At 53.1% G+C, this 69,408-nt stretch overlaps 3 protein-coding genes and 1 long non-coding RNA gene across 8 annotated transcripts in view; 1 reads left to right on the top strand and 3 right to left on the bottom strand.

Moving 5' to 3' along the window:
- Nucleotides 1–5,837: 5,837 nt before the first annotated feature.
- Nucleotides 5,838–20,109, bottom strand: LOC113954028. Its single transcript, XR_003530089.1, has 4 exons — nt 19,998–20,109; nt 9,544–10,231; nt 8,726–9,177; nt 5,838–7,935 (listed from the first exon to the last, which is right to left on the bottom strand). It is a non-coding gene; the product is annotated as an uncharacterized LOC113954028 (long non-coding RNA).
- A 12,701-nt stretch (nt 20,110–32,810) lies between these two features.
- INSYN1 (inhibitory synaptic factor 1) lies at nt 32,811–45,428 on the top strand. Of its 4 annotated transcripts, none has more exons than XM_027657860.1 (4): nt 32,811–32,830; nt 34,063–34,225; nt 34,537–35,260; nt 44,709–45,392. In XM_027657860.1, exons 3-4 carry the CDS (start codon nt 35,078–35,080, stop codon nt 45,390–45,392), a joined length of 867 nt encoding a protein of 288 aa, XP_027513661.1. In that variant the 5' UTR covers nt 32,811–32,830; nt 34,063–34,225; nt 34,537–35,077. The 4 variants fall into 4 exon arrangements, with proteins under 4 accessions (XP_027513661.1, XP_027513659.1, XP_027513660.1 ...); XM_027657858.1 differs by lacking the exon at nt 32,811–32,830 and adding an exon at nt 33,507–33,542; XM_027657859.1 differs by lacking the exon at nt 32,811–32,830 and adding an exon at nt 33,713–33,862.
- Nucleotides 45,429–55,786: 10,358 nt separating this feature from the next.
- LOC113953986 (zona pellucida sperm-binding protein 3-like) lies at nt 55,787–59,012 on the bottom strand. Its single transcript, XM_027657805.1, has 9 exons — nt 58,611–59,012; nt 57,923–58,041; nt 57,737–57,840; nt 57,371–57,548; nt 57,178–57,298; nt 56,975–57,066; nt 56,760–56,905; nt 56,147–56,266; nt 55,787–55,917 (listed from the first exon to the last, which is right to left on the bottom strand). The coding sequence occupies exons 1-9, from the start codon at nt 59,010–59,012 to the stop codon at nt 55,787–55,789; spliced, it is 1,413 nt and encodes a 470-aa protein (XP_027513606.1).
- A 5,744-nt stretch (nt 59,013–64,756) lies between these two features.
- Nucleotides 64,757–69,408, bottom strand: part of CD276 (CD276 molecule) — an 8,525-nt gene continuing 3,873 nt past the window's right edge. The window contains exons 5-8 of one of the 2 annotated variants that reach the window (XM_027657531.1): nt 69,001–69,320; nt 67,414–67,455; nt 66,978–67,013; nt 64,757–65,805 (exon numbers count right to left, since the gene is read on the bottom strand). In XM_027657531.1, coding sequence (XP_027513332.1) covers nt 66,999–67,013; nt 67,414–67,455; nt 69,001–69,320 — 377 coding nt within the window. In that variant the 3' untranslated portion in view covers nt 64,757–65,805; nt 66,978–66,998. The remainder of the gene's footprint in view (nt 65,806–66,977; nt 67,014–67,413; nt 67,456–69,000; nt 69,321–69,408) is intronic. The other variant, XM_027657532.1, reaches the window with a different exon arrangement.

Raw genomic sequence — 69,408 nt, 5'->3', positions numbered from 1 at the left:
GATTCTGAAAGGTTCAATCCCTTCTCCCTCCTGTTTTTAACCCAAAACAAGTAGATATCCATGGCTAGAGCCTCCAGGACAGGCTCTGCTCCAGTTCCAGGGATGGTTTCATTTCCTGGATCTCACAGACGGATGGCAAGAACAGTGTTGGTCTCCCACATCCCAAAAATTTATTAAGGATGCCCCCACAGAGCCCGATGAAAGATATATTTAATAAACTAGGAGTTTTCAGGCTAATGGGAAGAAAATCAAGCCTGGGGTGAAGATGAAGGAGATGGTTTGGCTTCTTCCCTCTCCTCAAAAGCATCCAAGAGACAGTTCAGCAAAGACCAGCACAAACTCATCCCAGAGTTTTGAGATCCCACTCCTCCTCCTCCTCCTGAACACCAACACGTTTTTCCCACCTTCCCATCTTTAAGCCGCTTATTACAGGGCGACGTGGGCAAATCCAGACAGAAAATTAAAGTGTTGTAAAAAAAGAGGAGAACTAATTACAGCCACAATCATCCCGCGCCGCAAAATCATTTCAGGTTTTCCTCGCTGATAAATCAGAGGGGGCTGGAGCCTGGGATGTTCGTCCACCTGCTCGAGCTCTTACAGCCTTGCACGGCAAATAGATTGTGCGATTAAGGGAGTAATTATGAAGCTGGACCATAAACTTTGATAATTAATGGGCTCTTCCCTCCCCCCATGTCTGCTCCTGCCTCGTAGGCATCACCCGGCACTGCTGTTGATCCAGTCGTCTCAAGCCCGGGATATTTTTGGGAAGCTTTGTGGGATTGCAAGGTCTGTAGGGAATTAAAGCCTCCAAAACTCAGCCAGCAGAGAGGGGTTTCTGCCTCAAGGAGGGGGTGATCAGTGGTACCCAGTTCATTGCAGCAGGAGGTTGGAGGAGACCCACACAGACTCGATGATCCGTGCGGGTCCTTTCCAATTCCATTCTGTGACGTTCATGGGGAACCTGCCAGGTTCTGCCCCAACACTTGCTCCTTCTGGTCCCTCACCCCAGTGGCAGTCCTGCCACTGCCCACCCCAAAATCCCTCCTGTCACAGCACCAGGAGCATCCCTGTGGAACTGGCATGGGACAGCATCAGTGCAGAGCCCTCCTCGACCTCCTCAGCCCACCAGGCACGTGCTTAAACAAAGACCCCCTTCCTGCAGATCCACACTTTGGATCCAGTGCCCACATCCCCACGAGGGGAGTTGTGTCCCAGAAGCCCTGAGCAGCCCCCCAGCGGCCACATTTTCAGCAGCTCTAGAGGGCTTTGAGGGGCCTTCAGAGCCCCCCAGACAGCGAGAAAAGCAGATAACAGGGTTAAACCACTCCTGGGGGACCAGGGGGAGAACAGGGGCTCCCCCAGAGGAAGGGACTCCCATCAGAAGTGCCCAGCACCCCACAGCCCCCCCAACACAACTTGCCCCCTCATCTACACCTCACTCACCACGTGATATCCCAGTCTTAGGGGGTTGATGACAGCACACGGGATGGATCCCTGCAAGGACACACACTCCAGCATCCCTATAGCACAGTTTCCCTAAAAAAACAGCTGCCCCCAATTCCCCCATCCTCTGATAAAGCCACAGCAACAACCCCCAGATGCCTGCCCCAAACCCACCCCAGCTGCCAAAGGAGCAGCAGCAATTAGGAAACCTCAATTAGAAAGCTCAATTTCGGGACATTAAATGTGCTGACAGCGGGACAAGCCTGGGGCTGCATCCAGAGAGGAAAATCGAGGGATGCTGAAAGCCCTGACATGAACCAGGGGCTGGGCCAGCGTCCCCAGTTTCCCCTGAGAAACCAACCTCTCTGCTAAATTGGATTAGAATTGGCAGTGGAATAACCTTGTGGAAGGGAGGATGGGACAGAGATGTATCAGAGCACTCTGCTTCCTCCAGAGCTCCCAGAAGAGCCACCAAGCAGCCCCTGCTCCCATCACTTCCCAGGGAGGGACCAGCACATGTCTCCAGGGTTAATAATAGTCTCATTTTGGGGTGCTGGCTGCCAGAATTGTGAAATTTGAGCCCAGGGGGACCCTCCAAGCCCTCACCCTGGGCAGGCCCTGGGGAAGATGCTCATCTCCAAGATGCCTGTCAACCTCAGCACGGAATTTACGGAATGAAACCAGCCCAGGGTGTGAAGAATTTAATAATACAAGCTGTTGCATGACAAAGCCTGGAGAGTAATATCCATATTATGGTTATTATTAAATCAGAGCAGCCTCCTATGTTTTGTCCTGCCTGTAATTTAAACAGATCCTTGGCTATACTTGGGTGCTTTCACAGGGAAAAAGCCTTGAGTTATATCTGAAAAACCATGAGAAGGGTCTGATGAGCAACACTTCACTATCAAAATCGAAATACAAAAAATATTTATTGTACAGATTCCAGAGGGGGTTTTTGCACCCTCTTAGCACTGGCAAAGACTCTGCTGCGTGTCCTTGGCCAGGGAAAATGGGGCATCTCACATGGTGATAGGACAGTTTCACCTGGGAGTGCCCTGAGACACTTCAACCCTCAGCTGAGGGGATTTCTTCCCTTTTTTTTATTTTTTTTTTGTGGTTTTTCTGTCTCCCTGCTCATTTGCTCAGCCCTTGCTCCTCAATCCCACTGGCCTTTAGCACTGATTAAAAACAGCACAGGGCTCCTTCCTCGTTAAAAAAACTGAAGTCCTAAAGTTTGGTACCCCAGGAAAAACAAAAGAAAATAAGAAAGAAATTAAAAACTTCCCCGGTTTTCCCAACTTCAAAGTGGGTTTGAAGATCACAGGTGGAGTTATGGCCGCTCCTACCAACCTTCAGAGATGAAGGGGGATGAGGGGGGCTCTGCAAGCCCCACAGGGTGAAGCTTGGCCTGGACAACATCAACAGACAGAGCCTGGGGACTGCAGGGTTGGAATTTTTACAGGATTCGTGGCTGAGTGTGTTTAAATGCACCAATTCCAACTTTTTCAGCACCAAGGATGCTGCTCCGAGGAGCTGGTCCAGCCCTTTGCTTTCCCTGTGTGGAAAAGCACTCTAAAATTCAGTATTTCCTGCCAACACTGCGCAGGAAGAGTGGAGGGAAAAATGGAGTTTTCCCTCTGGATCCCTGGAAGTGCCAGGCCTGGGGAGGAGGCGGTGGGCACCAGCAGGTTCTCGTTCTGCTCCGTGCATGCTCCCAACGGAGGGAGCTGCTGGCACAGGAGCTCAGCCGAGCAGGGACCGTGCCAGGGGAATGATTGCCTCCCCTACACCCCCCAAATAAAACCTAAAACCCAAGAGAGGACCAAAACAAAATTAAATGGAGATGCCACACAATGAAACCAGGGAAAAACGCTCACAAGGATCCATGGGCAGCCTGAGAGCTGGACCCCTTGCATGGGATCCAAGGGTCTCCGAAGGGACTGGAGAGGAGCAAGGGAGGCCTCTGAACCTCTAAACAGCACTTTGCAGGATCAGACTTCCCTCTGCAGCTGGGCTTGCCTGTCCACAGAACACGGGCTCTCTCAGCCCATCAAATTTAAAAAAATAAGGAAATCTGTTTACCAGTAGGGGAAAATCAGTTTGCTTCTGGGAGGAAGGAATCACCCATTCCTGGTAATTAGGAAGAGAGAGCATCGCTTACTAAATGTTTGCAAGGTGGTTAATTAGCAAAGAAGCGAGCGTTGAGCAATTAAGAGGCATTTTTCCAACAATTCAGGGCAGCAAGGTCAGGAAACAAGAGAAGTGGAAGATCAGAGGGAGGGCTTGGCTTTGGTTGTTCAGGGACACTGAAAGGTTCAGCCTCAGATCCACATTCCCTAAAAAATAAAAAGCAGAGGTATTCCATGATTTTGGGGGAGAAACCATCTCCCATGTGGTCCCTATGTGCCTCAGTTTCCCCACCAACACCACTGATGGATGCGGATGCTGTGAACACAATGCTGTTCCCAACCATCTGCTTCCACATATCCCTTTCTCCCCCTGGGAGCACCTCCAGCCTGGGGCCAACAAGGCAACCTCCAGCCATTGAGGCTCTTCTTGGGACACAGACATTACATTCCTTCCTGTTTTTCCTTAGCATCTGCCCTGCCATGCCCACAGCAGATGGATCTGGGCACAGCACCGCCGGAGCCATCCCTATTTACCAGGTTATTTGCGTCCCCTTTCTGCTCCGGCACATTTTGGCATCTGCAGGTGAGTCCAGCACTTATCTGATATCATTTTTCAGCTCAGTGAGAAACACAGCAAAGAGCAGCAGAGCAGCACCGAGGATCTCCCCACAAACCACTTCTGATCCATTCACCACGGGCTGCCCCACGCTGGCCCGGCGCTGGATTTTGTCAGGCTGGGATGCACAATTAAGTCAAACACGACACAGAAGTCGAAGGACATCAAGTCAAGTTGTCTTTATTAGCTAACCCCATGAACTAGTAAGAAAAATAGCCTGGAGGTTGCTTGGCAAGAGCAGGATCTGACACATCTGCAGGTTCGAGATGGCAATAATCCCCCTGTCCTGCCCGATACAGGATGGAGAATCACGTGCCATACCCTTGTCTTCATCCCGTGATGTCCTCCTGTCATCCATCAGCATCACTTCAGCATATGGAGAGGATTTAAATACCACTGTGTGGAGAAAGGAGTCTTGGAAAAGGTTCTCCTCCAGCCCAATGGATTGATGAGCCAGGGAGAATGGGATCCTGGGAGAAGGCAGCATCCGTGAGGGAGCCCAGGAGGGGTCCAGACCCCCCATCCTCATGTTGGGGACAAAGGCAGGTGGCAGGTGAGGACACCTTGGCACAAGGAGAGGGTGGCAGGAGCAAACACCAGGGACTGGGGTGTTGTGCTGCCCATTTGGGGTCTCCAGGGATGGGGAAGGGGGTGCTGGTGAGCACAGGCTGAGGGCTGTGCCTGCCACAAGAGGTGTTTAAAGGGGCTCTACCTTCCCTCCAGCCTTCCCATCCTTCCTGGAGCAAACCGAGGCCATTTCCTACAGAGCATCCCACAGCAGCTGCCCCTGAGTCACCAGCTGCTGGTCACAGTGAGTCACTGCACACCCAGAGCTGGAAGACATTGAGGCATCCCAAAAAATGACCATGCCATCCTCACATTCCCAGCTGTGGCTCCCCGAAGGACCTCATCAGCCATAAACCATCCTGGCTGCCAGGAGTCTCCTCCAGGCTTCCCGGGCAGTGAGAATGGCAGAGGAGGGATGAGAGAGGAGAAAGGCTATGGAGGAGAAAGCAGACTTGTTCTCTTGGATAAAGCTGGGAATGATGAGTATTCAGACAGGGAAGAGGGATATCTTCCCATCCCAGAAGGATCAGGTTTCTGCTCTGCCCTAAGAAAACACGACCAAAACATTTTGTTCTGGGTGGTTTGAAAGCATTAAAATGATGAGTAAATTCAGGGAAAGAGGAACAGTAAAGCCCATCCTCCCTCCATCCTGTTTCTCAGCTTCATCCCACCCCTAAAGCCTCACGGGTATCCTGATGCCCTCAAACCCCTGAGGAGACCAAGGACCAAATTCCTTCTTTGCCCTTACACTCCCTCCCCTGCCTTGGCTGAGCACCTCCAGCTTCCCACAAGGACTTTTTTTTGGCTGGTTTTGACTTTTTTGTTTCATTTTGCATAAACTGAGTGCAGAGTTTAAGCTCAGACTGTCAAGAGCAGGAATTAGGGGGGAAGGCATTCAAGCATTGCTACCCTGGGTGGCATTCCCTACAGGATCATCATAATTTACAGCAGAAAAATATGGTGTTTGGAGTGTGATGTCAGCCCTCTGAATGATTATTCTTCCCCCTGTCCCTTAAACATTCCAATCCAAGGAAACAAGTGTGTGGAATGAAATCCAAACAGCTCAGATTGCCTGTTGATGCTGGGATGGAGCCATTCAGCTCCAGTGGGATCTGCATCTCCAGGGCTGGGAAGTGCAGCAGCAGGTTGGGACATCTCTGGGTTGGGTGGTCTACCTCTACATGGAGTAGGCAACAGCACGGAGAGTTTATCCAGGGAACAAACCAAAAACTTGAGGAAACAAATATATTTGGGTTGAAAAAAAGCTTCAGCAAAATCAAAGTGGAAAAAAAAAATGGGTTGAAGACAAGCAGAGGGATTTTCTTTGCCTCGGGACAATGTGTGTGTCTTTGCCCCAGTGCTGTTTCAGGAGTTTGTATCCTCTACTTACATGAATTTTTAAATTAAGAAAAAATAAGAATAATTAAAAGGGCAAAAGTCAAACTGTTGTTTTTTTTAAATGAGCAACCTGTCAAGATGCCTGAAATAAAATATTTCATTAAAAGAAAGCCAAAAAGGTGACAGAAAAGAGCTCAGAAGTTCCTCCAAGGATGAAAGTTTGACCCAACTCTTCCCACACCCCTAAGACATCAACCCCCACCAACTGTACTCCCAGAAAAAGCTGCATGGAGACCACAGTTTTTCCAAACATCCATCCCTGGGATGGGACCTGGCTGGTGGGGCCACCACTAGGATGGACACCCAGTGGCCCCCAGATCCTGCTCCTTAGAGCATATTGTTCTTCCAAGTGGTGCCACCTCCACCCAAGCTGAGGTTTGCAGTGTCCTTGTGGTGAGTGATGACCAAGGCATTTTAGGAAAGGCCCAGGACATCACCTCTGCTTGGTTTTGGGATAAACCTGGAGGAAGTACCCTGTCCCAGAGCAGGGAGTGACTCCTTCACACTCCAGATCTGGCAGCTGGGAGGGACCCCACTCTGTGCAGGGATAACATCTGCATCTTGTCTCCCTTGTTTATCAGGGAGTTTACTCCAGAAAATCTAATCATCATTTTGGAGTTAATCCCTCTATCAAACCCTTACAAATCCCTTCATCCAGAAGTTTATTAATATTAGCTCCTCTCAAGCAGAAGCAAATAAGCGCCTTTACCTCCTATTTGGCTTTTTGTTCCCCTTCTCTCACCGCTGTTAACGGGAGCAATTCAATTAAGGAACAAACGACTTCCCAATAAAAATCCTTCCTCTCTGCCTCCCTCCTCCTTTCATTCAAGGACTAATAACGTTTAACTGGGGAAATGAGCTTGGCTGGAGGTGCTGAGGGGGGAAACACAAGCCCTGGCAAGCGCAACCCCAGCGGGGTCGGGGCAGAACGGCTCAGCTCATCCCAGGGAAGGGGGATGCTTGGTTAGAAATTCCCAAAATTCCCTGATTTGCCAGGGGAAGATCTCCCAGCCTCAAAGTGGCTGTCTCAATGCCCATCCCGTTTGAGCACAATGGTCCATGGAGTGGAGAACCCTTAAAGGCTGCACCAAATCGGGACAGTGGATGGCCGGGAATGCTCTCCAGCTGCCCCTTGTCTTGCTGATGCTCCAAAAATCCCTGAGATTTCCTTCATCTTGATGCAAGCCGTATGCATTCCAGCAAGAACCGCTGCAGATCCACAAGGATGTGGGGGTGAACCCAGCACCAGCAGCACTGGCTGCAGTGGAAGGCTCAGGACCCACATCCAGCACCAGGGAGAGGGGATAAAAACAGCAACAAAGTTTGAAAACAGGGCAATAACTATGGATGCAGCTTGCACTCTGCACACAAAAAGCCTCCTCTAAGGGGACTCCGGGGGGTCCGAGCCCATCTCCAAGGGGTCCAGTCAGCCTCTACTGACTCCACCGCCCAGCACCGTTCCACAGGCGCGGTCACTGCGGAGCAGCGCTGGAAGGGGAGGCTCAGCTCGCACAGGGAGCGGTGCCGCCCGTCAGCTCCGCTCCATCGCAAAGGCCACGGCATTTCCCGGCTGTCACAAAGCATTTGTTCGGTGCTTTGCCCCCCCCTCCACCTCCTGCGGTGACAGAGCTCTTCGGTAAAACCTGAGGTGAGCCTGGGAAAGGAGGTCGGATCGCTCCATCCATCCCGGGCTCCCTCTGCGCCCTCGGCTTGGACCCGTCTGCGTCAGCGGCAGGAGGACACGATGGACCAGGGATACTCAGCCATGAGCTGAGGTGCCACCTGCAAGGAGAAGACACGTGAGCAGGGACAGGGTACAGGAAAGGCATCAGCCTGGGAGAGCTCCCTGCTTGTACCCTTTAATTCCCCGAACTTCCTGCTGGAGTTGAGGGGCAGCCAGAGGAGTGACCCCCCTCCCTTTTCAAGCTCTGCCTCTGCCATTCCCATTCCAGCTGAGACCTGAGGGGCTTTACCACACCTTTCCCAGCACTGGAACTCTAATGCTGGCAAGAAAATTTCATGGCATGGTCTGAGGTGACCTCCTGACATGCTCCACTCACATTTCACCCCAGGGTCTGCCTGGTAGCTCAGCATGGAGAGCATCCCTGTACTTTCACACATTTTCCCATGGTCTTTCTTCCAAAACATCTCCTTTCCCAGCTCTCTGAGCCATTCTCGGTGCTCTCCTGCCTTGCCCCAGGATGTGTTGAGCAGCATCCCCTGCCCCAAGTGCCAGCACGGGAGGATGAGGGACGGGCACCCGCCTCACTGGTGGCCACGTTCCAGCAGCAGGAGAATTGCTATGGGAATCCCTTTGGGAAGAAATGTCCTGGTGAAATGTCAGTGGGAGTTATCATAATGGGAGAGACGGGTTTGTCGAGCAGAGGACGGTTCAGATCAGGACAGATGCCTGTGGGTGTTTAACAAGAGCTTTCAACTCAAGGAAAGCTCTGGCCCCAGCCTCAGGACCCTTCCTGGGTGGACTTTGGGCTGGCAGAGGGATGGGGGTGGTACTGCCAGCAAGGAAAGGGCTGTGGGATGCTCTGGCAAGGGTCATGTCACCCAGACTGACCCATTTTCGGGCAGCAAGGAAAGCAGAGTCACACAGCTCCAACTCAGTCTTGTTAACCTTGGACCAGGCTTCTTCTTGAAGCGGCTGGAAAGCCTCCAAGACAGGGCTGCAGCAAGGGCAGAGCTGCTTGGAAAAGAAGATTTCCAGGAAGCAAAGCAGATGAGCAGAAGAAAGGTTTCGTTTCCTCTCTCTGCCTCCTGCCCCAGGATATACATTCCCAGCAGTCACATCGTCACCAGGACCTGCTCCTGGGTCTCCTGAAGATCCATGTTCCTTCCAGACTGTGAAGTTTACGGGGTTACCCACACGCAGAGGGGTCCCACCTTTATCCCATCAGGGTTGTCACATCCAGCCCATGTTCCCTGCAAGCTGGGCCTCGCCTTAGGACAGTCAAAGAGGTGGAGCCCCAAGTGTGGTCGTCGTCCAGGCATCATCTGCAGGGGGGTCATCACCTGAGGAACGACAAAAGTGACAGTGGTATCCATGGGGGATTGGGAAAGGGGTTACTTCACCTCCAGAGGCTGAAAATAGGAAACAATTTTCCATCTGCATCAACATTTTCTTCTCACATGCAAGGAGAAGATACCAAGCTGCCCCACAGGGCTTCTAATACATCCTTTGCCCCTCCTTTGTCTTCGCTGAAGGGGAGGCTGCTCATTAGTGAGCGCCACTAATTAAGAGAAATGAACCTAATCTGCAAAAGCAGAGTTAAGAGGCTCCACTTGCTCCCCTCTGCAGCTGGGAACAGCTCTGAGGGGGATTATTCAGCTACTAGACCACGGTGAGGGCAGTAAATGTTGGACACGAGTAAGTCCCACCTGGGAGGAAGCAGCTCCTCTGGGTCTCACAGGCACTTTCAGACCCAGATCACAGAATTCCAGCAGAAATCCGGCTTTCTTTTTCCATGACACAGCCAGAGAAAAGAACAGTTGAAAGTCTTTCCAAACCTTGACGTGCCTGCCTTTGATTTCTTCAAAACAAAATGAGGTTTCCACAAATAAATTAATTTCTTTTCAACAAGATGTTTCCTGGCAGGTCCTCTGACACCTGCTGACCCAAAATGGAAACTTGAGACATTTTTTTTTTTTCCCCCTAATAAAGATACAGTTCACATTGACCCAAATTTTGAGCTTTGCTGTTGTTAGTTTTGCCTCCGGACAGCGAATGGAAGAAGCAGCTGCTCTCCCATCACTAGGGGACACCCAACTGATGCATGATGAGGAATATTATGAGACATCCAGGTGGGATCAGCAATTCCCACACCTCTGAAGGAGGTCAAGAGGAGATGTGGAAGCTTGCAAGCCCAAAATAAGAGTGAGGAGATGTTCTTCCTGGCTTTAAGAACTCATTGCTGGCTTTCAGCATGTCCTGGCACAGGGATGCTGGAGGCTGAATCCAGACCACGAGGCTTAAAATCCCCTGGAAACCTCTTCTCCACGAGCTGGTGAAGCCAAATTTGTCCTCCAGAGCATCCTGCAGCAAGAAGTCCCATGAGTAAACATCCCACTGCAACGAAAAAAAAAAAAGAAAAAAAAATCAGGCGATTTGGAGTGTTTTGATTAAATTAAAAGACATGAACCAAATTACACAGGACAAGCTTTGCCTGGGATCTGCCAGGGAGCTTGGCAAGACCTGGCTTGCCCGTGAAAATGCAGAAGGAGGAGAAAGCTGAGCCACCAGCGGTTCCTTGGAGCTCTTGGTTTCACCTTTAATGTATTTCAGTGCATGATTCAAGCACATTATCTGCATGAAATGCTGCATTAGCATCAAAATGAGGGGAGTTCTGTTCGATATATTAAAGTGGCTCTGATGGGTTTGAAGGGAGCTTAGCGCAGGAGAGGCATTAAGGAAGTAAATGCCACATTTGTATTCAAAAGAGCTTTCTTTTTTTTTCATTTAAAGCCATTGATCTAAGAAGTGGTGCTTAAGACGGGCTTATAAAAGCGGGAGTGCATCTTCCCTGGGAGACAAAACGCTGTGTTTATGGGGAGTGGGAAAGGGAAGCAGAGAGCCCATTTGGAAAATATACGGCATTGGGGGTTTGGCACATCACCCTGAGGAGCCAAGGGCAGGGAGGGACAGGGCCTTCAGGTGCCACCACCACTCTCTTCCTAATGTGTCCTACATGATGCCCTTTTTTGGCCCAAGTCTGGAATTAAAAATGGCTTTTCCAGGCTGGCGACGCCCACCATGCTTTTTCCCGGTAAACACCCAGCTTGCCCTTTTCTGCTAAATTTCAAGGGAAAAAATTATCTTATTTAAGCATTTTAATTTTTTTTTTTAATTAGGGTGATTTTCTTAATTAGGATTTTTTTAAAAAAAAATTAGGAATTATTTTTTTAAAAAATTAAATTTCTGCCTGACAAAACAGCTTCAAACTTTTCATTGGAACATCAAAATCGAAATCGCGTCAAAGCAAACATCACTGACATCACCACCAGGACAATTTCCACGGTCTTGTTCACCAAGAATTTTAAAAAATGGTAATTCTGCTTCAGAATATTCTTTATATCTTTACGCCACTGAACTAGAAAAAGTCTCTTTTGTAGCTGGTCCTGAGAAAAGAATATTTTCCCTAAAATCAGGCTCCGCGCCGCGGTCCTGTTTAAACCACGATGAATTTTTCTTACTCCGTTAATGCCAGGCAAGGAGCATTTTAGCTAAAAACACCAGGATTTCTGCTGAATTTGGGAGATCAAACTGGTTTAGTTTCATTATCTGAAGCAAACAGAAACTGCCCTGAAAGCTTGGGGCGAGAGTTAACTGCCTTCATCCATCTTTGCCACCTCCAATGGCAATTAATAGTCCCTTGTCTTTCCAAACAGAGAAAGCAAGGGGTTAAATTAATTGCTTCTGACCACTTAATGAATCAGGGAGAGACCCTGGGAAGCTCCTCTTGCCTCTGCCCGCAAATCAGCCAGAGGAAAAATACACTTTTCTTGGCTGAGATGCATCGCTTATGGAAATATTTATGCCTTGGAGCAGCCACGGGTGTGACACCCTCCAGACTTGGAGCTGCTGGAGGCTGGTCACCCTGGGAAATTCCAGCACGTGTGGCCCTCAGGGTGAGTTAAATAAATCAGAATATTCCTCCCATGGGAGCTGTGAGCAGCACTGGGAGATTTTTGGGGGTGTCCAGCCCAGAGCACAGTGGGACGTGCACCGCGACCTCCATTGACATGGTACCAACCTGTCACCGACATCATCCCTCCCTGGAGGGCTGTGCCAAGAGGAAAGTACACCAAGGAAAAGCTGGACCTCCTACAAGCCTTAAAAAATTAACAGCCCCTTCCAGCCAACGGCACTGATGCCCAGCCTGAAGGATGTGGATTTTGTCACTCAGCCTTCCTCCCTGCTCCGTGCTCTTCCTCCGTCACCCTACAGAGCAAACCTGGGTGGCTTGGGGACATTCCAGCACTCCCTGCCTTTCCACCCAGCTGTCCCAGGGGACACTCAGCCCCTGGAGCATCCCCCAAGCCCACCCATGAGGATGGGACTGTTGGCTGGTAGAGCATTCCTGAATTTGGGGAGGGAGAGAGGGAGGGTGGCAGACGCTGCTCCCACCCAGATATCTCCCACTCCCAATTTTCTTTCCCATCACAGCTTGTTTTCTCCCTCCTCCCCCGAGCAGGTTGTCATGTCACAGAAGAAGGGAAGGAAACAATGCGGAGGAAATTGATAAGCATGGCTTGAAAGCCAGAGAAAGGGAACATTTGCCTGGGAGAAGCTGTGATTAGATCCGTGTGTGTGTCCTCTGCCAGCACTCCTAAAAATAGAGCTTGGCTGCACAGACTGTCACACGCATGCAGACATGCTCTCGCTGGAGCTATATTTACCAGCCTTGGAGACAGCCAGATTCCCAGGAACGAGCCATACGTCCCCCCGGGATCGCCATGGAGGGGTCACACGGCCAGGAAGGGACCACGGGGGTGAGGAGGGACCTCCCCGAGCATCCCTGGGAGCTGGGGGGCTCGGAGAGACGTGGGTGGGGAGCACCAAAACGGGGAGCTTCGTTTCTGGAAGGTCCTGGAGAACATCTAGAAAAGCAAATCTCTTGATTTGGAGAGACACACGTGGGACAAACAGAGGCCACCCAGATGGCCACACGCTCATGGTCCCACCCCTCAGCATAGAAGCAGCCCTCAAAAGGGATACTTATCCCCCAACCCCTCTTCCCATATTGACCCAAAACTCCAGAGTTCGTGGCCAAGTCTTCCAAGCCCAACATCTGGCAGCACAAATATCTACATCCACGGGCTGAAGAAGGTTCTCAGTGAGCTCCAGCCCTTCTCCACTGGTGAGACCACGGCTTAGTGCCATCAGCCATGGCGCTGCACTCCTGGATCTGGGCATGAAGAGGTTTGGGAGGAGGAAGGTCCCACAGCTGCTTGTTGGAGAAAGAAAAACTGGAGCATGACCTACATCGCCCGCTGGAAAGAGGCTCCTCCGCCCCCTGCTGCGCTCGTTGGCCTCATGATAGAGCGGGGAGTGTTTAAAGGGACAAAATTGAGGCATTTGAGTCATATTCATGAGGTTTCTGAAGAGGATGTTTGAAGACCGAGGTATTATTATCCACATATGTCTTCCCAGAGGTTGCGTGCAATTAGCATTATTCACAGATATGCAATTAGCATTAGCCAGAGATATGTATTTCGGGTGGGAAAATAAGTGTTTTTCTTCCCGGAGAAGTTGTTTTGTGCACAATTTGCTGGACTCGGAGTGCTTTGGTCCGACTGGAAATTGGAGAAGAGCCATTTGCCCCGGTTTGCCCCTGGAAACGGAGAGGCCAGCAGCAAAGGGTGCTTCTGCAACTGCGGTTTTTGTTCAAGTAGTGGATTTTGGATGAGCTAGAAATGTCTGCAGAGCCAGTGGGCACCTACACAACCAACTGGCCCATTGCCACCTGCGGCGTCATTCCCTGGGGACCAACAGCACATCCCCAGCAGCTCTGCCTTCCATCTGCCCAGCGCAGAGCATCCACCCCAACCCCGTGCCATCTCCAGGAAAATGAGTCTCGTCTCCAGATCCAGGACCTGAGCCACGGCTTTGGTTGCAAACCTTCCCCTCTGATGCCCGGAGATGATGTCTGGCTGCCGGTGGGGGAGCAGGGTGGTATCTCCGATGGTGGGTTTGTTTCTGTGGCCTCCCAGCAAAGCAAAACTCTTCCCCCACAGGACGGGCAGCAGGTGTTGCTGTGACCCACCTTCATTTTGCAACTCAAATACCCTCTGTTTAACCACCTGGACGTAATATCACCTTGTGAAATGTCATTACCAGAGGGCAAGAGGTGAGTTCCACCCCTCCACGGAAATGCAGGAGCGTGGAGCAGCTCGTTCTGTGACCCCAGACACCCAAACCCGCGCGCTCAGAGCTCCTGGATTCACCAACCTCGGAGGAAAACGTGGAAGGTGGCACAGGAGAGACTCTCCAAGAGTGAAGGATTGAATAGGTTCCCTGTGCCAACAGCCACGTGTTTTGATAGGAAGCTGCAGCACCCTAAATCATGCCAGTAAACACTAAGGCATCCAGCTTTGATTCGGCTTGGAGAAGAGCTGGGCTGCCTGTAAAGAGGTGGTTCATAAACCAGGAATTTTAGGGTCACTTAGTAGGGACAGCTCCATAAATCCAATCCTTTCTTCTCTCTAGCTTAAAGTTTAAAAGCACAGGAGAGGGCAAGGTCCAGACCTAAAGAGATGCTCAACCACCTGCAGGAGGTGTCCTCGGCATGAGGACTCCAGACAATCCTTCACTCACAACCACACTACAAATTCCACTTGTCTCACTCCAGGTGGATCCTCCCTCCATCGGTCACAGTATCCGTAGGGTCCTTTGGACTGAATCCCACTGGTCTCTGGAGACACCAGTGCTCTCAGGAGCAGAATAAATCTGGCAAGTGATGCTTCACAGAGCTTGTCAGACAAGGTGGAGGGTGTTGGGTTGGTTGCTTAAAGTTCATTGAAGGCACCCGGTGCTTGGAGCTGGGTACAGCAGGTGACCTGTGCTGAGAGGGGACTGCAGAGCACAGCTTAGGAGGCCCCCACCCCTCAAATCCATGCAATGCTGTGGGAGCTCTCCTTCCCAAATCCTCCTCCCATCCTCCCAGGAGGCAGGTTAACCTAAGGACACAAGGACACATCACAGGGACTAATGGTCAAGCCAAGAGCAGATCCCAATTCTCTGACCCCACCGTGGGCTCCAAGAGCAGCCAGGCCTCACCACACACCCAACCTAGCTTCCCAGCTCAAAGGGACCACAGGGACCACCACAAAGTCCTGCTTTTTCCTTCAGAAGGAGCCAAACTCTGCAAAACCATGTCGTTTGTCACCAGCAGCTCTTGCTCCAGGGCATCCCATGCCAGCTGGCTCCATGCTGTGCCAGTCCCCAGTGTCACTCCCTGCTCTTCCTTGCTGCAGCCAGGGACCTTTACAAATAAATAATGTTCTCCTCCAATCTGTTGGAGCAAGCTGGCCTCCTCCATGCCTCTGGGGAGGGTGGCAGATGAAGAAGGGTTGAGGATCTGCACGGAAAACACCTGCCTGTGGCCCAGAAATGCTTCTAAAAAGCAAAGAGATTGCCTGGGTGCTCTAAAACTATATGAAATTCAGAAATTTGACACTGCATCTATCGAGAAACGAGCACCAGCATCCAAAACATCTCAGCAATGCCAGGAGAGGTGCCAAGGAGCCCAGAGCATCACGTTAACAGCATGAAGATATCCAGGAGCTGGTGGCCCGGGGTGAAGGGTGATTTGCAGTGGGTGGAGACCAGAATAGGCACCAGGATAAGTTCACAGAGGAATTGTTCACTTGCAGACAGCTCTGGGCTGCAGGGAGATGGCCCTGACTCCCTCCTCAGGGCTGTCAAACCCCTTCATTTCCCCAGCAAAAGCTTTGCTTCAGCACAAGTGGGCTCTGGAGCTAATGTACAAATTATCACAGAATCACAGAATACGCTGACCTGGAAGGGACTCAAAAGGATCATCCAGTCCAACCCTCAGCCCTGCACAGGACCATCCCCAAGAGTCACACCAGGTGCCCCAGATGATCATCCAAACACTCCTTGAGCTCTGGCAGCCTTGGTGCTGTGCCCACTGCCCTGGGGAGCCTGTTCGGTGCCCAACCACCCTCTGGGGGAAGAACCTTTTCCTGAGATCCAGCCTAAACCTCCCCTGACACAACTTCAGGCCATTCCCTGGTTCCCACAGAGCAGAGCTCAGTGCCTGCCCCTGCTCATCCTCTCACAAGGAAGTTGTAACTGCAGTGAGGTCTCCCCTCAGTCTCCTCCAGCTGAACACAGCAAGTGCCCTCAGTGTCCTCACACGGCTTCAAATCAAGGTCCTTCCCCATCCTTGTTGCCTTCCTTTGGACAATCTCTAGTGACTTCATGTCTTTCCTATGTCACAGTGCCCAAATCTGCCACAATATTCAAAGTGCAAAAACACTTCCCCCCAGCCCTGGCTATGGAGCACAGGAAAATAATAAAAAAATCCCTTTGGGATGGGATTCCACAGCATCCTTGTCTCCAAGGGCAGGGTGAGGCTCCCCCAGGCCCTTGGCCAGTATGACACTTTCCCAGCACCATTGCTGAGACGGGAAGATGCAAAACTCTCTGGGTGGGAAGGAGCCCATCAGGACAAGAGGATGTTGCCTCAAGCTGTGCAGGGGATGTTTAGGTTGGACATCAGGAAGAATTTCTTCACAGAAAGGGTGATCAGACATTGGAATGGGCTGCCCAAGGAGGGGGTGGCATCACTGCCCCTGACAGCATTCAAGGAAGACTGGACGTGGCACTGGGTGCCATGGGCTGGTTGGCACGGTGGTGTTGGGTCATGGGTTGGACTCAATCTCCAAGGTCTTTTACAACCTCATTGACTCTGTGAGCCAAAGCTGAGGAATCAATGCTAAAAAAGCCCAAATCACAGGGTGCAGGTCCTCTTCCTCAACCAAAAGACTCTGGGATGAGCCCTGGGGCAGCATTCCCAGGGCACAGTGACCACAGTTCCCTCTGTAGCTCCTCTAACTCTGAAGGTGACCATTTGATGCAGGTCATCCCTAAGGATCTGGAGTCACAGGTGGAGCACCTGCAATCAGTGCAAACCAAGCTCAGATTCACCAAGTCTGAAAGGAGAAACCTGCTGCCAGGGCCTCGGTGTTGAACCCCAGAGCAGGGATGTCCCAACAAATCCTGTGTATGAGAGCAATAGAAACAGAATTATTCATGCAAATTATTAGAGGAGCAATCTCCAAGAGCAGAGTGTAACATTCAGCTGGTAACATTCAGCACCCATTTTTCACAACAAGATGTAAATCCTGCTTGAAACAAGATGTTCCAGAGAGGAAGCTGAGATGAGAAGGTACAGGGGGACACATCAATTACAAATTGTCAAGAAAAATCAGTAACAGGGTAGAAAAGAAAGAGAAATTCCTGGAAGAAAAGCAGGTCTGGAGCTGGCTGAGAGCCAGTCACAACCATCCACCCACTCATAATCAGGGAAAAGATACAGAAGCCCCAAAACCACCACTGAAAACCTTATCTTTGCCTTTTTTGCGTGTCCACGTACTGTCCCCTGCTCCACACGCAGGAGCCATGGCTGTGAGAGGCCAAAGGCAGCTGAGACCCTCACCCTTGAATCCAAAACCAGCCTGAAAAACAGAACATGGATAGACTCTCAGGATGCAGCACACAAAGCAGCCCAACGTTTTGGAAAAGTCTCCTGAGACTCAAAAGGTGGAGGAGACCAACTCAGCCAGGGCTTGTCAGAGCAGAGCTCATCAATAGCCAAAGACCCCCCTGAGGGCAAATCCATCCCCTGCTCATCCCCATGGGATGCAGGGTCAGGTCAGCCTTTTGCCCCAGGGTTAAGCCAAGTAGGAGACCCCAGATAACTCCCACAGGACACATGGGGGAACAGCTGGTGAAGGAAGTCACCAGGGAGCCCAGGCATGTACCAACCACATTCCTCAAAAAGGATCGGGGTTATCTGCCTCTGAAAAAGGGCCCAGGGCACAAAAGGTGGACGAAGTTTTCATGGAAGAGGGAAAAATTCAAAGTTGCTTTAATCCCGTGGTAGATCCTCCACCCAGTTCGTGCTTCCAAACTCATTAGCTGCCATCCGATTCTTCCTTGACAGCAGGATCGTTAATTTTGCACTTCCCAAAATAATATTTGCCAGGCAGCACTCTTCACTATGATTAAAACAATATTGGGCACTAAAAATATCCAGCTCCTGGGGGAATCCTGCCTGCCCGAGACAACAAACTGCTGAAGGCACAGCGAGGAGGAGCTTCGTTCCCGTTAAAGGCAAAGAGGGACCGTGGTCTGCAATGGGGGGGTCAGGAGGGATGGAAGGGGAAAACCAAGGGTGAGGAAGGGGCAAGGAGGGTGGAAAGGGTTCTTTCAGGCATGAGATGCCTGGGATGGCAGAGCCAGGGCTGAGGAAGGGGCGGTGGACATCTACAGGAGGTGAAGTCCAACACCTGGAGATGACCCAGGCAAGTGCTGCTGCTGCCTCTGGGCTGGGGCAACCCCCGGGATCAATCCAGGCTGGGAAAGGGATGGACTGAGAGCAGCCCTGGGGAGAAGGACTTGGGGGTGCTGGTAGAAGAGAGGCTGGAAGGGGTCCAGCTCAGAACCCCCCATGTGCTGGGCTGATCCCACAGCAGGGGAGGGGGGGGTTCTGCCCCTCTGCCCCCTCAGGTGAGACCCCTTGCAGAGCTGCCTCCAGCTCTGGGGAACAACAGCACAAGGATGTGGAGCTGCTGGAGAGAGTTCAGAAGAAGCCACCAAGATGATCAGAGGAATGGAGCACCTCTGCTGTGAGGAAAGGCTGAGAGAATTGGGATTGTTCAGCCTGGAGAAGAGAAGGCTTTGGGGTGACCTAATTGTGGCCTTCCAGTACCTGAAGGGAGCTGACAGGATGGAGAGAGATTATTGACAATGGGCTGGGGGGACAGACCAAGGGGGAATGGCTTCCAGGGCAGCAGAGGTTAGATGGAACCTAGGGAAGAAATCCTTCCCTATGAGGGTGAGGAGGCCCTGGCACAGGTTGCCCAGAGAAGTTGTGGCTGCCCCATCCCTGCAAGTGTTGAAGGTCAGGTTGGATGGGGCTTGGAGCAACCTAGTCTAGAGGAAGGTGTCCCATGGCAGGGGGGTGGAACAAGATGATCTTTAAGGTCCCTTCCAGCTCAGGCCATTCCCTGACCCTATGATTCCGTCAGTATTTTCCCACATGGCTCCAGGAGCTCCCATTGCTGGTCACACCATCTTCCTCAATGGGTTACACCACTCATACCTCCTGCCAGCTAATGGATAAAACATCTGCGTGCAAGCACTTCATTATTCAACCAGCCCCCATGGCCACATGCAATTCATCCAGGCAAATATTTGCATTTTTATTCCATCAAGTAGTAAACGAATTATCAGGCAGCACCCGCTCCCAGCAACAAGGAATCACCCCCGAGAGCATCTCTCCATCGTGGTGACTTCGTGTTTGCCAGTCCATCCACCCCCTGTACAGTTTTTCCCCTCTTTCCAACATAAATACATCTCTATTGGGTTTTTCCTATTTATTGTTGTGCCAATATTGTCTTTTCCCTTAACCCCTCCCCGGTCCCCTGGTCCTCTCCCTCCCCAGGGCACTGCCCGGTGCCCATGGGCTGCACAACTTCCCCGGCGCCAATGTTGTGCTTTTGGGCCACGAGCTGCAAAGCCTCGTGCCCTTCCCCAGCTAAATCATTAATCACCACTCCTCTGATCCCATGATTTGCATGGCTGGCAGCCAAGGTCACTCCAGGGAGGGCTGCCTGGTGGAGATCAGCCCCTGGTGGATGCCCCACCACCTCCGACAGTCCAGACAGCACAAGGACCTTCTCGGCAGCTGCTGGGGCAGGTCCCTGCAGAGCAGCCCCCACGGTGAGCTCCAGTTCCAAACTCTGCCTGCTCCCCCTTCCCTTTGATCTCCCCTTCATTAGTCCTTCTCCTCCGCTTCTGAACGTAATTAATACTTCCCTGATCAAAAGCCCTGGCCAAGGAGAGTTTTAACAACTCTTGTTTCACTGCATGTTCCCATTAAAGGAGGGCTCGGGCAGAGGGAAGGAATGAGACCTCATTTGGAGCCTCAAAAATGCAGCAGTTTCTCATCCCTTTGCCCCGTCCTCAGGATCTCACCATCAGCAGCCAGAGCACACCATGTCCTGCTTCTTCCCAGCCCTCACATTCTCCAGGGGACTCAGGACCTACATGATGGTTGTTTGGGGTCTGGCCAAATACCCACCTGAGCCAGCAGCAGCAGCCAGAGGACCAAGGAAACCACAGGGAGATTCTCCCCAGCACCCAGGTGCTGTCCCCTCACTCCCAAACTGGCAGAGAATCATGTCCTAAATAATCTTCCCTGATTTCTACATCCAGCCTCAGCCTGTCCCAGTTCTCATCACTCAGCATCAAACTCCAGTCCAAGCTTGGAGCAACCCTGAGCCCCTTCAAAAACTCTTATGACTCAATGAGAAGCTTTGCTGTTGGACCACTTGGCAATCAGATAATCCAAGAACTACATGATCAAAAACCCCTGGTTTAACCTCCTTGACTGCCTCAATCCACAGAAGAGACCCCACAAGGTCTTAGCTGGCTCGTGGGGCTGTGGAAAGCAGCCACAGTTGCTGAGATGGGGAGGGACAGCACAGAACAGAAGATGGTTCTTGAGACGATTTGGGCACCAAAACCCAGCTTGGTCTCCCCATGAACCATCAGATGCTGCTTCAAAGGGCCACAAAGCAGCACTTGAAGCCTCTGCTGCTGCCCACACACCCTCACTGACCAAACCCCCCCATCCTGGCTGAGCCTGAGCTGAGCTGCAGCCCAAGTCTCCAGGAGGAAGGTGTTGATCCAGCCCCCAGCCTTTAATGCACAGGAGGGTCTCCAGAGCCTCAGCTCCTCCCAGCATGGGATGAAACACTATTTCCCCAGGGGAAAGAAGGTGCTGATCTTACGTTTTCACCTGTCAGCAAGCAGGTTTCAGCTTTGCTGAGGGGAAAAGAGCACAGAACCACCCTCCAAAGCGTGTTCAGCTGTCCCCAAGACATCCCGATTTGATCAAAGGACGCTGCCCACACACATCAGCATCCTTCCCCCTCCAGTTCAAACCCAGAAGGAAACCAAAGGTATTTTTCCATCCAAACTTGCTTTTTTAGCCTGCTGGTGTCCCAGTCTTTGCCTGAGCCAGGCCAGCAGCGTGTCCCACACAGGGACCTGCCGGCACCGGAGCCAAGGTCATCCACCCAGGTGACATTACCCAGCAGGCACATCCAAGGGCTTGGCTTTGCTCCCTGGCTCAGCCTGGCCAGACCTTGCAAAGTCACATAAGGTGACATTTTCCAGAGAATTTAACTCACCCTGATAAAAAGCCAGCTAAAAAATCCTCCTGTCTGTACATATTCCTGCTGGGAAACACTGTTCTGGGGGGGAACAGGCTGTTTTCACTGGCATTTACTTGGGAAAGAAAGGGAACAAGCTCCTTCCCGAGGTGGGAACCACACGAGGTGATTGTTTCCTTTGAAAAGGCGTTTGGTTGGGCTCTATTTTTTTATTTAATGCTGCAGCAGCACGATGAGACAGATCTGTTCAAAGGGAAAAGGAGAACACGATGCTCTGATCTGCTCGGACAACTCCAAACACCCCCCCTTCAACCACGGCTCAGCTTTCCCCTTCCTGAAAATATTGATTTATATTCCACCTGCAAATGAGGAGGAAACAGAGCAGCCAAACACCCCACGATGCTGAGCCCTCAGGCATTTAGGGAACGAGCCTCTGCCCCCCAAAACATGGTGGGGGGTTCTCCTTTTATCCTTGTAATAAGCAGGTGGAGGATACACACTTCAGGGTAAAGAGCAGGAGAAAGCCTGGAGCTTTTTGGGTCAGGAAAGCTACCAAAAAAAAAAAAAAAAATTTCAAGACATGTTCACAACCTCTCCTTCGCCTAAAGCTGCTGCCACAGACACAAGTCACAGCCCAGCAACTGGAAAACACAGTTGAGGACCAAAGGTTTTATTTGCTCTGCCTTAGCCTTGTGCTGACAACATAAGAAGATGGGAATGGGGTGATGTTGCACCTTGTGGTGTCTCCTGGGGACCCAGTTCCAGCTCTGGAAGCTTTCATGGCTCAGCAGGGCTGGCCCTTGGATGTAGCACAGGCAAGGAGCAAATGAAGTTAAATAAAGGAGGTGCAGTGCTCCTTCTGAGGACTGAAGAGCTCACAAACGCAACAAAAAGCACAAATCTTGTCAAAAATAGAGCAGCAGAGCAGAGGGGACAGTCATTGCTTGCCACAGCCCAGGGCAGCCTGGTCCTGCTCCCACTGCTGCCCCTCCAACTCCATCCATGCCCAGGGACCACAAACCCAACAGAGCTGCCAGGACCTGCACTTGGCACTTGTGCAAGCTCAGAATTAGGACAGCAAGATGGATTGTTGGCCTGGTTGTCCTTGCATCCCTTAAGATGCCACATCATAGCTCGGATCCCAGTTCATACCATGCTCCAGCCGCTCCCCCCCTGCCTAAGCTCCAGCTGCCAGCAGGAAGTGTCTTCTACCACTTAAAATCTACTTTAATACCGCTTAAAAATCACTTAAAGTTACTCTAAACTTCTTTAGCAGTGAGGAAATGTGCCCTCTGAAATCCCAGGAGAGCAGGACAGCCGGTTCAGCATCTGTCCCAGGCTGGAAAAATCCATCCAGCTCTGAACACCCATCAGAAAGCACTAAATAAAGAGAAGAGACAGACTGAGTGTCTCTGGACAGGGAAAAACCTGTAAAAATTTATACTTCTATGCACCCAGCAGCAGAAACTGGGAAATATTAGGAAATATTGGGGATATTAGTAGATATTTTATAGGCCTGTTTTGTCAATTCCTCCCCTTCTTCCCCCAGCGCACTCATTTCTTGCTGTCCTGCTACATGTTTCCAGAACAGGGAAAGCATCAGCTCAGGATAAATAAAAGGGATGTGCAGAGAGACAGGGATACAGGCTCAGGGAATCTCCACTGGGGGAGTCAGGGTTGGAGGCACTAAATTATGGAGGTCATGGAGTTTGGGACTTCTTCAACCCCCTCCCCTTCCTTCTCTGTTGTTTCCTAGTGGGATGACATAACCCTCTCAAAGCTATTTTAAGCCCTTGTGACTCGTTTCATCTCAGGACAGATGCTGATCCCAGAAGCCAGAGGTAATTCCCACACGGCAGCATTATTCCAGGAGCAACAGCACAGCCTGGGCTGGTCACCTTTTAGAGATGCTGAATAAGTTTCTAAAAATACATGAATTTTTTTTTTTTGGTAACAGAAACAAGGGAGCTGGAGAGGGGGAAAAATATCCCAGTCTGCCTTTCCCGATGCATTTCCTCACCCCCGAGCTCACCAGAGGACACTGCTGGGGACAAACAGCCCGATTTCTCCTTCCAGAGCCCATCCCAGACACTCATTTTAGGATACATCACCAGGGCTGAAAGTTTTGACCACTTTTTGGTATCAGGGAAGATCCTTTCTTGGGGCATCTCTTCCCAGGACACTTTTTTGAGCAGGGAGGAGCATCCAGAGCTACCCCAGGGGCAAGAGATAGGTAAGAACAAGGTCCAGGAGACATTTCAAGCTGTGACCTCTGGGTTGGCACATGTCCCCAGGGCTCCTCCTCCACCTCTGAGCTCCCATCTCTTCCAATCTTTTTCCCACTTCCTTGCACAAAACGAGTTTGAGGAGTCTCAGCCTCAAATCCCACTCAGTGAGGGGTGAAGTGGCTTTTTGGGACATCTCCGAGCTGTTGGATTTGCAAAGTAACTGTACACTCATCTTTTGGATGCACCAAGGAGCACACAAAAGTTGCTGGATCAACCCTAGTCCTGGAATTGGGGTCCAACAAGAGGCTGTGATGTTCCTACTCCTGCAGCCACAGCATCCCTGGGGTTTCCCACTGGGCAAACATGCCTCCAAAATAAATCCAGCCCTCCCTCCTGGTCCCAGCACCCTCCTCTCCCTTTCTACAGCTGGGCAGGAAGGGCTCAAGGTGGGAGCCTCAGGGGGAAAAACAAGGGAAGAATACCCTGGTGAGATGGGAATCTGCAGTCAGTGCTCAGCCCTCACCTCTAAACAGCACCCAAATCCCATGGGAGGGTGGCTGCCCCCTTTCATGTCCAGTTGTGCCCCTCCAGGAGATGCAATGGGAGTTTATGGGGTACTCTTGTAAACAATCCATCCTATTTTTCCCCATGAATTTTAAGGGAATAAATACACATATTGCAGTTGCTTCTACACTTAAGCATTTGGCTCGGTAAGAAGAGAGGGAGCAAGGCAGGGAGAGATGGTTAATCCAAGCCTTGCAGCGAAGATGCTGGAGTCAGGAAGGTTGAACTGTGTGACTAAAGTGGTGCTGTCTGAAGTTCCGGGCATGGCACACAGAGAAAAGAAGGTTTGAGGAAAATTTGTCTAATCCTTTCCAAGTTCTGAAGATTTAAATCCTTGGCATTTTCATCGAGGGCGTTCCGGCTCACGAGGAGGAACAGATCCCCTCTGAGCCCACCGAGAGCCAAGTCACAAGGTTCAGAGCCCTTTTCCACAGCAGCCTTCCCACCTCCCATCCCTTCCAGGACCTTTCAGCAAAAATAAATCAGTCACAGAATTATTTATGTCTACTTTCCCCCCAAAGCCCAGAAGCAGCCAACTGGATTTTGTTCAGCCTGTCATCTCAAAAGGCTCCCGAACAAGGAGAGGAGCCCAAAGCTGGAACACGCAGCAGGATGACTTTGAAAACTCTGAATAACTACAGTGAGGAAGCAGCTGGGAAGGCCCCAGATGGACAGACACAGCCCTTTGGGATGTCCTGTGCCCTGCAAGGTCTCCATTTCTCCCTGGAGAGATGCAAGAAGAGGGAATGAGAGGGAGAAGAGGCCACAGGTTTTGGATCTGCTCATCCAGCTCAGCCTACCCTCCACTGGAGTAAGAAAGGCTTTGAGACAACTCCTGCATCCTCAAGCAGCTCACTTGGCCCCAGGATCACCAACTTTTGCTTTCAAATCAATAAAGAGAAGGTAAAAATTCAGTGTAACCACATCCACATGAGGAGTAAGGCTCGGGAGCAGATGGGAGGAAGGATCTGCTGCTGGAGGAGCTGAAAACCCAAGGCAAGAATCAGAGCAGGAGACAAGGGGATGGACATCTAAAGCTCACTTCTTCCCCAGTAATCCTGGGGAATGGGGACAGGATCCTACTCACCTCCATTTTCTAAGCTCTTGAAATCTGAGCTCTAAGAAATCTGGAAATCCCAAACTTCTGTAGGCTGCAAATGCCTTTCCACCAGGCTGGTGGATGGTTCTGCTCCGACCCAGCTCCTGCATCTCCCCATATTCCTTCTAAAGGAATGCCTTTTTCCCCACAGACCTTACCTAGGAGCACCCCACAAGGGCAGGGGACACCAAAAAGAATACTTTTTAACAGAAAAAAAAGGAAAGAAACCATCGACCAGAGGAGGAATTTCAGAAAAATCATCAAGACAAAAAAAAAAAAAGGAAGCGCTTCAAAGTCAGCTCCTCAAGGTTTGAAGGAACACAGCCTTAATTTCATCAACTGTGAAAACCCATTAGCATCTCACTAAAGTCCATTTAAAATTATTCAGCTGGAAGATATTTGATGCAAAACTGCTGCAAAGCATTAATAAAAAACATTGAAATCCCTGTCCTGTGGCAGTCACCTCCCAGTGGGATCAGGGAAGGTGGCAGCAGGGACAAGAGCACAGGGTGACCCAAGGGAAGGGACATCAGGGTAAGGAGCATGTGGCCAGCTTTGAAGGAACAAATTCCAAAGTTTGACCTGGTTTTCCAAGCTGGATGCATCCATGGGCCACCACTTGGTGAAGGCCAACATGCAAACCCAGCAGGATCAAAAAGGGGCTTCCCCAGAGTCACAGCCCAAATCCCACCGGGATGCACAAGCCCTTTCCTCCTCCCCACCAGCTCACAGGAGATTTTGGGGCAATGCTTAGCTTTTTTTTCTGCCTGGGGTTTATTTATCCAGTCCCACGGCCGGGAATTAGGAGGCAAGAAACTCTGCTGTGGCCTCTGATTAACAAAATATATCATTAGCATCCCAAAGAGAGTTCTGCCAGAGCCTATAAATACGAGGCAGGAGTGACTCAGCAAAGCTGGAGTTACTCCCCCCCCCCCAGTTTCCCAGGTAGTTCCATCTTGGGGTGTGCACGTGTGTGGTCCTGGCTCCCGGGATGTTGTGCAGGTCGTCATGGAAACCCCACTCTGCTGGAATCCTCCCTCCTCCAGGAGATCCCACTCTAAATCCCCCCCAGCCCGGCCTGAGGTGCCCCAGGCTGGCACAGACCAGGCCATGGCATCAGTTGGCAGCACAAGGAGGAGAAAAAGAGGATTTTGAGTTGTTTTTAAGTCACTCCTGGCCTTTAAAAAGTCACCCATGCAGCAGGGAATGTTCTCTGTTGTCTTGTCTGAGGCTGTGCTGGGCTTCCTGCCCTTGTCCAGCCCCCAGCCTGGGCAGAACATGCTTTATTTTAACTACAAGGTTACCTGGGCAAGAGTAATCACGGGAAATTACATGAAAATCCACGTTACTACATGGATTTCCCGCTGTTTTGGGCAGTTCTGTCTACCACTGATTAAATCCTGCTGTGAAACCAAGCAGATTTAATACATCTGCCCCCCAAAAACATCAACACCAGCAACATTTGGGGGTTTTAACAGCCTTTCACACATCACATTAGTGGGCTCATCCAGCCCCAAGGCACAAAACCCTGTGTTGTTATTGAGCTTAAAGGATTTTCATTTGCAAATTCACCGTGCTAAGCAGGGCCCTGGAGCAGAGACAGCCCAAGTTTTCCAGGAAAATCAAAAAAAAACAGCCCAAAAAACCCCCCCCCCAGAATGCTTGGCAACCCCCGAATTTCCATGCCTTTGTCCAAGTTTCAGGGAGTTGTTTGTGCCTGGAGGATGCCAATGCTGTTTCGCTGCAGCATTTAAACACGTTGCTGCCACAGAAAAGGAGATTTGCATTTGGAAATTCCCTGTGATTTTGCTTAAAAAAAAAAAAAAGTTTACTTTGAAAGGAATTTTGATAGAAATTCCTGTTTTGGCTAACTGGGGAATCACAACTAGAGCACCATGGGCTGGATCAGACACCACAGGGGTGGGAGCAGTAGCCAGCTCCATTAATACTAATAATTTTAAGTAGGTAGAAACAGCTTCTGAGCAGTGAAATAAGAAGGAGATGGTGGCCCAAATGGGCAGAGTTTGTCCCCAACCCTAAATCCTGCCCCAGAAGTGGCCACCTTCCTGTGTCCACAGTCGGCTCTGCCCCCCACAAACTCTGGGGCCAAAGGTCTTCCTGATTAATTATCTATCCTTATACACCATAAATCAGGAAGAATTTGAAATGGAAACCTTCCCATGCAACACAAGCAAGGTCACCTGTCCCCTACCAGGGCTCAGCTCTCCCATTCCTGGGTTTAACACCGATATCCCAGCCCGGATGGAAAAGTTGTTGTAATTACATCCAGCCCTTGTGATGGTCACAGACAGCACCTGGAAATTCAGATTCCACATCCCAGCACTTCAATGATCCAAACAAGCAAGGAGCCAAATGGGATCTAGGGTGAAGTTAGCAGGGAACATCAAGAAATCCCTAAATCCAGGGATCTCAGTGAGCATCACTTGCATTTGCTCCAGAAAAATCTTAATCCTAAACCCTCATAATCTTAACACCTAAAATCCTAAACTCCAAAATCAGTCCTAAACCCCTAATTTTATCCTTCTGACAAAACTGATTTTATCCTTCCTATTTATATCCACCTCCCCAGCCTGTCCATGCTGGCGCATCTCTGGGCCCTCGACAGCTCAGCTTGGTGTCCACAGAACCACAGAAGACGGATGAGAGCCAGAAACTTGGATAAGGTCACGGGCAAGGCTTTTAAAAATGTAAATGAAGCTGGAGGAATTGGCCTAATCCTGCAGGCAGGAGCTCTGCAACAAGCAGGAATGAGATTAGCACAAGGTCCCCTTGGCGCGGGTCGGGCCCATCTGCTTGGCATTCTCCTTGCAGAGGGTCTCCCGAGGACAGGCTGGAGCCAAGAGCTCCCAAGGACATCTCCTGCCCCAGCACCGTCCTACTTGGGCATAATCGTCCTGGCAGGTGTCAAATAGGGGGAGAAAAAAGATGCAGTTTTGGGCCAAATCAGCGTTTTGCTCCCAGAACATCACTGCTGACACTGCATCCCTCGAAGGGAAAGGAAAGTGCAAGGGAAGCTGGAAAACCCTCTTCCAGAGCTTTGGGGGAAAAGCTTATTTTTCCCTTCAGCATTTATATGGGTAGAGTTTTTTTGGAAAAGCAGCTGGAAAAATCCTCTGCCGAGCCCCAGCCCTGGCCCAGAGCTCTTGGAGGCTGCTGGGCTCCTCCAAATCCAGCCTGGCTGCATCCCTGGTGCCTCCCAGCACTCCCAGCCAGCAGCCCCAGCACGGCACAAACCACGCCGAGCCACACTTCCAACCAGCATCTCTAGGAAAGCCTTCCACTTAAAAATGTCACACCAGACTCCCAGTCTGACAGTCACAGACAAGCTGAGGGTGGCAGAGAAGGCACTGTGATGCTCGATCCTAGCAGGCGCTTTCCAGGGGCTCAACTCTGATCCCAGAGTGAGGACCGGGATAGTTTTCCCTCAACCCAATCCCTGGTGCCACCCTCCTGCTGCCCACCAGGCTCCAAATCCCTTCCCTGCCCTCCTGGAGCACTTTGAGCCCAAGCACAGAGACCAAAGGGAAACTGAGGCACAGAGCATTGGTGCCACCTGCCAGCTCCACGGGAAGCATAATCCAGGAGTTTTTAGTCTCCACTGGAGCATCTTCCCCTCCAGCAGGCACCTCGACCTCTCCAGCCAAGCCAAAAGTGTGCATTTTTAAGGCTGCCCTTTTAGGGCACCCCCAGACCTCACAGTCACTCCCTGCTCCAGCACCAGCACAGATGCTCTGAGGTCTCCCCTCCCAGTTCCCAGTGCTGTTTGCAGGGAGAAGCCATCCCTGAGGAGACTCTGCTCCCCTCACCGGGGTGATTAATAGTGGGTCTGCTGGTAAAACAAAAGGCCATTAAGAACGTTAATATTTGCTCTCCCTCCTCCCTGCCCACTTCATTTCATACTTCAATGCAAGCCCAGCACTGGCCCCGATGAGGAATTAATGAGGGCACGAAGCCACATCGATTTTTCCTGCCACAAGGGATTGGATCTGTCTGCCTGAACCCAGAGACACCCAGACCCACTGACTGTGACAGGATGCTCCCAGCTCCAGCCATCCAACTGAGGGATTAATCCCACAGTGGGTGTTTCCATCTGAGACTGAGTTTTTCTAATATTAAGGAGAAGAGCAGCATTTCCACCTGGTGTTTAGCTGGCCTGGCCATGGAGAGGATCCCAAATCCATCCCCGTCCCAGCCCTGCAGCAGCAGAGACTCCACTAACATCAAAAATCTTCATTAAAGCAGCTCCAAACAGCCCAAACCTCACAGCTCTGAAGAATTAGGAAATGAGGAGAGAATCCCAAGGGACAAAATCCTGGGGAGAAGAGCCCCATTTTGGGGTTCTTCCCTACTCACCTGTACCAGCTCCGCCACAGCTTCCACAGAGACAACCTCCCCTTGCCAAAATCCCCAGCTCCAGAAGGAACCCCCTCACTCTGAGCCCTTTAAATAGACACTGAGCCCCCTTGAAACCTTTTATGCTGATGCTCCTGCCCTTCCCAGGGCTTTTAGCCCAAATACATCCCACCTGGGGAGGGAGGTTGGGTACCTTTGGAATTATTTGGGATGGGGTCGTGATTTCCTCCAGTGTTTTATACAAACCAGCCTATCACAGGCCAAGAGCCCCACGTGATGGGACACAACGTTTTCCACCCAGACACACAAACTAATTAAAATATAACCATTTCCTCAAGGTAGGAGCAGTCTGTAATTTTCCAAGCCTCTTTGGAAAGCAGTTGTGGATTTCCCCGGGTCCCGTCCCCCCCCCAGGAGCCGATGGTTTTACAGGTCACACCCGTGCTGTCACTCCACTCTAATAGGCTTTTTTTCCTTCCTACCCGCTTAAAAGCAACAAGTCGACCTGAAATCACCCGGCTGCAACACGTGGCCTGAGCACATCGGCTCAGCAAAGCCATCACCACTCAGCACCAGAGGCGGTTTTTATTCCCCACCCTCACCACGGCCAGGCTGGGATTTGAAACCCGAGGGTGCTGCGCTCACTGGGATGAGCTGACAAGGGGAATTTGGGATTTGGGCCCTCTGTGGTGTGGCTTTGAGCTGGAATGTGGTGTTAAGGGCGATGCCCACATACCAAAAAATCCCTAATCCTCTCTGGATGGGAGGATTTTGATTTCCCCCCAGCCCTGGGGGGAGCTGAGACCCCCAGCAGGGATGGGAGACCCTTTCTCCCCCAGATCGTGTGCTGAGCATGAAGGTTTGGGAACATCTCAGAGGTTAATTCTCACATCCCATGTTTCCTTTAACCTAAGGATAAAGTCCATCCAGGAGAAGGCTGTTTCACCATGAGCATCCCATGGAATTTCTCTCCCAAGGTACCGTCTGCTGCCATGGGAAGGCAGCAGGATAGGACTTTAGGGTCTGCCAGGGAAGGGTGATAGAGATGGGGGGGAAAAAAATAGATTTTGAAACATTGCTCTCAACAGGCTTTTTCTGGGATTATTCTCTGTCTCCTCCTTGATTTCTCCCCATTATTCTCCTCAGGTTTTTCCTGGGGCCCGAGGTGCTCCCAGGCTCAGCGTTGCTAACACATATTTCTGTATTCTCACATCTCTCCTCGCTAATCTTTAGGGAAAGAGGAATTGACAAACTGGTGAAAAACTGACTGACACTCCAATCAAAATACAAAAGAAACAGAAATAAATGGCTCTGAAAAGAATCGCTATTTAATTAGAAATTAGATCTGTGCCAGTGAGTCACGGCAGGGAAGCGATACATCAGCGGCTCGGCAGCGAAGGGCACCTGCCAGCAGCATGACAATGGGGACCAGCTCCAGCCCAGGGCCACCACAGGGGTCTGGGGGGCCAGAGGGGACCCCCCACCATGGGGGTCCCACGTTAAGCCTTGCTGAGCCAGGAGCCACCCTGCAGAAACCAGCCTGGTACGACCCTGCAAAATAAAATGCCTGTGAGCCCGAAAGCCTTGCAGAGAAATCCCCTCCCAGCAGTTCTCCTGTTGGAACGGGAAAATCCCCAGTAAATCAGATCTGACAAAAAGCATAAATAAAGATTGGAGAATGAGGGAGGGAGAGAGATTAGGGCGGTGGGAATAAAGCCACTCCTCTCTCTCCATCGTGCTCCAGCCGTGTCCTTCCTGTGGGGAAACCTCCGCCAGTGGGGTACCAAGGCTGGGCAGCATCTGGGGATCCCCCCCAAATCCTCTGGGAGACCCTGAGGAAGGTGGCATGGGACAGGATTGGATCTGGCAGGGAGATGGAGAACATGGATCAGTCACAAGGGCGATGAGAGCTGAGAGCGGGGTGGGCCACGACTCCCAAATCCAGGCTGTGATGCACAGGTGGGAAGAAGCATCCTGTGTCATTCTCCAGGTTCTTCAGAGGGGGAATCCAGGCTTTGCAAAGCAGCAAATAGAAGCAGAAAATAAATTTTAAAAGGAAAACTCCACCTTCTTCCTATTCTTCCTCCACCAGTGATGAATCCACCAGCAGCTGGAGACATGGTGGCATTCACAGCAGGATCAAGCCAGGATGGGGAGCATGGGAATGTCCATCCAGGGCTTTGGAGCAAAGGAAAGCAGGAGTGAAGGGTGAGGTGTGCTGTGGGCTTGGCTTCTTGGGTGTCTCATAGAGGCTGAGCCTTTCCATCCCCTTGGCAGGGGGGACATCCCTCACTGCATCCCTTTGTTTCACATCCTCAAGACACCATCCAGAGGGTTTCAGGTTGTAGGAGATGCAGCTTGGGGCTCTGACCTCACACTGGAGGCTCTGGACATCCCTGCAGGGCCATTTTGGCTGCTTTAGCTCCACTACCACGGACAGGAGGTTTTTGGGCAGTACTCACACTCCCCAGTGCTGACCATGGATATTTCTGAGCATCTTTTACCAACCTGGCTGGGACCGAACCTCCCTGGGCTGCTGGTGCCCACCACGGCTGGGAGAGGGGAAGAGCAGGTCACGGATGGAGCCGTGTTTCCTCCTCAGTCCACACCTCAGCCGCTCATTTTATCCCCCATGGGAGTGCATTCAGCTGCTCCTCTGCCCCACGTCATTCACTGTATTTTCCCACCTGGTCCCACATCACCACTGGACTTCCCAGAAGCAGCACCTCTGTCTGAGTTTTACCACCTCCACTCTTTCCCCAGATCGCTGTCCCAGTATCCCTGCTGATTTCTGGGATGAGGCAGAGCTCGAGCTGGCATTGACCTGCTATTGGAGGAAGCAGGGGGAGCGTGGTGGCCGTGGGGGACCCAGGCGGCCGTGTTGTTCCTGGCTGAGCCTCAGGTACAAAATATTGGAGGCGATTCCTGCTGAAAACTTCCCATATGATTACCCTGGAAAAACTGATTCCAATAAATCCGTGCAGTGAGGGATTGCTCACCACCATCCACCACACACCTTGGCGCTCCTGCCATCCCCGGATTCCCACCGGGATGTTCTGCGGGAATCAGAAGAGCCCCCAAAGCATCAGCTCTTCACAAGCTGAAGGATGAGTCAGTTCGGGTCCACGCCAAAAAGTGTGTTCAGCACTTTTGAACATTCCCAGTAGGAGGCAATAAATAACATAAATGCGCACCCGCCGCCTCGCCGCTGGCAGACCTGGGATTGCCACCTATCGTCACCGCTCAGCTCCAGGACAGGAATCTCTCCTTGCTCCCACTGCTGCTGAACTGGATGGATTTCCCCAGGCTGGAACCCTGCTTTGGAGTAATTCCCTCCCCTCCTTGGGGTTCCTCCCCAGACCAGACCAGCGCCCCCTCCTCCTCCCCCCCGCCCACACTCACGTACAAACCCATAGTTGTTGTTTTCCTCCCATCCAGGGATCTGTGCTGGGATGATGCTCCCACATCCCCGGTGGGTTTTTACAGATCTTGCAGAAATTGGCCCCAAATACGACCCGCGGGGCAGGGGAGGGGCATTTTGCATTCAGAAGGAACCAGCCTTAACGAGCCTGTTATTTGAAGCGGGGGGGACAGAGCGGGGAAACTGAGGCACGACTCCCTTCCTCCCCAGCAAGGGACCCCCGGCGCTGCCTCAGTTTCCCCCGGCGCCGCCCCCCGTGCAACGGGGCTCCCGGTCCCTTTAAGCCCCCCCCGCCCGGCGGAGGCTCAGCCCCTTTCTCTGACACAGCAGCCGCCGGGGCGAGCGAACCGGGAGCCGCGGGGAGGCTGCGGCCGGGGCCGGGGGCCGGGCGCCCACCGCCGCTCCGCCCGCCCCATGGCTCTGCCCGGGGCGCCGGGCGCCGCCCGCCCCTGTCCTCCCTCCCGGTGCCCCCGCACCCCCGCACCCCCGCGCGGTGCCCCCGGGACCGACCGGCGGCGGTGCGGGCTCAGGGCCGGCCGGTCCCCGGGCGCCGGGCGGGCGGGCCGGGGGGGGGGGGGGCGGCGGGAGGGGAGGGGGGGGGGGAGAGGGAGGGAGGGAGGGAGGGGAGGGGGATGCGGGCAGTTGGGATACGGGGAGCGGGGATGGAGGACGCGGGCTCCGGGGATGGAGGATGCGGGGAGAGGGGAAGGAGGATGCGGGCTCCGGGGATGGAGGATGAGAGCGGCAGGGATGGAGGATGCAGGTAGCGGGGATGGAAGCTGCGGATACCGACATCCTCCATCCCCGGCGCCCCGGAGGATGCGGGTACCAGGGCTGAAGGATGCGGGTACCAGGGCTGAAGGATGCGGGTACCAGGGCTGAAGAATGGGAGCAGCGGGGATGGAGGATGCGGGTACCGGGGATGGAGGATGCGGGTACCGGGGATGGAGATGGGAGCATGCCGGGACTCCCCCTCTCTGTGTGCACCCCCGAGCTGGGGGGACGCGCCCCCCCCATCCCACTCCGCCTCCGCCCGTGCTGCTTTCCCCCTCCCCGGGGAAAGGGGGGACATTTGGGGCCAAGGTGGGTTTTCCCCCCTCCTTGGCCGAGGTGGGGTTGGGGTTTGAACCAAGCCGAGAGGAGGATGATGGTGGGATGGGCCCCAGGTGGGAGGAGGCTGCCCGACACCCCCCCGCAAGCAGATGAGTCTCCCGGGACGCGTGTCCCCGTCCCCCCGCCCCGGCGGGCTGTCACCTCCGGTAACGTCTCACCCCTTCCAACAGCAACCGAAGGAAAGTGGCCCCCGGACTCCTCTTGTGCCACGGAAAAGCCCTGAGGGAGGAGAAAGAGGAGGAGGAGGAGGGGGAGGAAGTAAGGAAAGGAGAAGGGGGAAAAAAGGACAAGGAAGAGCTTGGACTGGAGCCAAGGAGGTTCTGGATCGCGACGGTGAGTTCCTGAGCCGCACGGCTGCCTGTCTGTCTGTCCCTCTATCCATCCATCTGGCTCTGCGAGACCCCACTGTGCCCCCATTCTCCGGGTCTCAAACTGTGGGGAAGTGGGGAGGGCAAAAGGAGAGGGACAGTGTCAGGCTCCGTCCTGTCCTCACTCAATTAGGGGGGGTTGCTGTGGGGGTACCTGGGGGCTTGTCCTCGTGCCGGGGCTGAGATCAAGGCAAGGTGGGAGTGGGCAGAGCCTCACCACCTCCTTCCTGGCTCCAGAAGGGATGGCTCCCTCACGTTGTCTGTCTGTCCTTGCAGGAGGGGACCCTGGTCTCCCCAGGACACCTGTGCCCAGCTGGGAGACCCCCCACCACCACCCCCCAGCGCTGGAGCCGCAGACCCCGGAGCGAGGGCCCGACGTGGGGAGAAGCGTCGCTCCCCGGGGACACTCAGCCCTGCATTCCCCTCCCCGGCGTCGGGGAGCAGGCAAGGCGTGAGCTGCTGGATTTTAGCTTCCTGGGACATCCAAGGGACTCTTCCTCCTCCTCTTCCTCCTCCTCCACGTCCTCTGCTCACCCCATGGCCACCTCACACCTCCCTGCGGCCACCGGCTGAGTCCCCTCCGCAGCATTCCCGACTCTGCATGCTGCATCCCGACCCCGCTCCCCGCTCCGAACCAGAGCCCCCCGACCTCGCAGGGAGGCGAGCGTGCGGCTGGGACTTCCTTGGAGGCAGGGGAACGTTAAGATGTTGAAAGCTCCCCGGCCGAGAGGGGCTGCGCGGACGCCAGGCCACCCGGCTAGGGGGGAGCAGGATGGACAGAGCCGTTGGGGCCGGGAACCGAGGCTGGTAGGGAAGGATGGACTCCCGGACCTGCCAGGACAGGCAGCCCAGTGACCACCCCAGCAGCAGCAGCAGCAATTGTAGCAGCAGCAAGAGTAATTGTGAACGGGAAAGGATCCGGAGCCGGATGAAAATGGTGATCGGGCAACTGGAAGGCATCTTACAGGAGCTCAAGGAGGTGGCCAAGGAGCTCCGGGAGGTAGGAGAGCGGGTCGTGGTAGCTGCTGATCCCAAATAGGGGTGCTCTGTCCCTGTCCCCCTGCCCCAGGGCCAGGATGGGGGGAGCAGAGCCAGCTCAGCACCCGCAACCCACCGGCCCCAGGAGGCACCTGGATGATGTGCAATAGGATTTTCCAATAAGGGAGAAAACTGGGCATGGTTTGTAAAATCGCTCTTGACCTTGACCCCGGGGTTTGCTCGGGGTGAGGGGGCCCAGCTGAGGCACCAGCTCTGCAGGTGCTGCTGGTAAGAGCAGCACCACCAGCACTGGGAGAGCTGGTGTCACAATCCACTCTGCTCTGTCTTGGAGGGTGTTTTCCAGGCCCCTTCCAAACCAAGGAGGTGGACAGAGCGGGGATGGTGGGTCCCTCTGGCATTGCGGAGGGCACTGAAAATATGGCATCAGTCCTGGGTGCAATGAGGAGCACCCACAGCACGGACAGGGGGTCAGAGTGACTGGGTGTCCTGTAGCCTGGTTGGAGAGGGCCCAGTACTCCTGCAGAAATATCTGTGTGCACACACAAAGTGTGGTTGGAGTTTTCTCCTGGTGCAGATGCACCACAGAGACGCTTTGGTGGGGAATTTAATATTTCCCTGGCTTGAGTGTTTGGGCCACACACCTCCAAACTGGAGGGGAAGGGGATCGGGATGGGGTTGGTAATTTAGGACACCCCTGCAGGGGATGGGGAGTGGTGGTGGCAAGTGTGCAGTAGCCTTGAGCATGGAGCGGCTGATTGCTTTGGCAACAGGGCAGGCGGGCGCTGGCATCCTCTCCATGGCCTGGGACTGTATCCAGAACCTTGCCACCCCTCAGGAAGGGCAGGAACTTGCCATGGGCACCATGGAGCAGCCCCATGTGGGTCAGTGGCATCTGGATGCCACCAAGAGAACGCTGATGCAGGTGCACCAACATCATCTTGGTGGCTGTGGTCAGGGAGGGGACATCCTCCAGCCTGCGGTGCAGTGTCCTCCTTTGGGATGGCTCCACTCCATCCAGGAGATTTTAGGGGAAGTTGTCCCTGTGCGGTCTCGACCGGGCTGTGGCACCCCAAGAGATTTTCCTTCCTCTCCTGGCTTTGTCAGTCCTTCCAGCAGCAGAAAGCAAACCCAGCCACCCAAAGCAAAAAGCCCCCTGCTCCCCCACCAAATCTTGCAGTGCCATCAGCAGAGCCCAAAACATCTCTGATGGATTAGGAAAAGCCATAATAGTAATAATCGGGAGGCAGAGCTACTTTCTATTTAGCCTGAGCTCACTTCATGCTCCTCCAGGAGCTTAACAGGCCTTCAAAGGGAGGATGATGATGGCAACTGGCCCGTTCTATCAGCCCCATGAATTTAAGGCCAGGTGGGACCACCATGATCAGGTGAGCATCCCTCTTGCTGAGGATATGGAGGGATAAGAAGGACCAGGATGGGGCCAACCCCCGACCGTTTCACAGCTGAGACCAGGCTGTGCTTGCCACCAAACTTTGGGTGGCTCCACAAGGTCCCTGTCCAGCTCTTGGGGCCAGAAAGGTCTTGGTGGGCTGCCCAAGTCAGGTGGTACCAGCACGTGTCAGAGGAGAGAAGAGGAGGAGGTGACCAGAGGACACCCATCCTCTGCCCCCACCCCAGGGACACCCTGCTCTGTGCCAGGGAGGGGGTCCACATCCCATGGAGTGGCTTCTCCAGAGGGTACCAGGAAGTGTTAAAGCATGGAAATGTTTTTTCCATGGAGCTGGCACATGCCTAGACACTGGTAACCTCCCAGGCAGTGTCCCATGGTTGCCCTGGGAGAGCCCCCCACATCAAGGGACAGTGAGGCCAGGTCAGCGTGGAGCCAGACATGAGGTGGGTCCCAAACTTCAGCCCTTCTCCCAGCTCCCAGAACAGATCCACAAAACTCTGCAGCAATTAGCTGAATTCATACAAAACAGCCTAAATCTCAGTACACTCAGTGCAGGCTTCAGAGCTAAAACACACCAGTCCAACCAGGTTGAACCAGGAGTCAGGGACTCCAGAGAAACAGAGGTCTGGTTTTCCCCAAACCAAGCAGAATCTGGGTGTTAGAGGCTTTGGAAATTCATAGAATGGTTTGAGTTGATGGGTTTAAAGCCCGTCTTGTTCCACTTCCCTGTCATGGGCAGGGACATCTTCCACCAGACCAGGTTGCTCCAAGCCCCGTCCAACCAGGCCTTGGACACTTCCAGGGATGGAAATTCATCTTCTTGCCCTCTGGATCACTCAGAGCAAACTCAATGGGAGCAGGTTATGTGGAATTCTCTTTCAAGCCCACACAGAAAAGTACGTGGCAGACACCAGGCTGGCAAATTGTAATCTCTAAGATTTTAGTGAAAAAGAAGTGAAAAAATAAGCCCTTTTTGTTGTCTTCCTTGCACATAGTGATGCTCTTCCTTGGTTGGAAGTGAGGACCAGGACACGGGGACAAGGCTGGGGACAGGCAGGGCTGATGGCCCTGAGCTTAGGTGGTCTCAGAGGTGGGGTCCCAGCTGGGGCTGCTCAGGGCCATCAAAGGCCACCAGTGTCCTGGCACTTGTGATATTGGTGTGTTCTCCAGCGGAACCACCATGGGGGCTTTGGAAATATCCATCCCTGTGGCCACCTCCTCTGGTAGGGGCATCACTGGTGGGTTGGGATGCAGGGCTGGATGTGCCCAGTGAAGGCACCTGACACACCCACGGAGCTGGAAAACCTGCACTGGAAAAACTATCACTGGGTGATACTGGAGGGCACTGGGTGATGCTGGACCTGCTCCTTCCAGGTTCTCCTTGCACAGGGAGCTGGGTACCAGGACTTTACCCACCTGGAGGCAGCAGCCAGGCCATAATCACCTTGCTAAAAATAACCCCCGAAGCCATCAACACCCTGTGTGGGCACAAGGGCTTTCACCCAGGGATGGTTCCTGCTCCAAAACTGCTCACCAGCTCCAGGCACAGCTGGCTCTGGCTCACATGAGCCTTTCTTCTCAGGTTGTCCCTGCTTCAGCAGAGACGCTGAGTCCCAGAGCCAGCCAGGACTGTGGGATGCTCCGGGGGGAGGCTCCAGTGGGAGACCCCAGGGCAGCCCCACTCTGCTGGCCCATCCCTGAGGATGTGATGTGTGACCAGACACTGGTTCAGGCTCCATCCCCGCCTCCTGGGAGCGGTTCCCACCTGAAGGCTGTCATTCCAGATGTCCGTTTTATTCGGGATGCTGTTTCACCAGCCTCCCCGCTCCCGCTCTCCCTCCCTCCCTCCTTCCCTTTTGTGTATATAATTATTCCCCAGCACTCCAAGACAGGGCTGTATTATGTGCGGGGAAAATGATTATTAAAATCTTTGATTGAAAACGCACACTGGAAGTAGAAATCAGGCAGGAGGCAGCAGGGAAGGCGCTTCCGCCGCGCGCTTGCCATGCTGCCTCCCTCCCACGCACCTCCTGCCAGCCCCGGCCTCTTCCCGCGGGGATCACCGCGATGCCACAGGGAATAAGATACCCCAGGAGGTCTCAAGAAGCTCCACGGCAAAGCTGAGCTCCTTCCCACCCTTGGGGGATTAGTGCTGGGGGTGGGAAACCATCCACGGCGGGAAATAAACCCAGATATCTGTTTAAACCCCCAAAAATTCCCATAGGGAGAGTCCTGTCCCCTCTGCAGCTGCTGATGGAAGCAATGGGGTCCCACCACCCAGAACAGCACAGAGGGGTTCCCTCCAACACTTTGGCACGAGGAAAACCCTCCCTGCAATCCCTTATGATAATAAATACCTTAATAATGTTGTAATCAATAGGTGATTAGCTGGGAATGCTTGGGGAAGTTCATGGCGAGAAGGAGGCTTATTATTCTAATAACAACATGTTTGGGAGATGTGCAGGATGATTTTGAACTATTTAGCAGCTGATGATGGAGCAAATGAACCCTGGATCCTCGGCACGCTCATTTGTAAGGATCAGCTCGGGGAAGAGAGGCCCCTGCAACTCTGCTTCAGTTTGCCAGCTCCAATTAATCATTCATTCCTTATTAAATATTTACTCACCTTGCCTGCACCGGGAAGTGGGAAGGTCCCTGCTCCAGGAGCATTTGGCTGTGGGGGTGGTGGAGCTTTGGGGTGGCTCTTTTCCCCTGCGGGGGGAGGAATTGTTGGTGTCAAATGCCTCCAGGATGATTTGATGCTTTGGGAATAGGGCTGGGGAATTTTAGCATGGGCTGCACGGTCCTGTTGCTCATCCCCTCTGTGCACCAGCTGGCAGCAAAGCACGGTGCAGGGACACACGGGCCGGATCCAGCCTGGAAAAGCAGCTGCATGCCATTGGAAAATCCATCCCTGGAAGTGTTCCAGGCCAGGTTGGATGGAGCTTGGAGCAACCTGGCCTAGTGGAAGGTGTCCCTGCCCATGGCAGGGGTTGGAACGAGACGGGCTTTCAGGTTCCTTCCAGCCCAAACATTCCATCATTCTGTGGAAATGCTTTGGACCCCAAAATGTGCTGCTGGAGGTGCTGGGAACGGGGAGCATGGGGGGACACACAAAAATCCCTGCTCCCACCGTGGCTGGGGATGGGATGTTCTGCTCTGGATTGGGAAAACTGTTGCATCTCGCCGGAGGGCGGCTGAGGGGACACACACAGGGCCCCCCATCGCTGGAGCAGAGACAGCCCAAGCAGTGCCGTGTTTGATCTCCCCATCCCGGCCCCGCCTTCACCCACCAGAACCTGCCCTGAGCACGGATCCGCCTCCCCTCCTCTTCAAAGGCCGTGTGGGGATGAAGGGGCTCTCAGACCACTTTGATCCCAGCATCTTCCAGCTCCTTCCCCGGCCCCGGGAATTCGCGTTACCAACTACTGACCAGGCAGCCTTTGAAGTCCCCTCTCATCCTCCCGCCTCTCCAGCGTCTTCCTGGGCGTCCAGGAGGTTTAGTTCCTCGATAGGAAACGGCAGGGCCAAAACGTGGGAGCTGGAGCCACCAGACCTAACTCCCAGCCAGGGAGCTCAGTGCTTGATGTGCAGCCAACAACCCAAAATCCCATTAAAAACAACGACAATACTCCAGATGTTCAACATCTGCCTTAGCTGGGGAGGTGAACACCCAATTTAGGGCTTTTATCCGGAAAGCTTCTGGCTGCCTGCAACGTCCATGGCCGTGGGGACCAGTGTGAGGGGAGGGGAGCACCCAGCACTCCCAGCTGGGTGGGATGGCGGGAGCTGGTTTTTGGGGTGGGGATGAACATGGTTTAGGTCATCCTTGCTCCGTGTCCATCTCTCTGGGGTTCCACAGGGATGTGGCTCATCCCTCTGCCTCACTCCATCCTCCAACTGCTCGAAGTTCGTCCCTTTGGGCGAGAGCTGAGCACCCTTGGCCACCCAGCAGCTGCTTTCAGGACACTGGGGTGCAGCAGGATGAGGCCCCTTGGTGACACCACACACGAGGTCAAGGGGGAATTATTTTGGTCCCTGTTTTCCTGCTGCCGGATACCCCAGCTGGACCAGGGATGCTCTGCTGTCACCAAAAAGGTGGCTCTTTGCAGCAACCTAAAAGTGATGGAGGATGGATGGGGACACGTCCTGTCTATCACCCACATGGCACTTCCACCACATGCTGAGGACACCCCACACCTCCCAACCTGCTTGTAGGGGAACAAACCCACCCCAGTTCTCTGAGGGATGAGAACATCACCAGGGCCTTGTCCCAAACCACCCCAGATCTGGTCATCCCTCCCCCCCCAACTCCCTCATCCTGGCTCCCTCTGCCAGCAGCGATGGCCTCAGCTGGAAAAGCTTTGACAACCTGCTTCAGGAAGGAGAAAAGGGGGGAGAAAAGCCCAAATCCTACTTTACATTTAAATCCTCAGCGAGTACCAAGTGTCATATAGGTATTTAACAACACCCCACCCCACCCCACTGCTCCCCATTTAAAATAGCAAGTGCTCCTAAAAATAGCCCTGAGTGAGCCACTGCTGATGTGACACTAATCCCTGTGTGCCACCACAAGAAGCAGGATGGGCACGAGGATTGGGATGGGCATGTGCCTCCTCCTGTCACCGCCCAATCCCAAATGGCAGCGGGTCCCTTTAATGAGGATGAGGAGGGCCCTGGGTGTCAGGGACCCGAGTCAAAGCCCAGGGAGACTCTCCCCCTGAACCCAGTGCTGTAATCACTGAGCCTTTGTGGAAACAGAGGTGATCTCATTCCAGCTGAGGGTTTCAGCAGAAATCATTTTGCTGCCTTATTAAAAAATAATAATAGCCGGGTGTTTCCCAAAGACAGCTCTATTCCTGCCCTTTTTCCTAATTCTTTCTTGTCACTAAGAAAGAAGAGGTCGCGTCATCTTCTTTTTAACGCCCTTCCTTGAGTTCCACCCTTTCTCCCCCAAAGATAAGAGGAAAAAAAAAAAAAGAAAAAAAGATATCTGATGGTGCATTGGGAACAGGAAAAATCACCTTTTCTAATGTCAAGACTTCGTTGTGGATGCTCCCAGCATCTCAGCACCCTTCAAAGCCAAAGCTTGAAGGATGGGTGGGTCCCTGCCTGTCCTCTCTAGAGGTCTTCCATGGCTGGAAAAATAAGTTGGAGATCACAGGTGAGGAGCTTAGGTAATGCCTGTTGCCTTCTGCTCCTTGGGATGAGCACTCAGCTCAGTGTCCCCAGCTCTGCCATCCTTTGGGGACACAAAGTCCCTCTAGGATACAAGGACATGATGCAGATTCAGGGTCCATCCCACAAGCAGGACCTGGCATGGGCTTCAGGAGGTCCATCCAGGAGAGAACCCAGCTGTGGGACCACCACGTGGAACTGGGGACAGGTTCTACTCCAGCACAGCTCAGAAAAGAGGTTTTATCCCAAAACTGGTCTTATATGGGTCCCAGGAGGGGCTGATCAGGGTTGTTAAGGTGTATCAGTGCCCATCTGGAGCATATTAGACCACGTGCTCAGGTCTGATGGTGGGTGCACTACTCTCTCCCACCCCCTCCTCCCATTTCCTAACCACCTCCTTTTCCATGGAAAGATGTTTTTTGGCATCTTTTATCGCCAGCATGGCCAACCCCCTCCCAGGCAGCAACCCCAGCCATTCAGTCTCCCTTCTCCTGCTCACACCAGCTCGTCCCACCCCAGAAAGGGTCTCCCCATTCCCAGGTCTCCTCATTTTCCCAACCCTTTGTTCACAGCAGGCAGCAAACACACACACACACATCCAGCCCCACCACCCTCACCCAAACCCACCCTGTGCCCCTTGGGGTTGTGCCCCCGTGGAGGTGGCACCACTTTGTCCTCCAGAGATGCTCCTCTCCAGGTTGTCACACAGCCTCAGGTGTCCCCAGAAATGGTCCTACCTGTGGGCAGAGCCCAGAGCTGTCCCGTGGGGGCCGGTGGCTGATTCACAAGAGGGGGTGCTGCTTGTCCACGCCCGGGCGCACCTGGGGGGGCTCAAGTTCCCCATCCTTGGTGCCAAATCCTCAGGAGCTGAGCAGAGCAGGAGAGCTGCATGGGCAAGGCTGTGGAACGAGCGAAATTTGGAGCTCAAATATGGGAATTTGATTAAAATTAGGTCAGCAGAATGTAACGGAGCCACTCCGGCTGCTGGCAGAGTAATCGTCCCCCCGGGCTCCCCGTTTCAGTTGCCCAGACATATTAAATTACCCTTAACTCTGCCCACACCCACCACGGGGGCTCTGTGAGGAGCCTGCCCTGCTGAGCCATGCTTTATGGGGCATTTCCAGGGATTTATGGAGCTGTCCCAAACCTCTGCATGTCGGCATCTGGCAGAGGGATGCAGAGACCGAGGGCAACCCGGCCCCATGACAGCAGGTTTGGGGTACCCACCCTCAGATGGGATGGGGTGTCTGAGCCCAAGGACTCAGTTCCTTACAGGAAAAAATGCTCAAAGGACATGGAATTACAGGATACAGCAGCATAAAAATGATGGAGAGATGTGCCATGATTAATTAATCTTGGTGGATGGGAGGCTCCAACACCCAGCGATGAACCGTGGGACTGGTGGAGATAAGTCAGGGCTTTTTAGTGGCGTGAGGAGAAGGAAAGGAAAGGTGTCTGGCAAGACACTGCCCATTGATTTACCTTCCTTCCCTTATTTTTGGAGATTTGTGGCTGGTTTCCAACAGGAAAGGACAGGTGGAAGGGCAGTGGAAGGAAAAAGATGGGGAGGGAACAGCAGTAATGAAAAACAACATCACTGCGTGAAGAAACCACCTGGAAGAAGCCAAGCAAATTTGTGCTTCCAGATGCTCTGTGAGTGGGATGAGCATCCAGGAGGGACATAGTCCTGGGGTGCAGGGGGCACCGATGCCCACGGGTGCCCGAGCTGGGGATGGGAGGAGCCCAGATTGCATCACGTGGGTCACAAACAGGTACCAGGAGTATGGAGGGGTTCCCCCTGGCCCCCCTTGTCTGCCGCTGCCCACCTCCTGCTTGGCAGCACAGGGACCAGCCAGGCCCTCTGCCAGCTCCCCCAGAGAGAGGGGAGGTGAGCCAGCAAACTGCCAAAAATACACACTTCCCAGTGCCACGGAGTTGGATTTCCACGTCGTGCTCTGCCTCCCCCACGAAACAGAGCCCCACACGCCCACACACACGCAGAGACACCAGCCAAGAAACAACGTGGATAAACATGGTTCCGTCCGGATGCCGGGTGGGATTGGGGTCTCCTGGGCAGGATAAGTGCTGTGGCCAGTGCTGGGCAGCCCCTGAGCTGGGCAGGATTAAAGACTTGAAGGTGGGTGATGAATCTGCTGCATCCAAAACCTCAGCAAGGTCGTTAGGTGGAGACCATGATCCATGGGAGCCGTAGGAGGAAAGAGGTCATTCCTCCCTTCCTTCCCCTTCCAGTCCTGCCCATGGCTTGAACCTCCCTTAGGACATTGCATCTATTATTTTTAATATTTTAGGACTTGTTTTAGTCACGCCTCACGCGGGATCTGTCCCCAGTGGCATGGTGGGGCCCCATCCCCAAGCCACCACAGGGCTTGATATACTCAACACTGTGAAAGAAATGAAGGATTGGGATCAATCCAGGACCTTGGACCATCATCCACCACCTGCCTTGGCTTCCTCACCCACGGAGCTGCCTTCTCCAGGGGGAGGAAGTGGCAGTCACTGGTGGCTCCCCATGGTCAAGTGAGAGGGACCGAAGGTCACCACATGCCCTGGGATTTGGGGTGGGAGTCATCCCAGGGGACAGGGCAGACCCTGGGAAAGGCCCATCCTGTCACACCGAGCGCTCAGGGGCACCCAAGGCTTGGGGGGTTGGGTGCTTTACCACCGGGTGGGCTTCAGTCCCTGCCAGGAGGCTCCAGTCGAGCTGAGACCTCCCAGCTCATCACACCAGTGGTGCCAGGGCAAACAGCAGAGATTTAGGGGCGTGGTGTAATTACGGAGCAGAAACGGGAGGGTCCCACCCAGCGGCTCCTCTCTGTCCGTGCGTCTGTCCGTCTGTCCGCAGGTGGTGAGCCAGATCGACCGCCTGACGTCCGACTTCGAGTTCGACCTGGAGCCGGACGACTGGACGACGGCGACGGCCAGCAGCACCTCCAGCAGCGACAAGGGCGGAGGCACCTTCGAGCTGGGACCCCTCGATTTCGCCGCCTCCGACATCCTCTCCGACAGCTGGGAATTCTGCTCCTTCCTGGATGCTTCCACCCCCTCCGACCCGGGCGACGGTCCCGAGCCCCCCCGGCCGCAGCCGCAGCCCCCGCCCGCTCGCCAGCCCGACTACCGGCTGATGAACGGGGGGCTGCCCATCCCCAACGGGCCCCGGGGCGGGGGCACCCCGGATTCGTCCAGCGAGGAAGCCTTCGGCACCACATCCAGCCAGAAGCTGTCGCATCCCCGCCCGGCCGGCACTCGGGAGCGGGTCCGCTTCAGCGACAAGGTGCTGTACCACGCGCTGTGCTGCGACGATGACCGGGACGGTGACAGCACGGCGTCCCCGGGGGACGAGGGGCCCGAGGAGCCCGGCAGGAAGGTGCCGGCGGGGCCCTCGAAGCACCCGAACGCCGGCGGCGGCGGCGCGGCCCCGGGCCGGCGGCTGATGAGGAACAGCAGCACCCAGACCGTGGCCGACAAAAGCACCCAGACGGTGCTGCCTTATATCCCGGCCAAGCAGAGGATTAAAAACAAAAACTGACGCGCCGGATCCGCCGCACGGATTGGGGGAGGGGGGGTGGATAAGGGGGGGGGAGGGACTCCTGGGAAGGGACAGAAAAATATATATATATATATATATATATAAATATATATTTAAATAAATCAATACTAATAATAAAATCGACATGAAAAGGTGGCAAAGAAGATGAATGTCCCAATGTCCCAACTACCTACCCGTCATTTTCCAGGCTCAGGGAATTTTAAATTGGGTTGTTTTTTTGTTTTGGTTTGGTTTTTTATGAACAGAAGCTTCAGATCAATAAACCGTCCATCATGCAGAAATAACAACCATAACATATATATAATATATGTATATATGTGCCAAGAGAGGGAAGGTTCTACGAAGGGGAGAGCCAGTGTATCCAAGGTTATGGATGGGGCTGGATGGGGACATGGGGGTGCTGGAGGGGAGTGGCTGGACCAGGGATGGGACATTTGCCCTCCCTGGGACATTTTATCCCTGTTTGGCTTAAGAAGAGACGGTGTGACCTGATTTGTCACATCCAATGTCTGAGTGGACGGGGGGGGGGGGTGTCACCAGGATGTCACTCCCACCTCCAAGGGGGACAGTGAGGGGATTGCAGAGGGCAAAAACACACCAGTGATGAGGAGCTGGGCTAGGCAACTGCTCCCCTGCTGATTTCCAAACCTTTACACCAGGTCCAGGAGAAATATTAGTGACCTCCAAGTCTTGCAACCATCTTAAAATTATGTGGAAAGTGTGTCCAGCTTTTCTTTATGTACCTAATTCCAGTTTTCCTTTTCAAAAGCCCCGATTTGTGGGGGGAAATAGCTGGATTTTCCTTGACAGATGAAGGAATGTGGTGCTCCAGATCTACCCCTGGCATGTTTCTTTCAGCCTCCAGGTTCTGCCAGTGCCTTCAGCACTCAAAGCACCTGGTCCTGGGGACAAAGCCCCTGTGCCCTCCCCGTTGGCTCTTCCTCCTGCAGGGATGCATTTGCACTGCCAGCCCTGGAGCATCCCTGGCATGACATGGTTTTTCCAAGCCTGGCAGCGAAAAACCACCACCTCGATTCCTTATTTTTAATCCAGGTCAGAGATTCTCCGTTTCAAGCCTTTCCCAAGTGTCATCCCAGAGCCAGGACCCTCGTTGGCACCCAGCACTGCTGCCAGGGCAAGGGGTGTGTGGAACACCCATCACAGGGGAAGCAGTGGTGACCACAACACTCTGAATTTGACCCAGATTGTAACAGGAGAAGAGGTTTTCACCCAAATTGTGTTGAATTGCACTTATGTTTTAGCTTTTAGGGACATGGCATCACCTGGGGGATCCGTGTATGTTCCCACCACATGGGAGCATCCGTCCAGCTCCCCATGGGGGCATCCCAACCCTGGGCAAAACTGGGAAAGGGAAGAAGAGCCCTGTAGATGGGACTATAGGGTGGAAGATGATGCATCAGCATCACCTTCCTCCACATCTCTCCCTAATCCATGGGCTGGGATACCATGGGGAGCATCAGCCTCTGTTTTTTCATAACAAAGGATGGGACATCTCCATCCCCCATCCAAAGAGTGGCAACACCATCCCAGGGACACATGGGATGGGACAACTCCCTCCATCCCTCTGCATGTCAACAACTGGTTACTCATTTATTTTTAAGAGCTTTTTACGGCCTGACCCTCTGTAAAACTACAATTAGCACATGTAGCTTTGTTGTTCAATAATTCCTCCCAAAGGAAGTCAGGAAGAGCAAAAGGAAAAAATTTGGAGCAGCTGGAGCTGCACAAGGAGATGCTTTTCATCTGCTCCAGATTTGGGAGCACCTGCATCACCTGCAGCTCTGGAAGGAGCTGCCAAAGGGGGAACTGAGGCACGACCTGGGGACCACTGACCTTGGAGCCAAGGATGTAAAACCAATGGATGCAGCTGGGGCCATGTGGACAAGGGGGACAGCTCCATCCTCCATGCTTTTATTAGGAATGAATTTATAGCTGTGCCAGCTTTATTTCTTGCTCTCTGACAAATCCAAGTGACAGCAGCTGTAAGTGCTGTAGTAACCTTCAGGTGCACGGACAGAAAACTTCCATAAAACTGGGGTAAACAGAGAGGGGGGAATCCATCTGCTCCCCTTTGCTTGGAATGTGGGTAATAAAACCCTCACTGGCACAGAGGTGACCACAGGCGATGTCTTTGCTGCTTCTCTGCACACCCAGAGGGGTTTGGCTGTCGTTATTTAGCAGGAAAAACTGCTGGTTTGGGGTTCTTTAGGGAAAAACTCAACATGGTGGGAATGGTTATTAACACAGATAAGGAGAAAACAGGCAAAGTAGTAAAAATGGCTTTGTTAGACCAGTAACGAAGTTATTAATGATGTTATTCACTGCACCATCAACTTAATTATTAATGATGTTGAATTAACAGACTTGGTTCTTGCAGGGACAAGATCCAGCTCGTTGGGCTTGGTCTGTGGCTGCAGGTGATGGGGATGGAGTGGAATTTGAATGGGAAAACACCTTCTCTTTCCCTTAACACTATATATTAATGCATCAATGAGCCTTTTCCCCACAGCATCCCAGCAATGTCCCTGCCCTCCACCCCAACCCCAAAACCTGTTTGGGAACACCCAGAACGGCAACCAGAGAGCCACCAGAGCTCAAAGGGGCAAGGGACACCTCCAGGAAGCAATAAAGAACCATCAGCAAATGAGGACATGGTCTGGCCGGTGATCCAGGCCAGCAGATCCCTCTGCCATGCATCCTGCTGGTTTTTGGCCAGGAAGGATGCTCGGTGTCTGTTCTGGCCAGAGCCAGGCTTTGATGGGCTTTAAGCAGAATTCCAGCTTGGCAGCCAGCTCTAACCCTCCCCACAGCTCCTGTTCAAGTTGACCTGAATTATGAGGGGCTCCACTGGGGGTTGTGTTTTGAAGGAACTCCTCTGAGCTCACCCAATCCCTCCGGCTCCCGAGATCCAGCTGGAAAGTGTCTCCCACAGAAGAAGCCGTCTCACAAACCTCACAAACCTCGAGGGCTCAAAATAGACCTCGAGTGCCTGGAGACTTCACTTCTGAGCTCACTGACATGAAAGGCAGCTATCAAAGTGGATAACGGGATGTTTTCCAGCCTAAGGAAGAGCTCTGGCTCAGGGTCAGGCTTTGGGAGGGGATGGGATGCACCCAGAAGCCCAGGTGCACCCATGGGTTGCCACCCTCAGCCCTGGGAAGCCAAAACCCAAGCTGTCCCATAGATGTGTCATTTTTCCTCAATTCCACAATGATCTGCTCTCAGGGGACTGAGATAACCTCTGCCCCTGCAGAGATGGGCTTTATTTCACACTGACTAGGCTACAGCCAGCCTTTGGAGCTAAAAGCATCCCTGGATTTTAGCTGCCCCTTCCCTGCACAGCTTGGAGCTGAGCTCTGGTCGCAGCTGGAAGAGGAATGTTTTATTTCCAAAGGGAGAGGTGATACTCCTGCCTCTGCTGCTGTACAGCATCTTGTCTTGTTTGTTCCTGGCTGTTCCACAGCTGAATTACCACATCTTAGGATGCTGCTTTAACAGGAGTGCTCCTTCATCCTCGCTTTTCCAGCTTTTGGGAGCTAAATCCATCTTGTTCCCTGGGAGTGGACTGTGAAGGCTCTTCCCTCCTCATCTCCACCCTTCAGGCCAGGTTGATCAGTTCCCTGGGCAGAAAAGGAGCATCCCCCCACAAAGCTGCACTCCCCATGGACCAGGGCAGCTCAGCTGCATCTTCCCAGTTGGATTTTACTCGGAACTGGGAGTCATATCCTCCCTCCTTCTGCTTGTCTCCAGCCCCAGAGCCAGATAACTCACTGGCAGCTGTTATCTCCTCTCAAGGAAAGGCTGGCTGTGGAGGAGGCAAGAGGAGAGTGTACCCACACTGCTCACAGCACCCCAAAACGTGCCCGGCCCTGCTCCCAGCGGTGTCACCCCAGCATCCTGCATCCCTTCATCCTGCCTCACCCCCAGCCCAGGGCAGCCTTGGAGGAGTCAGGAGCACCCTCCAAGCCATGGTTAAGGATGTTTACGGATTTTGAGCTCACCCCAGTGCCATTTGGCACTGAAATCCCAGGCGGAGCAGCTCCCCTGCTCGAGCTCCTCTCCAGGCTCTGCCAGCCAGGCGGGATGGAGATGGATAAGCTGAGCCTGGCCAGACAAGGGCCTGAAGCGGGTGCTCCTGGCCATGGCACACTAATTAATCCTCGTTTGTGCTGGCACTTGACAGCCTGTAATTTCACAGCTTGCTGGAGGCCTCTGCACCGCAGGAGGCTGCGGTCTCTCCATGGCTTCCCATGGATGGAGTGGTGGGTTCCAACCTTCTCCAGGGCTGATGGTGTTGGCCGGACACCTGAAGGAAAACTCCTGCCCTAGCAGGGGATAGGGAGCTGGGCTGGATAACCAGCATGGGGCAGGAGACCTCATCCCACCCCAGCAAGGGAGAAAGAGGAGGCTGCGATGTCAACAGGGAGCCCAGAGCATCAGGAAATTAGGTGGGAATAAAGCTGTGGTCAGTGGGGATGGCTAGAGAGCAGCATCCTGCTCAATAGCCCCAGGCTGAGCTTATATGGGTTCCTCAGGTCACAGGTAGGGTGTGGATCCTTGGGGATGTTGCCAGGGCCATTTAAAGTCCCCAAGGTGGTGGGAGGCCAAACTCGGGAGAGAGGGGCTCCAAGTGACCTTCTGAGCAGAGCTGGCAGCTCCGTCACCACCTCCAGCCCTGCAAAACCTGCTTCTCCAGTGGCCACTGCTCCTGAAGCTCAACCCTCCAGTACCCGGATACAGCCCTTGCTACACTCATAAATGGATATTTATCCATTCTGTTATCTCATCCTATAAAATGCACTTCTCCGCGTGGTGGCTGGGTGCTCTCCCACCACTGGGTGGCAGTGGGGACACATGGACACACATGTTCATGGGTGGCCCACACAGTGACTGCCTCCTCCTCACCATCCCTTCAGATGGTGGCCCCGTGTCACATCACCCCACTGTTCATCCCTGACAGGGACAGGGCAGCTCCAGCCTGGCCACATCCTGCTCTTAGGAGGAGCATTCCCTCAAAATACAGCTGAAAAAGGGCAAGTTTGAGACCAAAAATGCTTTTTATCTCCGTACTCTGGAGGCAGCAGCAATCTGGGTCTTGCCTTGATACCAGGAGAATGCTTGGCTGGAGCACCCCCAGTTTTTGGGGTAAAGCCCCCCCCGGAAGAGCTGCAGGCCCCCCAGAGCCATTGGGTCCAGCTGAGCCTGCTGGAACACAGAGGAGCCCTGGAGGTACTTGTAAGACAAGGGATGACATGCTTGATGGGACTTCTTAATTAGATCTCGCTAAACCAAAATGTACCGGGGCTCCCCTGGCAGAACAGCGTCAGACAAAACATTAATCACGCTCCAAATAAATAATTAAAACGTTGGGGCCCTTAGAAAGGAAAAAAAAAAAACCAAACCAACACCAAACTGAGAAAAATCAAAGGCATCAGTGCCAGCCTATAATAAGGAGCAACACAGCTGGGTTTGAGGGGGCCCTGGCCTTGGAGGGAGCAGAGCTGTGTCCCCAGGGCCACCTGAGCCAGGTGGGACCCAACATGGTCATGGAAAGCTGTGTCCAGAGTCCCAGGAGGCGTCAGGATGGAGTTCAGGACCTCATAACCTCATACCTGGAGTTGTGGGAACACCCCCCCAGCTCAGCTTTGTGCTAAAACAGGTCTTTTCACAGCCAGCACCTACAGATCCAAACGATGGATTACAAAATTATCCCCCCACTGGCTGGTTCATGCAGTGCCCGGGATGTGGTTCAGCTCCAGGATATCATCTGTGGTCACCTCTGGGACAACATCCACAGTCACTACTGGGATATCAGCTACAGGTCACCTCTAGGGCACCATCCAACATCCATGGTCCCTTTTGGGACATCATCCACAGTCACTACTGGGATATCAGCTACAGGTCACCTCTGGGGCACCATCCAACATTCATGGTCCCTTTTGGAACATCCTCCAATATCTGACACCCACAGTCACCTCTGGGACATCCATGTTCACTACTGGGATAACATCCATGGTGCCCTCTGGGACGCTGGACAATGCCCAGCTCTTGGTGCTCCAGCAGGTACCTGATGCAGCGTAGGAAAATCTGTTTACCCAGCACTTAGGAAACACTTTGGGGAGAAAACAACAACAGTAAAGGCTCGAAAATAGAAGCCTCTCCCTCCCCATCCCTCTTAGCCGGAGTAGAGATTACTCAGGATGAGCAACACGGAGCTTGAATTATGCATGGAACCATTTGCATCCAAGAACACAACTGAGAAGAGTGGCCCTGTCCCTCCTGGGCCCGAGCCTGCAAAAACTCATGTCACCCATGCTCTGCTTTCCTCTTCTTTACTTTTCCTACAACAGGGTTATTAAAAAGCCAGTCCAGGCCCATGGTGGGATGGAGCTGCTCCCCTCACTCCATCCATGAGGCAGATTAGGGATTTAGTGTGTTTCTTCCCCGCAAGGCCGTAGGAAAATGGACTTTGTTCTGCCAAGGATTGGTCCTTGGATGTGGCACCCATAAAGCAGCATCCCTGCCCTTCCTCTTCCTCCTCCCAGCCCTTCTCCAGCACAGCCCTTGAGTACCAAGCTCACTGGGAATGATGGACTCCACCAAAACCTGCTTTATTACATTAATATTTGCTGGTAATGAAGCTCACACTTAGAGCTCCAATTAAATTAGGAAAGCTATAATGAACAAGAAGTGGTGCATTAATTCGTTAGCAGGGAATTGCTCTAAATTACCTCAGCAAATACAGCAAACCTTCAATTTACCGGCGGTGTTTTCAAATGGATTTTGCTCCTTCATCTCCATTTACACTGCAGCACATTTTTTTGTTTTTCTGGCAGCAAAAGCAGAAGTGAATTAAGTTTGGTTCCTTGGGGAAACACATTTGTCTCTCAGATGGGAATAAATACTCATGAGAGATACCAGAAATTTTCCTTTTTGGCTTCTTCACCGGGGAAAATAGAAATTATTTACAATAAACAGCTTACAAAATGACATCAACAATGAAAAAAGCCTCTCTCACAGGTCCTTTCTCCCAAACTCCAGAGCTTTAAAGAGAAAACACAGAAGTTTCAGTAACACCAGAAGTTATTTTTCCTGGTTTGTTTTTTGTTTTTTCCACTAAAGGGAATATTTCTTTATTTTTAATGAGATTCCAATGTCTTTACAGGACTCTGGGAGCTGCTGATCAGGGACACCTGTGGCAGGAAAGAGTGGCTGAAGGCCCTGAGCTGGGATCAAAGTGCAGCTGAAGGAGCAGGGTGAGCTCCAGAAGATATATGGGGCAGGAATTGGACCCCCAAGACATCGGGGAGCTTCTTCACAGGGGTAAAGTGAGGGTGGAAAGGAGCCCCTTGAACCAGGGGTGCAGAAGGATTGGTGTGGCATTGATGTTCACATCATTCCCCTGGCACTGTAGCCCAAAAACTCCTGTAAGGACCACTGGGTTGTTCTCCTGCACAGTAAATTCCTTCTCTTTGAACTAATTGCCTTGAAGGCCACTTAGAGCCTACAACCAACATCTCCCTACAACAGACACACCTGAATAACAACAGTGCCTCCTTGTCCACCTTAGCAATTCCACCAAAGGATTGTTCTACCAGTATCCCACAGCTTTCCCATGAAGTCCTCACTTTGACTTGACATGTGCCAGGGAGGTTAAATGCTGACAAAGCCCAGGAGCAGCAGCTCTGGGACTGGGGTGGAAGGGGCTTGCTGGTGGGAAAGAGGAGGTGAGGGGGACACCACGACATGCCATGAACGTTCCCTCTTCATCCATCAAGGAGTTGCACGAGGCTGTGTAAAACCAGGCAGGAAAAATGGACCAGCAACGTCACCCACACAAAATCTCTGTGCCTTTGGGGACAGTGGAGCAGCACCTGGCACTACCTGACTCTCAGGGGCATCCAGTGGCACATTCCAGCCTGGTCCTTTAGTTGGATAAACATTCCATCAACCTCCATGAGACAACTTTGCCTCCCTGGCTCCACCTACAGCAATCCCAGCTTTGGGAGTCTTAGCTCAGGCTTGGGTTTCTGGGAGCTGTTTTTCCACTAAGCCCTCCTCCTCCTCAGCCCTCCTCTCAAGTTTTTTTTTTTCCCTGGTAAACAGATTGGTTTGGGACTGATAGCTATTAATTCTTTAATAAATTATGTTAATTACACTAAAATCCAGTCTGGTGGGTACCACAGGCGAAGCCAAGCTCACATGTCGCCGTTCCTGGACTGGGAAGGGGGTTGGCAGGAGGGAAGGACAAGTTCTTCCTGCTTGAGATGGGCCTCAAAAGAGGATTTCCATGCCATAACTCCCCTTACCCTGCCAGATTTCTTCCCCATTTCCCACTCCAAGGACACAGTTGTGCCTTCATGCCCTTGGGAAGAGCACCACCACCCTTTTGGCAGGGCAACATCACAGCCTGGCCACACACTCAGCACATGTTACCCTGTCAAGGTAAAAATTAAGAAAAAAAAGGAGGTTTTAATCTTCTGTAGCTCCTCCAGGAAGGAGCTTGTGCATAAAACATGAAGGCTGAGAGCCTGATCAGGGAAGATTCCAGCCAAAGAAAAAACCTTACATAGCTGCCTCACTTTTCCACTTGATTATTTCAGCTCAGCTGCTTAATTCAATGAAAACAGAACCAGGAAACATTTGCCTGAGGCACATCATCCCCGGGCTTTCAATCCCAGCTTGTCAGGGGAGGCAGTCCCTGCTCCCCACCCTCCCAAGCCTATGGAGCACAGGCAGCAAGCTGCTTTCCCAGCACTGGGGAGGCTCCTTTGCAGAGCTGTGGCTGCCCTCAGGGTTTCTTGGAATAGCTGTAGGGAGACTGAGCATCGCCAGAGTTCAGCCTAATGGCTGGGGAATTCCAGCCCAAGGGCAGGAGAGCTGCTTCCAGCCTTCAGCCACCCAATTTAGGGAATGCCTTTAACAGCAGCAGCCTTCAGAAGGCAAAAGCAAAGGAGCAAACATCTGAATCCACCTTGCTCCTTTTTATTCCTTATCCAGGGCCAGGAGCTGTTTCCTCAGCTCAGAACTGGCTGTTACAAGCATCAGGTGTGTGGATGTGTATGGAAAGCGAGAACAAGCCATGTGGTCAATCAGACCAGAAGGATGGAGGGGAGTTAACAGGTTTGGGGATCCTCCCTGGAAGGGCCATCAGCTCCCATCAAGGTAAAATTCTGCCTCAAGGAGCCCGATGCCCTCGCTGTGCTCCTCACAGAGCACAGGGTCCCACATCACATAAACCAGGGCATTAATTCCCCCAGTGCAAATTCCTGATCTTTAAACCAGGCAGCACCTCAAAGCACATGGTCCTCCAGCCATGGGATAACAGAATCCTGCAGCCTCCAGCTGGAACTGGATACAGGGACACAAACACTTGAGAAATATCCATGTTCACCAAGATTTTGAGGAGTGCAGGTGCTGTTTGACTCACCACATCAGGAGTTGAGACACCAAGAGCTCACACCCAGCTTGAACTCCACCACAGAGAAGATGCTTTCAGCTGCCTAAGCCATGATTTTGGGACAAGCTTGTGCTGTTTGGGAGGGGAAGCCAAAGAGCACAGAGCAATTTAACACAGCTTTAAGGTCTGTCTGGTGCATGTTGACTCAATTGCAGTGTGATGAGGACTCCATTGCCCTATAGCTCAGCTGCACTAGCACAGCAGGAAGAGTCCCCAAGGGTGCTACAAGGAGAGGTGATGATAATCCAGGCAAATCTACCAGCTGAGGGCTTCCCCTCCTTTATATTTAAAAAAAATAAAATAATTTAGAGCTGGTGGACCAGTAGTTTTCCCTATCTGTCCCTTTTTTCTTACAGTGTCCCCATTTCCATTTTCCCACCCAGCCATTGCTCCCTGCTCTCCCTACAGCTGAGGCCACACTAAACAGGACCATCTTGAGCCTTTTCCCATCCCCAGCACCAGTTTTTTCCCAGTTCTCCCAGCAGCAGAAGCCATACTCAGCCCAGAGTTAGAACTGCCACTGTGTCCTTCAGGAGAGGTTGCAGCCTGGATGAGGAGGCACTAACTCACACTAACAAGCCTGTTCTCATATCCTGCAGAAACACCCCTGCTAAGGAGGAGCAAATAGGACTTCTGGAGTCAGGAAACCATTCAGCACCTCTAAGCACCATTAATTCTTCCCTCATCCATCTGAAAACAGGAGCCATACCTTGTTTGCAGCCAGTGTTCAGGTTTCTTTGCCAAGGACACAACATCCAGGGAGCCTCTACATTTGGAGAGTCATTCAAGCACACCAAAGGCTGCCTGGTGTCCCCCCCTTTCCACTGAGGAGGGACAGAAGTGTTTCACACAAGGAGAGGGCAGAAGTGTTTCCTTTTATTAGGGATGGAGGTTACAATGACATCCCAGGAGGGCAGGGACATTTCCTGCACACAAGAAACAGTCCCAGAGCTGTGAGGCTCAGTAAAGTGGCTGCCGTGAGCATGGTGACTTGGACCACCATGGGAAGTCCTCCAGCAGCACCTGGGGGAGACAAGAGACACTTAATACACATCAAATGGCTTCCCATCATCTGCCAGTGGATGAACGTGCTGGCAGCTCTGGAAAGGCGTTCCCCAGACTGTCTTTTGGTGGTTATCCTAGAAAGTCTCTCCAGGTGTGAAATCATGGGGAATTCATGACTAGAACAACCTGGAGTTACCTTCAGTTGAGACCTGATTGACAATCAAACAAAACAATCCCACACACATACCCTGTGGGGTCTTCCCTGCTGGTCCAAAACCTCCAGAGGAACTCCATAATCCCTGAGCTGAGTCAAGGATTAACAGTGGCCCAACTGAGACTTCAGCTTCTGTCACCCTTGAGGGACCACCTAAAAAAACAAACAAAGTAACTCCTGCTCACCCTGGATTTTAGAAGCTACAGAAGGATGGACCCTGCAAGAGCAGCTTTCTTTTTAAACATAAGGACACAGACACAGAATAAAGTCGTACAGTCCCAGAGTGGCCTGTGTTAGAAGGGACTGTAAAGTCCATCTCATTTCCCCCCCCTCTCCCCCCCACAGGCAGGGACACCTTCCACTATCCCAGGTTGCTCCAAGATCTGTCCAACCTGGTCTCCAACACTTTCAGGGATGGAGCAGCCACACCTTCTCTGGCCAACCTGTGCCAGGGTCTCACCACCCTCCCAGCCAAGAACTTCCCTATATCCAACCCAAATTCTCCCTCTTTCAGTCTGAAAGTACTTGCCGAAGGACTCTGGAGAAGAGCTGGGTTTGTCCCTGAACTAAAGATGTTACAGCATGTTGGCTGTCCCAGCCTAGAGGGTCACCCAGCCCCAGGGGCACATTTTAGACACAGCTCTACCTTGCTCAGAAGGGACATCTCTCCTCAAGCGCCTCCCCGGCCATCTGGCAGGAGGGTTGATTCTCCAGGAGTATCCTCCATGCAACTGGCAGTTGCCAGTCTCACAGCAGCTGCAGATGTCTCCAGTACCCTCCACGGGTGCCCAACTGCAACAGAATTATCTGTAAAGCCTCTCCTCCAGGCTGGTTCCCTCCCTACGAGCACCAGCTACTCACAGGCTGCTGGCTTTGTTGAAGGAACAGGCTTTGTTCCATGGATCTGGGGCTTGGTCAGCTGGGGAGACCTTCAGGTGGCAAGTGATGTAAATCTGGAAGGGAAATTAAAACTAGTTAGCCTTGGATGCTGATTTTTTTTTTTTTATAAACAGAGCAGCACATCTGAAACACCCTGGGGAGGAGGGGTTGGCACAACACCTCACCAGGTTCCTGTCGTCTCCTGCAAACTTGAACACGTCGACCACAAACTGCAGCGTTTCCTGCCTCGGCCTCGGGGAGATGAAGGCTGAAGTGGTGTCATCTGCTCTCCCATCCACCAAACACCTGGGCAAGGGTCAGGAGTCAGGGACACGCCAGCCAGCTCAGCAGTTCCACCCAGAGCACAGCCCCCCTTACCCGCTGAGGTCGATGAAGGCGTATCGGGGGGAGGAATTCCTGTCGGGGCTCAGAGTGGCAACGCAGTTGTCCACGAAGAGCCTCAGAGGGACATGGCCCTCAGAAGCCACGTCAGCCTGGAGGTGCAGGCTCTCCCCCAGCTGGAAGCCGTTGGAGAGCCTCTCTGTGCTCCAGTCATCTGGAAGGGAGATTCAAGGGCACAGGTCACTCGGGACAGCAGCACATTACCCTCCCCAGCACAGGGACCTCTCAACTGTGCAGCAGCGTGGGCTTTACTTCAGCCCAGATTATAGCTCTGTTTGGGCTCTCAGCATGTGAGCAAGAGCAGAGAGGACGAGGAAATGGGGCTGCCAGGTCTGCACCCACCATCCATGAGGCGCAGGGAGAACATCAGCCTCTCCTCAGCCGACAGCGTGGAGCGGAAGGGAACCCACGTGGGCCGGACAGCATTGCTGCTCACATTGCTCCTCCTGAACGGGGGAGATGTGCATTAACAGCCATGCCACCATCACCTGAGGTCCATGGGAGCAGAGGCACAGCCCCCACACTCACCTGGGATAGTGACACTCAATAGGAACCACCACTGGGTTGGTCCTTACAATGACCAGGTTGCCAGAAGGAGTAGGTTTGTAGGACAAGCTTGTTTTGTAGATCAGGGAGTCTGGGGTCACCTGGAAGGAAGATTTGAGAGAGATAAGAAGATAGGAAAATAAACTATTTTCCATAAGCTCAGCACCACTGCAGGCCCAGCACCGACTGCCAGGACACAGCTGTAAAGGCACAGGCTGTCCTCCACATCCCCAAATTCAGTGCCTATAGGACACCACGAGGCTTTGTATTGGCATTCCAACAAGGGGCCAGCCTTCAAGGAGGTCAAGGAGCCTCGAGGACTTCAGAACTCCAAGCACCCACACTCCCATATGTTCATGCACCCAGTTGAATCCAAGTCACAAACCACTACAAGTCTTGCTTGCTGTTGGATGTGGGCTTGAGGATGGCACCCATACTCCAAAGACTACCTTTGCTGTGGTCACACCACCCCTCACTGCTGCAACCAAATCAGCCTCTCCTCACCCCAAACCCTTTACCAGGCCACTTCCAGGACCAAGAGCTTATCAGGGGTGAATCAGGCACCACATATCTCTCCAGAGCACTTCCCATTCGCCCACCCAGCACTGGTCAGAGCCCAGAGAAGGTCCATCCCTACTCAGCAGCCCCTCACCCCAGCACCCCCCCTCACCTGCAGGGTACTGCCACACTCGTGCAGCCCAGCCACAAAAGTCACAGTGCTCTCAGCAGGATTCTGGGACAGGGGCAGGCAGGAGGCCGACCCCAGGCTCAGATCCGCAGCCCTGACCAGGCGCCCGTTGCCAAAGAGGTCCCTCTGCACCGTGACCACCAGCTGTGCCTCCTGGCACTGCACAGCCACGGGGTGCAGCGGGGCCATGGCCTGGAGCTGGGACACGTCCACCCATGCCCAGGGCTGGGAGAAGGAAGGCACACGGGGCCGGCTCCAGGAGGAGTCACCCCGGACCCTCAGGACCTCCAAGTCCCTCTGAGGGAACCCCCAGGGGCTGTAGGATGCTGCTTCAGCCAGCACCCAGCAGAACAGAGCAACACCCAGGCTGCCTGCATGCCCCATCCTGACTCCAGAAAAACCAGCTCATGGAGGAAGTGCTGCCCAGGACCTTTTTATACCAGCACTCTCAGGAGCCCAGCCCAGCCCAGACAGGGCACACCTGGGGGCTGCCAGTGGGACCCCGCCCAGTGAGGAGCAGGACAATGGGATCCAGCTGGGACCATCCCTCCCTCTCAGGGCACAGGGGATGATTTTCCTTGACCTGCACTTGGGAATTGCCCCTGAGCAGTTTGTCCCACGTCTTGCCTGTTTGGGGTGGCATCAGCCACTGCCACCTCAGTGGCCAAATGGCCACAGGTCCCTTGCACCTCTGTGTCCTTCTCACTCTGTGAGACGGAGCCAATTTTGACCAACATGGCCAAGGCCCACCAAGGCTCCCACAAACATTTCTCCCCCAGTCTCCCTCCCATGATCAGCATCAGCAATTCCCCAGTATCCACGTGGTGAAGCACCCCTGGAGGTGGCACGTTCAGAAATGGAGAGGAGAGCAGCAAAAGCCACCTGGACTGTGGCCCGTGGCATCTGCAATCTGTCCGTGCCCGATTTCACAGGAATCTGCGCCGGGTAATTGTGTTTGGAGTAATGAAGGCATCATAACCAGCTCATTTGCATAGAAAGCAGAGGTACAAAAGGCGATCTTCCCATAATAGCAGCTGATAAGTGAATGGCAGGCATAATCAAGAGATTAATTGGCCCTCGTGTGTTAATTATGCTAATTGGCACAGCTGCTCGTGTGTACAGTAGGATGACTAACGGCTCTACACCTCTGAGCTGGATGGAGGGTCAGGGTCACTTGGAGCAGTTTGCTGTGGGGGCAGGGCCCAGGGAGGGGGGTCCCCTTGCCACGGGGGGGATGCCCTGAGCACACCCACTCCTCAACAGCGTGGACGAATGAGCTGGGAGGGATATTTTAGCCTTGACTTTTGTGTTCCTGGTGTGTTTCTAATGGTGCTTTACATGAGTGCCTGGGGAAACATGGGGTTTATTGGCTGCAGCATCTTCCTCCTGGGCTGACGGGACCTTTGGGGTGGGTTTGGGATGGGGGAACCTGCCCTATTCACTTGCAGGGGACAGCACAGCTAGGAGATGTATGAGCAAAGCTCCCACCCAGATACAGGGGTGCAGCCAAATTCCTGGTGGGATCCCCTTGCAGGCCCATGCTGTTGTGCCCCTGCAGTGTGAATAATGCCACACACACACAGACACACACATGCCAACCTCTTCTGGCATGATCTCCATGTCCCAGCCTTGCCCCTGATATTTTTATGAATGATGAATAAATGATACAACAAGAAAAACCTCTCCGGTAGCTCAAGGCCTCTTTATTAATTCAGCAAGAGTGGGTCATCTCCAAACCCAGCTCATCCCTCTGCTGGATTGGAGTGTTTTGCCAGGCAAGCTGAGCTTGCTCGGGGGAGTTCCCGGAGCTGAGGGTATCCAGGAGGATGGGAGGTGATGTTCATGTGCCCACAGCAGCCAAGGTTATCCAGGAGGATGGGAGGTGACATCCCTGCTGCCCCATTACCCATCCCAACAGCAGGACATGGCACTGAAGGTCCAGGATTTGAACCTCCTGCAAACCAATCTCTATGGAGAACCAGGGCTACATGGATGGGTCCCTGCATCCCACACACCTTTGCTCCTGTCCCAAAGGGAGCAATGCAGCTCACCCTATACAGCCCCAGCCCTGTGTCTCACAGCCCAAGGTTTCTGTGCTCAAAGGTGGGTTTCTCACCCCCTGCAATAGCTCCTGCCAAGGGTTTGCACCGGGAGTGGTACAGTGGGAAATACATTCAGGCACCTGGGATGAAAAAGGGACAGGAGATTCACTGGCTTTAATATCCTGAAGCTATTGGGTGAGAAACAGCTTTTATTCTCCTTCGGGTGCAAAAGAGATCGATAGGCAGCAAAAATCTCCCCATCCATCCGCCACCTCCCAGCTCGCGCCGCAGCGATGCCGCATCCATCACTGTAATTGGGATTTAATAGCTCTGGAGGAACAGTCCTTCCCAGCTGCAAAGTCCTCCCGCTGCAGGCTTCCCCTAGGAATGAAGGACATTCCCTCGTCAGCCCCTGGAGAGGGACTTTGGACAAGGGGGAATGGCTTCCCACTGCCAGAGGGCAGGGTTAGATCCACACTGGGAAAAAATCCTTGGCTGTGAGGGTGGAGAGGCCCTGGCACAGGCTGGCCAGAGAAGCTGTGACTGCCCCAACCCTGGAAGTGTCCAAGGGCAGGATGGATGGGGTTTGGAGCAGTGTGGGATAGTGGAAGGTGTCCTTACTCATGGCAAGGGAGTGGAACTGAATGAGCTTGAAGGTCTCTTCCAACCACACACAACTTCACCACCTGGGATGAAAGAAACCATTTCTCCATTGGGCACAGAAAACAACTGCCCTGTCAGCACTTTTTCCCTCTGTCTCCTCTGTTTATTTACCAGGGTGCTTTTCCACTGGAGTGTTAAATACTGTATTAATAGAGGGATTTAATACTTCTCAGGCACTGTTTAAGCAACATCTCACCTGAGACATCACACGCTTCTCTAAGGATCATTAAACAGCATCAGCCTCTCTTTGCCTCTCTTCCTGCGGCGCCGGCTCGGATCCTGCTCGGAAAAGCATTGCCAGGGGGTTTGCCATGGTAAAAGGAAATTGCAATGCCACCTGATCACAAAATGACACTGGAACATCACCCCAACTCCCTCATTCCCACCAGCACATCCCAAAGAGAAACGAACCCCGCTTGGCAAAAGAGGGGAACTGGAGTTCGGAAAAGGTATCGCTCATTAATTTTCCTGGCTGGAGACAAGTCCTTCACGCCAGGTAGGGGTTTTTTAAGCAACATCCCCGTTTCATTTCCAATCTCTCTTAAACAACTCCTGAGCCACTGCCATAAACACCCCCTGCGCTTCCTTTCTGCCTCAGATCCCTGGTAAGTGCTGATGGATAAATTGGTTGCGTTGCCCGGGATAAATCATGCGGGAAAGCCAAAGCTGTAATTAAAATGTCTCTCAACCCCTCCGTTAACTCTGACTTAGCGAGACCAGATGCGTTGTGGCTGCAGGGAATAACCTGCTTGGGATCCAGCTCCGAAAAATGGATTCCTGGAGGGAGAAACTGGCTCTGAACGTGCCGACTCCACATGGGAGTCCCAACTCCCTCGGGAATACCATGGCTCTCCTCGTCCCCCATCAAAAGGGTGTGGGACCAGCATCCATGGCACAAGTGAGAGTTTTTCAAGGCCTTTTATTTTTGACAAAAAACGAGCTTTCGAGCGTGCCAGGGCTTTGTGTTGGCTCCAACTTGCCCAGGGAAAGCAAATTCCCCAAGCAGAGCTGGCACGGAGCTGGGTGGTTCCCCATCCCAATTGTTGCATTGGGAGGAAATAAAAGGGAAATACAATAAAAACTGTCTGTTCATGATAAATCCTGCATTTTTAAATGGATTTGACTCTTTTGGGGTTGTTGCCTCCCAAGAAAAGCCACAAGCAGATGCAGAAAGTGGTTTTTAAGATTCCCACTGCCTTTGGCTTCGCTCCTTGCTTTCAGCAGCAGAGCAGCAGGAAGATCCAGCCCTGGGGCTGTTTCTGTGCTCTGCTTTCTCTGGGAAACTCAGATATTCTGTTTGCAATGGCCTTAAAACCAGAAAGCAGCTCAGCCAGGTGGCTCTGAGCTTTCCAGCTGAATTCAGGTGTGGCCCAGCAATTCTGAGGCCAAAAACTGGGTATTTGGGGGCAGTGTAGGAGATGGGTCCTGCTCATCATCCCATGGGAACAAGCCTACGTAGAAAATGGTGCTTCTTGCAGATCCTTCCTCTCTGGAAAACAAAACTGACTCACAGTGCAGGGCAGTGTGAGTCACCGAGGGGTGCCAGGCAGCTCTGGGGTCCAACCCACCCCACAGGGATCCAGAGCATCCCTGCAGCCTGCATGGACATGACCCCCTCCACATCCCCATCCAAGGGGATAACAGGGACAGGCAGGGGCATTATCCATCCCATCCATCCCAGCACACAGGACATCCAGAGCATCCCTGCCTCCAGGGATGTGGCCCTATCCATGTTCCCATCCAAGGGGACAAGAGGGACAGGCAGGGGGATCACTCATCCTACCCCAGGGTGGGGTATCCAGAGAGTCCCTGCCTGCAGGGTCATGGCTCTGCATCCCCATCCAAGGGGACAGCAGGGGCATTATCCATCCCATCCCATCCCATCCCATCCCATCCCATCCCATCCCATCCCATCCCATCCTCCAGCCCATGCAATCCTCAGAGGGAGGCAGCAACAAGGCTCAGCATCTCTATTCCCACCTCTTTTCAGAATTAGGTCAATAGAAAAAGCAGGAAACCTTTATTTAATATTGATGAGGCAAATGGAGTTGCCATTGACTGGCACCGGCAGAGACTCACCCCGGTGCTTCCCGAAATAAGCTGCCAAATGGGATTTTGGGGTTGTTCCTCACCAATCCAGGGGGGTCAGATGCACTCACAGCCTTGCCTGCTCCCGGGAGGGATGAAGCAAACACGAGTGAGCTGCCAGCTCTCACTGCCAGGTCCTTCACATGCTGCATCCCTTAAATCCCACCTTCCCAGCTGCCAGGTTCACCATTAGCCAGGAGCAGGCAGAGAAGGATCTGGGGGCTTTCAGGAATGGAAAAAACCCCATGGCCATCCAGCCTCATCCCTGCCTGGGCCTCATCACATAGGATTAAGAAGAGGATGGATGGTTTCCTCCCCAAAAAATCCATCACCTGGACAGCCCCAAAAGCAGGATGGCAGCTGGGGACAAGAGGGACAATTAAGCTCCTCCTGGGGTGCTTTATCCCAGGCCAAAGCTCAGTACATCCTCCCAGGAACAGCAGCTCACACTTCAGAAGGGCTCATCACACTGGAGCCACCTAAGGAATGTTTTCCCTGGGCTTCCACAGCTAAATATGATTTTCTCCCTCACCAGCCTCAAGAGCTCCTTTCCCTGCATAGCCCAGGCTGCATTTTGCAAAAATAAAACCCTCAAATCTGCCCAAATAAAAGCCCCAGGAAGCTCCCAGCCAGAGCAGACATCCCCAGGGATGCTGTGGCACCATCTCAGGACCTTCAACGATGTCCCAGATGTGGGGACAACTCATCCCAGTGTCTGCCAAGGACGAGTTACCCGAGGGGTGGTTAATGGCTTCATTCCCCCAGCCCAGTGCTGGGCACTAAATAATATTAATGGCACCTCCTGGCTCCTCGTTAAAACTTGCACTGGCACTTAATTCAGGCTGTAGATCAAACCCCTCAATGAAATCACCATCCATCCCCTCCCTAATCAGAGGCTGAGACCAGCACACGTTCCCTCGTCTTGCCTTTAGGAATATTTTCCTATTGGAATGCAGAGCTTGGCTTCATGACAGGGAAGGACAACTAAAAATAGTCCCTCGCAGGTGATTTAGGGAGGTCCCTTCCTCACCAGGCCCTGTCAGAACCCTCTTGCATCCCAGCACTGGGATTAACCAGCCTGAATTCTGGAGCCATCTCAGACAGATGACAGCATCCCTTCGGGATTTTCCTCTTTATTCCACTGCTTGAGGGATGAGAATAAAGCAGAGGGATGAGGGCAGGCATTGGCTGTTTGCTCCCAGTGCTGGGGGATGGATGAGGGCAGCTCAGGTGGGGTTGAGAGGGGAACATGAAGGTTTTGTTCTGGGAATTCCAATCTTCAGACTATTTATGTCCAAAGCTGCATCCCAGAGACCACACCGAGCCCAGAAAGCATTGGCCAAAACAACCCCAAATTTATTTGTCAAGGCACAATAATCCCTTCAGATTCTGGACTTTAAATAATGACTAAAACCAGCAGAAGAGCCATCAGGGACTACTCCACCCCTGGAGCAGGACTAGGGATGTGCCACCTCGTTCACCTCGGCAGTTTGGGTGCCCCCACGCCCCCAGCAGCAACAGGAGGACCCCCAGGACATGCACAAGGGCAAAACCCCATGATCCCATGGGAAAAACGGGTGCTCAACCCCACACCCTGGCCAGGTTTGGCCCAACCAGTGCTTCAGCACCCAAAGCATCAGCTCTGTCACCACGGAGAGGACAGCAGGGCCTCACCTGGCCAGCAGGTGCCCCCCAAGGCCTGCCCTTCCCAAAAAAACCCAAGTCCTAAGCAGGAGATAACCACCCCAATGGGATTTTGCATTTAAGGCAAAAATATAAGTCCAGTGGGAACCACAGTGTTGCAAAGTGAAAAAAATAATTATCCCCACACGCCCCTGGAGTGGTGCCTCCAGGGGGGCCAAGAGCACCGTGCCTGGGGACCCCTGGGTCCCACCCATCTTCCCGGAGCCTCCAGGGCTCCAGCAGTCATTCCCAGGGACCTTGCTGAGCCCATCACCACTCTCAAGGCCTCTGGGCTTGGGAAGGGCAGTGAAATGTGCCCTGGGAAGGCAGCTGGAAGGCGGCTGGCTCAGCTGTGGCCACGAGGGAGGAGGCGCAGGGGGTGCCTGGGGAAGGGGTGACGCTGGTTGTTCTCAGCCCCACGTGGGGATGGACAGGGAAGATCCTCCATCCCACACACACCATCCCTGGGAGGGACACACCAGACTTCAGAGCTTGCCAGGGATGAAGAGATGCAGCCTCTTTGCAGCCCCAGGGCACCCCAAAGACATGGCCAGGGAGGGAGGAAGGTGATGGGACCCGGGATGAGGGGTGGCAGCAGGTCCGTGTCCTCCCAGGGGACCCGGACCTTGTCCCCACTGGGGACATCTCAGCTGGTCCAGGGCACAGGGCACTGCCCTGTCAATCAATTTCTTGCTCATTATCTGGGAAGGAAAAAAAAAAAGACTAAATAAATAACTGACAAACATATTAAAAAAGAATAACAACTCACAGGTCTAACTTAATAAGTTCACTTGGTTGCAGCAGCTCTGGGCTCTCCTTGCCCAGGAAAACTGGGATCCCCACGCCCAAGGGTGATGTCAGCCTCAGGTAAATACTACCAGGCACATTTAGGTGTGTTTTTATCCCTTCATTCATCCTCCTGGCTAGAAATGCCCCTGCAGCCAGCAAATCCTGGGAGGTGTTACTATCCAAGCTTCGTTTCTGCTGCAAAAGTGGTCGAGGAGCCAGTGGGAGATGTCTGGTACATGGGGTTAAGCAAACAGGATGCACTGGGAATGAAAAGCCAAGGGGCCAGGAAGCAGAGCACAGTTGAATGAAAGAGGAAGGAAGGGTTAAATTAGCAGTGATTCACCAGCAGCAGAGGCCAAGCCTCTGATTTAATAAGAAAGGAAATAAATTAAAAGATTGAGATCTGGGGATGGGAATGAGTCGGGGAGGAGCAGGACTGACCAGGCACAGAGAGCACTGGAGCCCAACACTGGGCTGGGAGGGGTGATGGGCTGCTGGCAGCACCGAGCCAGGAGGCTGGGAGAAGATAGAGAAAGGCAGAAACGGGAGCTGAGACACCAATTTCCATGGATTTCCACCTGAAATTCAGCACCAGTCTGCTGCTGGGGAATTCTGCGTGGGGAGGGATGGAGCTCTCAGCAAGGGCAAGACCAACCCCAGCAATTCCTCTTCTCTCAGCAAACCGACAGCAACACTCAAAATAACCCCAAATTCCTCACAGTGTCCAGAGCTGGTGGCAGGTGGGTTTTCCTGATCCCAAGGTGCCCAAGAAAAGGAAGGGTAAGAGAAAAAACATCCTGTGGAAGCCACTGGCTGCCTCACTCCATCGCTGCTGGGAGACACGGGTGGCACCCAGAGCAAGCACAGGCCAAACTGGGGTGGGAATGGGTGATGGGAAATCACTGATCTGGGAAAATCTGATTGAGAACTGGGGTGGAAAAAGACGAAAACTGAAAATACAGAGGAAAAAAAACCCCAAAATCCAATAGATGCTTTCCACATAGATCTGAGCATCACCTGAGGATGATGCTTAGGGTGAAACCTTCACCAGGGGCCAGCTCATAGTCCTGCCAAATTCACTCACCCTCTTTGCTCTCCGCGCTTTTCAGTAGCTGCAGAGCTGTGAAAAGCAAAACAGCACATGGTCAGTCCTTCACCCCTGCAAGGAGACACCTCCACAGAGGAAATAAGTAAAAACCCCACTTTAGGGAACCCACCCCAACAATTACATCAATTTCCATCACAAACCAAACCCTGGTCCCTAAATCTCCCCAGCAGAAGAGACAGCATCCCAAGCGGGGTTGCTCCTGTGCCAGCAGATAAAGGCAATCACTGGGCATATAATTAAACTGTTTGATGCTTTTTTATCTTGGGATGGACTGGCTTATCAGGGAGCTGCCAGGTGAGGGATGTGGCAGAGAAAGGGGGAGTGTGGGGGACTGAGCACTGATGGAGGGGCAGTAAAATGCACTCCCTGTATAACAAACCCTCAGGTTTATTATACGGGACCATGCACCCACCTGTCTTGGGTTCTTCCCCCTCCTCATCCTGCTCCTCTGTCCCTGCAAAAGAGCAAGACAGAGTGTGGGAAACGTGCCAGTGCCCACCCTGAACCCCACCTCCCTGGATTTTGGGGATGCCCCTTGGATCGCCGGCTGCTCGGAGCAACCCGCAATCACCACGTATCCCGGGGTTTGCTCGGGATCAGGTGCTGCTGAGCCGCTGGGGGTGCTCAGGGAGGTGACTGGCACCCACCTGCACCAGCACCCCATGGGGGTATTCCCCCAGCACACACTGTGCCAGCGTGGCACACTCCCTACAAGCAAAGCAGGAAAAGGTACAGCTCCAGGCGACGCAGCGCAGCCGTCGCATCCCTATTTATAGCACGGCTGCCATCTGGAGCAACACTCGGTGAGGGGCTTAGCGGGACACCACGGATCCCCTGGCACCTCCAGGAAACCCCACCACCGAGGGATGAGCACCTCCCTCCTACAGCACCCACCAGGCTGCCACCCTTGGAGCCCGGGAGCTTTTACACCTCATGGGCAAGTCCTGCCACGCTGCAGTTCCCAGCAGGAAAGCCCAGCAAAAATCGCTGCTCCCACGAGCCTGGCAGCTACGGGAGGCAGGAAGGGTCCCTGCCTGGCTTCTGGCTGAGCAAGAGCCACGGCAAAAGGTTATTCCTGAGGGTGGGTGTGCAGCCATCAGTAGAAAACATCACGGGGTGGGAGTTGTGTCCTGATGTTAAAGGACTGAGGTCAGCTGGCCCCAGGCCACGGCTGAGCATCACGGCCCTGAAAATCCCCTGGCTGAGGAGAAAATACTCTGTACAGAGGGAAAAATATTACATATATACATAAAAAAATACATCTGTAACTTCTGCAGATGTTTTCCTAGAGAAAAAAAACCCTCTGACCCCATTGCTGGGGACACGGACAGCCAGGGATCATGGTGGCATCATTGCTTCCAAGGTCCTTCTTGGAAGGGAGAGGAGTGAAGCAGGAGCCCCCGGGGAGGGAGACTGCGGGTCCCGACCCCGCAGAGCGATGTCGGCAGGGAAAGGCTTTGGCAGAGCGAATGCCTCGGGAGGCAGTGAGAGAAAACAACCGGGAACGCCAGCAAAGCTGCTTCCTCGGCCATTTTCGGAGCACAGCAGCTTTTTAAAGCAACAACCCCCCCCCTCTTTTTGTGCAAACACGTCTCCATAAATAAAAAAACCAACCCAAACAGGAGGAGGATGCAGGAAAGAAGAGCACAGAGCATCTCTCTTACGCTATTTCTACGGTGCTAAGTGCTAGAGGCACCTCCTTGGAGGAGATGCTCCTGGCTGTGAGTACCAGACACACGGAGGATGCTCAGAGCAAAAAAAGGGGGAGACAGCCTGGGTGGGAGGAAAACCAGGTGTATGTTTGAAAGAGCTGTCTGCAGCCAGCACGGGCTCTGTGGCCCAGATCTGCTGGTGCCAGCACTCCCAGCATCCCTTCATCCCTTAAAAGACACCACCACCAAGGCAAACCCGTGCTGGTTGACACTTGTCACAGCTCCCCCCATTCCATCACCCTCAGCAAACCATTCCCCCTTTCTGGGGGAAGGAGCTGCCCCATTACCTGCGTTTTCCTCCTCTTCCTCGCAGCTCTCCCGGATTTTCTTGTGGCACACGTAGGCCAGGACGACGAGCAGCCCCAGGACGCAGATGGCGAGTCCCACCGTGACCCAGAGCGCGGCGGCGGGGAAGGCGAGGTGCTGGCCTTGCAGGGGAGGGGACACACAACACCTGGGTGAGCACCACTGCCCAACCAGGGAACGTGTGCCCCACACCAGGACCCCGCGGTGCCGGGGGCATGTCCCCTGGAGGGAGTTGGTGGCACAAGGGTGGCTTTGGAACGCAAGCCATCGGTGCATAGAACTATGGCCTCCCCCAGCGGGTCTGGATCTGGCACGGAAGCAGGTCACTCCCTAAAATACTTCATTAAATCTTTACATAATTCCACTAATAAATTCAACTGCAGGATGAC

This window comes from Corapipo altera, unplaced genomic scaffold (assembly GCF_003945725.1).
Source record: "Corapipo altera isolate COAL_440 unplaced genomic scaffold, ASM394572v1 308, whole genome shotgun sequence".
In the NCBI taxonomy this organism is placed as follows: Eukaryota; Metazoa; Chordata; class Aves; order Passeriformes; family Pipridae; genus Corapipo; species Corapipo altera.
This window is presented reverse-complemented; position numbering and strand designations above follow the sequence as displayed.

What these genes read in the sequence shown, in the direction of transcription:
- LOC113953986 (XM_027657805.1), bottom strand. Translation starts at nt 59,012, where the DNA reads ATGGGGCATGCAGGCAGCCTGGGTGTTGCTCTGTTCTGCTGGGTGCTG. An exon ending in AGTGTGGCAGTACCCTGCAG is followed by an intron (nt 58,042 to 58,610) that starts GTGAGGGGGGGT and finishes TCTTCCTTCCAG; the next exon opens with GTGACCCCAGACTCCCTGAT. An exon ending in TTCAACAAAGCCAGCAGCCT is followed by an intron (nt 56,906 to 56,974) that starts GTGAGTAGCTGG and finishes ATTCTGTTGCAG; the next exon opens with TTGGGCACCCGTGGAGGGTA.
- INSYN1 (XM_027657861.1), top strand. Translation starts at nt 35,078, where the DNA reads ATGGACTCCCGGACCTGCCAGGACAGGCAGCCCAGTGACCACCCCAGC. An exon ending in TGGCCAAGGAGCTCCGGGAG is followed by an intron (nt 35,261 to 44,708) that starts GTAGGAGAGCGG and finishes GTCTGTCCGCAG; the next exon opens with GTGGTGAGCCAGATCGACCG.